At 37.5% G+C, this 72089-nt stretch overlaps 2 protein-coding genes and 1 long non-coding RNA gene across 12 annotated transcripts; 1 reads left to right on the top strand and 2 right to left on the bottom strand.

Moving 5' to 3' along the window:
- Positions 1-7166: 7166 nt before the first annotated feature.
- On the top strand, positions 7167-10166 carry LOC110605183 (sugar carrier protein C). The gene is made up of 4 exons (XM_021743553.2): positions 7167-7459; positions 7550-7872; positions 8831-9460; positions 9545-10166. Exons 1-4 carry the CDS (start codon positions 7324-7326, stop codon positions 10022-10024), a joined length of 1569 nt encoding a protein of 522 aa, XP_021599245.1. The 5' UTR covers positions 7167-7323; the 3' UTR covers positions 10025-10166.
- Positions 10167-16699: 6533 nt separating this feature from the next.
- On the bottom strand, positions 16700-23185 carry LOC110605184. 10 transcript variants are annotated; one of them, XR_006349180.1, is made up of 7 exons: positions 20460-20759; positions 19867-20210; positions 18383-18494; positions 18193-18244; positions 17912-18117; positions 17229-17333; positions 16700-17128 (listed from the first exon to the last, which is right to left on the bottom strand). It is a non-coding gene; the product is annotated as an uncharacterized LOC110605184 (long non-coding RNA). The 10 variants fall into 10 exon arrangements; XR_006349174.1 differs by adding an exon at positions 22436-23185 and having other exon boundaries at positions 17912-18494; positions 20460-20695; XR_006349178.1 differs by having other exon boundaries at positions 17912-18244.
- Positions 23186-23657: 472 nt separating this feature from the next.
- On the bottom strand, positions 23658-27456 carry LOC110605642 (vesicle-associated protein 4-2). The gene is made up of 8 exons (XM_043952355.1): positions 27214-27456; positions 26823-27143; positions 25460-25530; positions 25229-25310; positions 25010-25128; positions 24435-24512; positions 24177-24296; positions 23658-24087 (listed from the first exon to the last, which is right to left on the bottom strand). Exons 1-8 carry the CDS (start codon positions 27374-27376, stop codon positions 24025-24027), a joined length of 1017 nt encoding a protein of 338 aa, XP_043808290.1. The 5' UTR covers positions 27377-27456; the 3' UTR covers positions 23658-24024.
- Positions 27457-72089: the final 44633 nt, after the last annotated feature.

Here is a 72089-nt window from a genome sequence, read left to right as displayed (position 1 = left end):
AATTTAAGAAGACAAATTAATAACTTGTACTTACCTGTCAAAATTTCTACGCCAAGGAGGATCCAACAAGCTGCCTACTATCAATATTCTGCAAGTTCTCTTTAGCAAGAAAAGTATATGTAGTGGTCCACTTCAAAGATTTGTATGTCGCCTACACTGCCCCTTTCTCCAATGCCGTAGGTTAATGTTTTGCTAGTATTGTCAATTTTGATTGTCAACAGACAGACAACGCCCCATGTTATAGTTTTCCTAAACTGAGTTATTAAAGATGAGATGAGATGAGATTTGATTTCCTTTTCTAGGCCCTACAATTTTGCCCAGTGAAAATTATGTGATTGAAAAGCTTGAGAAATGGCATTTTGATCACTTGGTATGCCTAATGAAATTTATATTTGGATTCTAGAAATGGGCAATCACAATTTCCTAAGGCCCAATCTTTACCAATTTTATAAGAATTAGGACATTTTGGTACTAATCAAATGAACAATATGAACCATTCAAACATCTTGAAAAATATCCTATACTAAATCCAGAATGAGGGCAAGGGAAAAAAATGCAATTGTTGGAATGTTTCGGATTGTCTTGTTCTTTTTGCAGGTATAGTTTTGCCAAAAATATGTAGACAAAGAATCTGATTCAGATAGTGACTGGCTTAAGAAGTACAAAATAGATCTTGATCTCTATTACTTGTATATGTAAGAGAGAATTGCCCGATTACATATATAATCAATCATTCAATTTGCTTTGATCCATGTAGCACTAGCTTATAATTTATTTATTTATACATAGAATATAGGAGACATGAAAAGCCACCTGAGTTGGAGGAGAATCAACCCATGCTGTTGCTTGTTTTTCCCAAAGACAAGAAACCTGTGAAGAAACCGACATCGTTTTGGATTAACAATTGGCATTCAATTGTCATGGTCACGTTATAATCAATCATAATTATAATTAATATAAATAACGGGAACGAATGAGTGATTATTTCTTATATGCATGACTATGAAACATAAAAAAGATGTCATGTGTGCGTGGTTGATTTTGGTTGGCTTCGAGATCCACCATCTAATGTTAATTGGAGAATACATTTTCTTTCTTTTTTTTTTTTCTCAAGAAAATGAAAGGATGGAGAAGTAATAGCCAAGAAAACCATGAAGGAACACCGCAACCCATCAAAACACAAACCATATTCTATCAGTGATGACAGCTGATAACATGTGAAGAGATGAATGGTACGTAATTAAAGTCAAGCAAAGCCTATCTTCTTCTTAGGTGGATTCTTGCTTGGCCTTGAATCTCAACTCAATCATATACCCTATATTAATTAATTACTTTCTTCATTTTTCAAACTCAATAATCTTCCTTAGTTTAGCAAAGATGAGATTTTTTTAGATCGTAAATCATGATTAAGGAATTTCAACGTAATTATTATAATGTTCCTCTTATCTCTCGAGTCCAACTAAACAGCATCTGCAACCATATACATATTTATCACTTGTGGAAAAATGAGGACAAGCCGACAGTCAACTCCATAAGCAGGCAAAATTTATTTAGTTGACTTTATTATTTGCACCAAAAACTATGGATCCTTATCTATTGTCTTCGGTCTGATTTATTATTTTGAAGGTGTTTGTTCATTAATTAAATGGGAATTGAATTCAGCTCCACACGTCCACAGTAATGCAGGGAAAATAAGAAAGGAAAAAGGGGATAAAGCTGGAATGGGTGTGGACCTCAGTCATAATCTCACAAAAAATATGAAACGAGATTTTGGTGTGTACATGAATCCAATGCCTTAGCCTTGGGAAAATCGCAGCAAAGTTTATCCAAGATCACCGCCCAATCCATTGATTAGCTGGAATTTCCTGCCACATCAATGCTTATTAATCTTCTTAGCCTTATCTGATTGAGAAGAATCCCGACCTGTCCATCTTCCTCCTTACTTAATTGGTTGCACCACTTTTAGAGGGAAAAAAATGGTACACCACTTTAATGTGGAAAATCAAAAACTTTATCAACCGATTCAACGAAATCAGTTAACAGGTATACCAAATTAATACTGGGTGTGACGGCACGAAAAAGTATATTTGGAATTCTAGGGTTATTATCTGGTATATGCAAATTCAGTGGATGCTGTATAGAATCAATGATAGTAACAAATCAAACTCCGCGTACGCACGTGTGAAACCCGCGTATGAATTCTAAAGAGCGACCCTAAAGCCGTCGAGCATTATACACCACAGACCTTCTAGATAACAACTAGATTTAAGATATATCCAAAAAAAAGAAAAACTACATCCGGGAGAAATTCAACCTCAAAAGACTACTTGTGGTGTAAATGCAAATAAATGTAAAATATTTAAAACTATGTGATAATTATTTATTTTAAATCTAAACTTTTAAAATTATTTTAACTATATTTTTAAAATTTATATATCCGTATAGTTAGATTTGAAAATTCATTATAACTGTAAATAAATTAAATTATTTATAAATTATTCAAGATTAAATATCTTCTAAATTTATTTGCTAAACAAATCAAAATTAAACTTATCAATCCTTAACTTAAATTTAAAATTGAATTTAAATAAATTTTAATAAATAAATTTAAACATTCTAAAATTCAACTCGATTCGATTTATTTAAACTATAATGTCTATATAATTTTGTTTTTACATTTTTTTTCTCGTATAGTTGATTTTTCAATGAATTGGCCAACAAATTTTGAACTTCCAAAAGATGATTAGCTTCCCTAGCTTGTTGGACTCATTTAGAAGAGTTTTCATAAATGGATGCTTCATACTAATTGGAATACGAAAATTAGTCGCACAAAATACCAGCTGAGTTTGTCCATGGATATAGAGATCCTTCATAAATTAATACTAAAATTATTGTGACTTGATTTTTCTTATTTATATAAATTAATATTAAAGAGCCAATATACTTATAAAACGATTTTCTTTTCATCTCTTATTTTTCTCTCATTCTGTCCTTTTAACTTTTTTATTTAAATATTTATTTTTATTTCTTTCTCACATACATTATCTTTGATCTTCTTCTTTATATACACACATATTTTCTCTTTTATCTTTTTACATCTAAAACAAACTGAATTAGATCGATTCGATTCTATTTTTTATTAAAATCGATTTAATTCGATTTTTATAAATATTAAAATTTTAATTTTAATTTATTTAGTTCGATTCAATTTTAAATTAAACTGATTGAATATTCATACTTAACTATGGAATGACTAGGATTTCCGATTTGGAAAAGCTTTAGCACGAGTTCTTTTCCTCCAAAAATGGTGAGCGGAGAGAAAATATGCCAACAACAGGCGTGAAGGGGGAAGAAAGCTCGCAAATGGAAATAATAGGGAGAAGAGGGAAGGTACTGTTAGAGAGCATGGGCGAGGGAAAGAAAAAGGATAAGAATACAGTTAAAATCACCATCATTCTATTATATTTTGGGATTAATTTATTATATATTTTTAAAATATAAAGATTAAATTATTGAAATATTAAAATATAAAAATTAAATATGAATAAAATTAATGAATCTTAAAATATATGAACTAATTTATTAACTTCTTAAAATTAAAAAAAGTTATACTATTAATTCTAACAATATAATGATTAATATATAGATTTTACTAATTATTACAACAACTAAATTATACTTTACTTTAAGAAGTAAAGTTTAATAGATTTTATTCGGGCCTTTTCCCTTTACCATTTTTTTTATTCACTCCTTTTCCATTTGAGTTAATTAATTCATTTGCATTGCTTTACCTTTGTCAGTAGGATTCTTTGAAATTTTTCTTATTTTTTACGACGTATAAAATGAGAATTGAAATGAGTGATTCGTTACTGTTTTTTTTTTTTTATATATTTTTTGTACATATATAACCATTTAAATATACTTAAAATGCATTTAATAATTCCATAAAGTTAATGGTGTTGCATGTGAGTTCATAGTAAAATTAGAGAGGTGATGACATGTTGCAACAATTGCATTTTAATTTAAAAAATTGCAGGATGATAATGTTTTTCTCATTCTTTTTGTGCCTAATCAAACATTTTAAACCATAAACTTCTAAAACATATGGATAATCCAATGTATGCTATTTTTCAGTTTACTGAAAAAACAAAATCATTAACTCTTAATTTGGTAATAATTTTCTTTGCATTGAAAAAATTTAAATAAATTTTTATAAAAATATTTAATTTTTTAATTTTTTTTAAATAAAAAATTTTTAATTTAAAAGATGTTGAATTATTTTATTATAATTGTTAGAAAATTAAATGAGTGAGAATAAATTAGCTTTTTCTTTTGTCAGAAATGAGAATAAGTTCAGTAATATTGAAGGCTTCTCTGGGTGTGATCTGAAATCAGACCTAATTGTACCAAGAAAAATGAAGAAAAAAAGGGAAGTTGATGTGTATTGGCCTCCCAGATTCCCGTTCAACAGCCAAGTGCCTCTCTTTAGACAGCAGACGCGTGAATTAGCCATTTTTTGAAGTTGCGAAGTGGCTATTCACATTTAGAATCTGGCACATGGAAGAAATTCAAAGTCCAAAACCCTAACTCAGAGCTTACTCATTTTATCCCAGTTGGCGAAGAACTAAATCGACAATATGAACACAATAATTTAATTGTTTGAAATATGGAATTTAAATAAATACAGGTTTTTGAATGGTTAAACCTATAAGAAAATAATTTAATATTAAAAAATTATGAATAAGATTATTTTTAAATAATTGGCTTCTATCACAAAATAAATGAGTAAAGTGAATAGTTTTACAACCATTCAAATCATTTTACATGTTTAAAATAATATATAGAATTTTAGTTTATTCTTTATTGGGTTAGTTTGAGTTTTTTTAACTAAATATTAAAATCAAATAAATTTCATTTTAAAATAAATAAAACCATATTAGTATAGAAAGTTATGAACAGAAAGACTTACCTCAATAAATAATTAATACAAAAATAAAGTAAAAAATTCTAAAGCAACCTTCAAAAATTATAATAAAGTATATATTTAAAATTCTGTTTATTATTACATTTACAAAAAATTTTTAATTCTTGAGATATAGTATAATTAATAAATTTATCCATCTATTTTTAGAATTCAACACTTTTATCCTTAAAGTTTAATTTCGTCCAAATTCAAAATATCTCTGTTAAAACTTTATGTTAAATCAATGATTTCCAATGATTTAAAAAAAAGAGAATAAATATAATCTCAAAAATATTCTTATCAATAATAAAATAAAAAAATTACTATTTAATTTTTTAAAAAAACTTGCTATTTAATCTCTTAATTTTGAAAAAATATTAAAATGTCTCTGATATTTTAAAAAGTATACTAATTAATTTTTCTATTAATTTTATCACTAAATATTTTACTATTTAGTCCCTATAGTTTAGAAAAAATTATTAGTTGGTCCATTATTAAAGGAGTATTTTAAATTTTTTATAATATTTAATTACTAAAATTAACAAAAAAATTAATTAATAGGTTTTTTAAAATGCCAGAGATGTTTTAATAAATTTTTTAAATGGCGAGCGGAAATAACATCACAAAAGTAATTTTTATTGCGTTTTAATTTTTTATTTTTAAAAATTTAAATTTTATATATTTTAATTTTTATTATTTTTACTGAATTTAAATATTAAATTTATTAAAATTTTTATTTATTTAAAAATAATTGAGTTTGAGATTTTCTTTTTTGAATTTTGATAAAATTAAATTTTAAAAATTAAAGTATTAAATTTAAAAAATTGGAGGAACAAATCTGTTAATTATGTAATATTTTTAACATAAAAATATATTTTTTCTATAATTCTTTAAGAAAAAGAACTATAAATTTTTATAAATTAAATTTTAAGAATTAAAATATTAAATTCTAATAAGATAATTCAGTTATTTTTTTTTTATATTAACGATAATTTTTACCTCTAATTTTATAAAATTTAATAAAATTATAGTATTTGATTTCCAAATAATAATTAAGAAAAAGGACGACTGGTTCAGGAACATCGACAAAACTGGTTTCGAGAACCCTGAACAATATGTATCAGATACTCGGGCTATAACCTCGAGAAATTATTAAATGTTGGAGCATGCGATTTCCTGTTGTTTTTATATTTTAAAAACAAATTAACATTTTTATAAATATAAAATATAATTTTTAATACATATATAACTTTCCTCTGGCCTCATCTTAATTTCTTAATTCAAAAATATCACTATTATTAATTTAGAATTTCTAGCAATACCATTCAAATCTAAGTACTGTGTTGTTAGCATTCATAAATATAAACTGATGTGAAGTGTATTTAATTAAATTTAAGAGATCTTACATTTCATTTTTTCAATCTTTAATTTTTATGTTTTTAAAAAAGTTAATATTTTTCAAAAAAAAAAATAAATTCTCTCCAAATTTAAAATGCACATTCTTATATCTATTTTTTTTTATAAAGTTAGATGATCTTAATTAATAATTTATTAAAAAAATTGGATAAAATATTTATAACCACCAAAATAAGGAAAATAAAAATATAATTATTAGAGCATAAATTATAAGCCAAGAACATCAGATATGTGGCGAGAAAAGCTGTGAATGCCATTATCTGATTATCACATGATATAAAACTTTTGCTGTAAAGTACTTTGAAGTCACGTTTTTTCTCCAAGTATAATATACGTATCCATAACATTATCCAAACATCGATAAGGTTATAAATTAGGTGAGCAGGCAAAATAATGCCAACTCAGCACGCTGAGTATTATCTGACGTGTAAATTCCATTTTATTTATCTACCTTTCACCGACTGCTTCTCTACTACTGCTAGTGTGAAATACACCAGTTGAAGTCAATAAATGATATTACATGTCACCACCCCCACCAGTTGATGTGTATGAAATTTGTGAAATCAAAGGAAACATCCTACGGTAGCTAGACAAGAAGACTTCGGGACCAAGTGAATTGTAGCTAGATCAGATAATTTTCTCTATTTTTTTTTATATATATCCGAAAAATATAATCACATTAATTAAGAATATATACATAATATACACTTTATTTTTAAAGAATAAGAAATTATTTTTTGGACAGCTCCACATGTTCTCCCTCTATATATAGACTGCGTGTGCTCTTCCCAGACCTCTATCTTTCTTCTTCATCACTTCTACCCTGCGTTTTCTTTCTCCGTTTAAGCCTTTCTCCTGCATTTCTTTGTTTCATTATCTGTTTCTGTTGGTTCTGTAATATTTGTCTTTGCGACACACTGTAGCAAAGAAAGAATATAAAGAGAATGCCTGCTGTAGGAGGGATAGCCCCTGGCAATGGCAAAAAGGAGTATCCAGGGAACCTTACCCCTTATGTGACTGTAACATGTATTGTTGCAGCCATGGGTGGTTTGATCTTTGGCTACGATATTGGGATTTCTGGTAAGTATAATATGCGTAATCCATAGACTGTTGCTGCAGTTTATCTTTTTTCTGTCCTCAGATTATGATTCCGAAAATGGTTTATGATAGGTGGAGTTACGTCCATGGATTCCTTCTTGAAAAAGTTCTTTCCTTCAGTCTTCCGGAAGAAAAAAGAGGACGCAACCACGAATCAATACTGCCAATACGATAGTCAGACACTGACCATGTTCACGTCCTCACTCTACTTGGCTGCGTTATTGTCTTCTCTTGTAGCCTCCTGGATTACCCGTAAATTTGGAAGGAAACTCTCTATGCTTTTTGGTGGTGTGCTCTTTTGTGCTGGTGCCATAATTAATGGCGCGGCTAAAGCAGTCTGGATGTTGATTCTTGGTAGAATTTTGCTTGGTTTCGGTATTGGCTTTGCCAATCAGGTATATTACTCTCTTCTTTTTTTAATCTTTCATATCTTGATTTCCTTGCCTAATGTTTTCTTTGCTTGGATCTAGAAATTGGTATCTGTGTTTTAGGATTTTTTTGAGCGTATTTAACAAGTTGTCTAAAGAGAAAAAAAATTATGCAGTGTTTTTATTATTCCTTCTGTTTCTGGGTATTACGTCTTTTTTAAATGGGGTTTAAGAATTGAATTTATCTAGCTGTTTGTTTTGTTTTATTGTGGATTAAGCTTTTATTCAGATCTGCTCTGTAATGGTTCTGTGTATAGATCAGACAAGTAGGTCTCTTTCGAAAATGACAAAAGATGTATTTTTGATAACAAGTTGTTTCTGATCCACATATGGGCTTTTAGTCCCTTCTTGTAGTTTTGCTTTCTGATGTTGAGAAACCAAAACACTGATGTGTTTGGTTCCTGAGAAAAGCCTGGAGGAAAAAAAGGAGGAAAATGATAACTTTCGCAGTCAAAAAGATCCTCACTTTTTAAAATTATAAGAAATGAGACGAAGGCAGAGAGAGGCGTTGTTTGTTTTCTTTTGGTTTTTTTTTTGTTTAAAACCCCCTCTGCCAAAGTCAGATATCGAGGCTTATTTTCTTTGTATGACGTCGCTGGCAAGTGGTACCTTTTTTCAGCTAAATTTTACTACTTGATGATGCTACGTAGAATAGAAAATTGGCTGCCTGATAGTAGCTTATTAAATTTAAAAAAAAAAAAAAAGATGTGAAAGCAAAACATTTGCCTCGGTTTTCTTTTGTTAAATTTTTTTTCTTTGTTCGATTTGGGAGTCGATTAAAAAATAGATTGATTTTAACCCAGGAAACACCGGCAACAGGACAAGAACCTGTGATCCTCGAGAGAGACAATTTTGTTCTATTTAATTAATTCATGATTGGTTTAATATTTAGAAGGTGATTAACTCAATTTGTTTGTAATTACAGTCTGTGCCCCTCTACCTCTCTGAGATGGCTCCATACAGATTTAGAGGAGCACTTAACATCGGTTTCCAGTTATCCATCACAATTGGTATCCTCGTAGCAAATGTGCTCAACTATTTTTTCTCAAAGATCCATGGTGGTTGGGGTTGGAGATTGAGCCTTGGTGGTGCCATGGTCCCTGCCCTTATAATCACAATCGGATCACTAGTCCTACCAGACACGCCAAACTCTATGATCGAACGTGGCCAGCACGAAGAGGCCAGGGCCAAACTGAGGAGAGTTCGTGGTGTTGATGATGTGGATGAGGAGTTTAATGACCTCGTTGTTGCTAGTGAGGAATCAAAGAAAGTTGAGCACCCATGGAGAAATTTGTTGCAGAGGAAATACAGGCCTCAACTTACTATGGCTATAGCAATCCCATTCTTCCAGCAACTCACTGGCATCAACGTGATCATGTTCTATGCTCCTGTTTTGTTCGACACAATTGGTTTCGGCAGCGATGCTGCACTCATGTCTGCTGTGATCACTGGGTTGGTTAACGTCTTTGCAACTTTGGTTTCAATCTATGGTGTTGACAAGTGGGGAAGGAGGTTCCTTTTCCTTGAGGGTGGAGTTCAAATGTTGATATGCCAGGTAATTAATTATCTACCCAGAAAGGCTCATGAATTCCCTTAATTATCTTAATACTAATTAGGTTTAAATTTTGTTTATGTGCAGGCAGTTGTTGCAGCTTGTATCGGTGCGAAGTTTGGAGTAGATGGGAACCCTGGTGAATTGCCCAAATGGTATGCTATTGTTGTGGTGCTTTTCATTTGCATCTACGTTGCTGGATTTGCCTGGTCATGGGGTCCACTTGGGTGGTTGGTTCCCAGTGAAATTTTCCCACTTGAAATTCGATCTGCTGCTCAGAGTGTGAATGTCTCAGTGAACATGCTCTTCACATTCATAGTGGCTCAGATTTTCCTGACAATGCTTTGCCACATAAAATTTGGGCTATTCCTTTTCTTCGCCTTCTTTGTGGTTGTGATGTCCATCTTTGTTTATTACTTCGTGCCTGAGACTAAAGGTATTCCAATTGAAGAGATGGGTCAAGTCTGGAAATCACACTGGTACTGGTCTAGATATGTTGCTGATGAAGATTTTCCCAATGGAACCCTTGAGATGGGCAAGGGAGGCCAAGGTCCAAAAAATGTGTGATTGAGCCTCAGCTTATTTAGCTGCTGTTTTATTTTTTCCTTTTATGTTAGCAGTACATACCACTGATTTAAGTGCCAAAAGATTATATGAGATGCTTATAAATTTGTATCAAAGTATATATTTTATGGATATCTCATTGAAGTCAATTTCGTACGAGCTGTAATTTATTTTAAATTAATATTTTCTTTATCGAAAGCTGAATTATAATGGATAGTTAGCATTTCACTTTAATTATTACGAGTTATTTTTGTCCATAATTAATATGGATCAATATAAAAAATTGTATAAGCTTATCTGTAAGTTTATAATAAAAAGAAAATTCATCCTAATTCACTATTACGTGAAATGAATAAAAAATAGTCAACCATAAGGTTCATGCACCAAATAATTTAGTTTTTTAAAAATTTAATTATAAATAATTAGATATTTATCATTTTAATAAGGGAAAATTACTTTGTAGTCCCTCAGGTTTAACGTAATTAACACTTATGTCCCTCTATTTTGGCGACCCAACACTTAAGTCCCTCACTTTCTCTTCCGTCCAAATTCGCAGTCCTTCCGTTCAAAATAGCCGTTTGGGACACGTGAATTGACAAAATTAACCCTCCTCTTCTTCTTCTTCTTCTTCTTCTTCTTCTTCTTCTTCTTCTTCTTCTTCTTCTTCTTCTTCTTCTTCTTCTTCTTCTTCTTCTTCTTCTTCTTCTTCTTCCTACCCAGCAACTTCTTCTTCTTCTTCTTCTTCTTCTTCTTCTTCTTCCTACCCAGCAACTTCTTCTTCTTCTTCTTCTTCTTCTTCTTCTTCTTCTTCTTTCTTCTTCTTCTTCTTCTTCTTCTTCTTCTTCCTCCTACCCAGCAACTTTTTCTTCTTCTTCTTCTTCCTCCTACCCAGCAAATCTTTCTTCTTCTTCTTCTTCTTCTTCCTACCCAGCAACTTTTTCTTCTTCTTCCTACCCAACAACTTCTTCTTCTTCTTCTTCTTCTTCTTCTTCCTCCTACCCAGCAACTTTTTCTTCTTCTTTTTCTTCCTCCTACCCAGCAAATCTTTCTTCTTCTTCTTCTTCTTCTTCTTCTTCTTCCTACCCAGCAACTTTTTCTTCTTCTTCCTACCCAACTTCTTCTTCTTCTTCTTCTTCTTCTTCTTCTTCTTCTTCTTCTTCTTCTTCTTCTTCTTCTTCTTCTGCAACGGGAGAAAGCATGAAAGAGAAAAAAAAAAAAAGGAATTTCACATTAAGAGAAGGGTATTTTTGGAAAAAATTATCACCTCTCACTTTTGACTCTTTGACCAAACGATTTAAATGAACGGAAGGACTACGAAATTGGACGGAAGAGAAAGTGAGGGACTTAAGTGTTGGGTCGCCAAAATAGAGGGACAGAAGTGTTAATTACGTTAAACCTGAGGGACTAAAAAGTAATTTTCCCTTTTAATAAAATAAAAAATATATAGATTTGCACTCACATATTTGATAATAAATACATTTCATAAATATCTCAATTCTATTCATTTAATCTCCTAATTTTATTTTTTTAAAATATATATATATATATAGGTTTGTATTTCAATTCTTCATATTATAAAAAATTACTTATTTTCATATTAGGTGTCCATTAATTATTATTCAGCATAAGGAGACATTCTTTAAGTGAAGTAATTATATGATGGTGATATTCCACGTGTTGAACCAAATTAGTCGGCGCTAATTTTGTTACATAATATAAAATATGGTTGTAATTAAGACCAGAGGACGTGGAGATTGGCTTCTCTTTCAAAATCTTTATTTTAATCATGATAACTTAATTATTTAATGGAAACTTCTTATAGAATAATCTCCCATCTCCATTAATTATGTAAAAATTTTGAGGAAGTGTCAGTATGAATAAACTCGAATTATTTTAATGGCTAAGTGATCACAAGAAGTGGATAATTGTGAAAATGGAAGATAGTATTAAGATAAGGTAGATGGCATTTTCACTAAAAAAGTGAAAAACAGAGAATAACTGTCAAATGAGTGGATTAATTGATACCAAGGTAATGAGAGTCACTTTAAGACTCATTCTGATTGAAAAATAAAATAATAAAAATTATTATTTGTTTTTTCTGTCCTTCCCTTGGCATAAACTGGAAAATAAAGAGAGTTGAAGAATCATATTCTCCTTTGCTTTTAGTTGGTTTCTTAGACTCGTTTTCCTCAAGCATGTCTCCCAGGAAATCGGATGCCACCAAGTTTTTTTTTTTTTTTTTTAATTTTAAATAAAAAGATAAATTGAATTTTCACGTAATCATATTGCCTTTAGTCTGGTTCCTATTTTTTTTTTAGAAAAACAAATTCACATTTTAAATTAAAAGAATTGATTTTTTTCCTTATTATATTTTAAAAGATAAATAAAAAAAATCAATTCTTATATTTTTAGTTTTCAAATGCTATTCTTTTTTAAGGTAGAAATTAGATGATAAGAGTGTTCATCTTGTATAAGTTGATTAGGACATGTTATTGTATAAGTATAATATATCTTTTACTCATTTAGCAAAATCTCATCCGTTAATCTTTACTATTTATAAATGTCCCCCTAATCCATTCATGAAGGTTCTAAAGCAAAAACGGCAAATGATCTTCGGGGCTCAGTTTTGGGCCAATAGGAAATCTGTTATACAAATTTGGAGATTGAACCAGTTTTAGCTGACTAAAACCCAAGAACAAGGTGGCACGGGAGTGTTTTTATGCTGGGATTGGTTGGTTTGAGGTACGATTTAACTGGGCCTCTTTAGGCGAAACTAGCCTGGCCCAGAGGCGCGTTTTCTTTTGTTTCAAAGAGACCTTCCTCCTGACCGCCGGTTCTCTCTCTCTCTCTCTCTCTCTCTTTTATATTACATTTTATAGTTGCATCCCTTGATCTCTTTCCATTCATCAGAATCCTATGTGTTTGTGAGCTTCTTCGATTTTAATTTGGAGCAATGCATTGTTTTACTGAGGAATTCTGGTATCCAAAAGAAATTATTGGAGTACTTGGGGCATTTGCGTTGATCACCACTTGAATCTCGATTTTGTGGCTTCTCCAATTACTTTTCCCCGTTGATTTTGTTTTCAATTCGATTTTTGTTCCTCTAAAGATTGAGGTTGATCTCAAGTGTGATGAGCATCTTACCTACTTCGGGGGCCAGAAAAGAAGCAAGTCTTTTCTCATATTGTTATTAGTTATTAAACTCTGTGGTTTGACTGTTTGCTTCCATTTATGGACACTTGTAGCATTAGAAGGAACTAGATCCTATTTTTTAACTGGCCAATTGACCATTATTTTTTAATTTTTCATTCAAGAACTTTTTGGCAATTTAATTGAAGAAGATATTAAAACAGTAGATCCTACAATAGGTTGTAGTTTCAATAATTATGGATTACAGGTGATAACGTTTCATGCTTGATTTAATTATTGATTCCTTGGGTTTCTTTTATGACTCTTCCTTCCAGCAGTTGCATCTGGGACATTTTTTATGTGCTGTTAATTTTTATACCAGTAAAGCTTAGTAGAGGATTTAGTTGTTTGAGCTGATGATGAGTAAAATGCGTTTGCTATGATTGGGAGAGTTTTCTGTGATGTTACCCCACATCACTTAGATGCTGCGTAGCTGAGGAAGCAAGGCTGAAAAGCAAACAAGCCAAGCTAAAACATCTTAATTTCTAAGTGGCTATCTTTTTGCAAAAAGAAACCTGCATACTTCAGGGAAGATGTTTAATTAGGAAATATCAGATATTGGATCTGAATCCGGGGCCAGAAAGCATCTTTATATTCTGTTTACTTTGCTGCCAAAGCTTTTCGATGAATATGTCCTCCGCCTCCTCCCATCCTCTTCTCTTTTAACATTTGTTTGATGTTGCTCTTTGTTTTTAATTTGCAGGTTATTTTCATAACCTAGCTCCTGCCAAGGTCTGTATATATTTAATCTCTTGTCTGCATTTTAGCTTTTCTATATGCTTATTGCTACCTCTTTTCATGCTTATTAGCTTTTCTATATGATATGAACCATCTCTATCTTTCTTTTTTTAACTTTTTATCATAGAATATATTTTTTCCTTGGTCGTGAAAAGACTCATGTTTATTTATGTGTTAACAACCTTATTTTGTTACAGGCATTTATTCTGGGTGTTTCTGCCATTCCAGTTATTACCTCAGTTTCGATATGATATAGAGGAATTCTTTTATAGAGCGGTCATTGCTTTATGCATGATTTGGAGTTTGACAGATCATTCTCTATGATTTTATCTCTATAATATATGTCTTCATATCTAAATTAATCAAATGGAGTTTGACAGCAAAACTAGAAAAGTGGAAAGCGAATAATCATAAATTTGATATATTTCCCTCACTGTGATTTTTTCTTGCTTGATACAAATTTTTTAATGGTTTCTCTTTCATTGAGTTTAAGATTTTCTCAATGAAGCCCTTGAGATGTGTAAGGGAGGGTAAGATTCAAGGAACACATGATTGACCCTAGATTTATTGAGCTGTTATTTTGATATTCTTTTCCACTTTTTCCGTTTAGCAATACATACTACTGGTTCAGAAATTGGGTATTGCTTAAGATGAAAATTGATATTATGCAGATAGAGTGAACTCCGTAATCTTAATTCTTATCTTCGGAGTAATCATTTGTCATTGAAGCGTATGAGATATTGAATCTAAATTATCAAGGTCAGTTTTGTGATGAAAAAGATATTAGCGTCCCTTGGTCATAAAGTTACATGAATATAGTTTTAATATTAACGACATTTGTAATAATAATATTAGCAACATATTAAATGCTAAATTTAATATCTTAAATTATTATCATATTAACACAAGTCCTAATGTTAAACTAGTAAGAATGAATTATGAATTTTATAAAGATATTAATTTATGGCGAACTTTATCAAAAAAATTCTTTTGTTACTCTAAACTTTAAAACATTTTTTTACACATTGGCGAGTTTGAAATTATTATCTAATTTTCCTATTAAAAATAAATAATTTAAAAACAATCACCATATAGAATATATATAAATTTTAAAAATTGAAACTCACTCTATATTTTTTATACTCAAGAATCTTTTCTTAAGCTATTGAATTTCACACTATCTATTGGGATTACAATGTTATTTTAGTTTTACTTTTAAATAGTCTAGATATATAATGGAACATTTTTCAAATTTTAGGATTTAGTAAAATTTAGGTTTATTGTTTTCTATTTATTTCATGAAAAATATAATTTAGACTCGCTCTAAAGCGTTAAAAATTTGAGATATTTATTGTCTCTCATTATGGAGAAACCTATTTTGTGTAAATTAAAAACGTCAAACTATGCGGCTTAATAATTACTAGTATTATTATATAATTCTAATAGTGGATACATCGGTAAATTCATTATATAAAATACTATTACAAAAAATAAAATTTTTAATGGTTAAAATAAATATATTCGCCTAAATAGATATATTCGCCTAAAATATAATGTTATTAACCAATTCCTGAAAGATAGAATTATTTCCATTGGCCCTAGTCTCTGAAACATTAAGGGAATGTGCATCCCATTGCCCATTGTGGAAATTTAATGCTTTGCTGATGCTTTTTCTTTAGTAGGAAAGGTTTGGTATTATGCGGGTGATGCTAATGTTGGGGTTTGGGATGGTAGTGTAGTAAGGGGAGAAATATAGACGTTAGGTGGTTTTGCCGCATTTGGTGCTTGAACTTACAAGCAGTGTTTTAATCCATAGGATTCATAGACAGTTAAGCTTGGAAATAGCTATTCATGGAGCTAAAGATGCATATCAATTATTGGGAATTTTATTAATATTATAGAACTTTTTATACATAAATTCATTAACACAATGGAAAACAAATTAAAATAGTTTCTATGTTGATTTATTTACTTTTCGATATTAAATTAATTTTGTCATTGTATAGGTAAAAGCCACTTCCTGGAGTGGATGGTTAAAATGAGCTCCATTACGTTTCTTTAGCACAAATGGACTGTTATTTATCAGGACGACTTGCCTCAATGATCCCTGCGGTGAATGAGAATATCATACTTGTAACAAATTTGAAGGCTGTATGATGAGGATGTAAAACTAATTAATTATATTTTTTTAAGGACCCATCCAGCAAAGTTTAATATACGTTCAAATAGTTTTTTTTTTTTTTTCCAAACGTTCAAATAGTTATTTCGTTTCCTCTGACCCTCTGCTTTGCCGCCGTAGAAACCATCTTAAGGGCCTCCACTTTGTATGGTTTAGCAATCTTTTACAAAATTGAGAGGCCATTAAGAGTAGGAGCTATTGGTCTTTGATGGAGCAAAATAAATAACCACATTTTGCCTTTTAGGCCGAAAGTCCTATATGCGAAGGCCGATAATGTTATCCCAGCACCGTCTCAGCCTCGTTTGAGAGAATTTAGCGATTTAGGCCCCAGCTAAAATTCCCATTATATAGAATTTTGTGATTGTCGCAGTAAAGAAATAACTGTATTGGGCCGTTCAGTCATTTTCGGAGCCCGAAATCTTAACTGTTTTGGGCCTCAAGGCTCATTTTGTAACCCAAATTATTGGCCATTTTGGGCTATGTCGAAAACCAATCAAGTACTAAAGGCCCGGGTACAAAGCCCTATAGACTTAGTTTTAGGCCTATTGGGCCCAGATCGTCACATACAGTGTAAACATAGAAGCCCAATAAAATTGGATTTGAGCCTGGATAAGCCTAGTAAATTGAATTTTGGGAATTGACCCAGTTAAAGTGACCATCCGTCAATATTGGCCCGCAGGCTCATTTTGCGTTTAGAGTGCAATTTAGACTTTTGCGCTTCAGTAGACTTGTTCCTAGTTCGAGCCTCTAGGGCCTACACGACCAAAGTCTCAGAGCCCAAATAAATGGTTTTTCCCAGCTTCAACTTATCAGAGGCATCATCGGTCCAAGTTGAAAGCTCGAGGGTTTTCGTGGTCCTAAATTCCATTATTGTAAGGCCATACGAAAATAACAGCGGAAATGAGTAGGTTCTCTCCAAAACAAATATCAATATTCTCTTCCCTGAATTACTGTCTTGCGGTCTGAAATGAGTCCTCAACATCTCTGCTCTCAGGGTTATCCTGCAAAGGGATACCAGTTAACAAGGGAGATTTTGAGTTCTTTAAAACAAAGCATAAAAACATACACCTAAAATAGCAAGTACCAAGTCAACTCTGGTACCTTTTATGGCGATGTCAGATGCAGCAGGAAGTCAATGAAGGGGTTAACAGCAGAACACAAATCTCTCTCCTATTTATTGGAGGAAGGATCGGATAAGCTTGTAACCTGGTTTATACATTTCACAATTTATAAATTAAAATTAAATTAAATTAAATTAGATTAAAAAAAGAAAAGAAAAGAAAAGAAAAGAAAAAGAAGAAAGAAAGAACGAAGCAACATATTTCCTCTACAAACTTTTACACATCAATTTAAAGTGGAATCCCCTCTCCCAAAATCATTGCTTTGTGGTAATATGAAGAACTGAACTTCAAGAGCGAGTAGGTTTCAAATCCATTCATAAAATCTAAGCCATTATTTAAAGATTTCACACAATTAATTGCAATGAGGAATTCCTGAAAATCATCCATTAAAATTGAACCACTCTGCGTGCCTTCTCCTTTTCAGTGTCCAGTACAATTTGGTATCAGCATTAGAATGATATTTCCATTTCCACCACTTCTGTAATTTTTCCATTTCACATTGCAAACCGATATTCAAGTTGATGAAATAAGGCAAATTAATGGGAACTAAAAAATGAAACATAAATAGATAAGACATGCACAATAACTTGCTAATAATCTACGCAAAGTCAATGGCATATCACAACTAACAAATTGTTGAAAGAAGAAAATGAGAGCACCAACCAATGACAAGAGAGAGTAGCACATTCATGTAAAAGGCCAAAACAACTTCACCATCAGCCAAGGTCGAACCTGAATCCAGTTCTCTGAATCAGTTCCTCCTATAATCTTGGATCATATCTGACAAGATGAAAGGACATCTGAAGCCAGTTCTCTGAAGCCTTTGACTAAGAGAAACCGACTGTAATCATAATGATGGTAGCAGAAACCTAAGGCAGAGAATGAAGGTATCACCAAGTAATCAAAAGATGATAACAGAAAACTAAGGAAAAGAATGCAAGTACCATCGAGTGTTATGACAATAATATGTCAGAATTCTTTAATTCAGCAGTTATTCTGGCAAAGAGAGGAAAAACTAGATCACATCATACCCACTGAGCAATCTTGCTATACAACAGTTCTCGTGCAAATGAATTGAGGTAGCCTTCATACTGAACCTCGGAGACAGCAACATGGCAGTCAGAGTTTACTCACAATGGAAGTGAAAATAAGTCTGCAGTATTCACTCTTTTAATGCCATAAGTATAATCCTGTTGTCCTCCGACATTCTCCTGTAATGAAGCTGGCAGCTGTTTCTGCTCTTCTGCTGTTGACCCAAGCATCATCAGTCACAAGTTTTGGCAATGTCAGGAAAAACAATGGAACAGTTCCAAAACTTTTATCATATAAGGGCCGATAAAAGGCAGCTCAATAGACATAGGCAGCAGAATCACATACATGAGACCCAACATAAGGTGGACCTCTTTGAATATCACATAGTTGTGAAAGGCTCAAGGGGCACCAAAGCGCAAAGGGAGTTTGGAGCCTAGGCGCAGGCGCACGCCTGGGCAACTTGAGGCGCAAAAAAGAAAAAAAATCCAAAAATTCATTAACATTCAAGTAACATAAACCAAAATATAATAAAGTTAAGTACCAAACATCAAACGTTGATACTCACAATTCTATAATCACAATTCACATTAACAATTCTATCACCACAATCATAATGCACATTCATAATCGCAGTTTCACTATTCACATAATACATTACTTTGACTCTCTCTACAATCACAATGGCACAATTCACAATACATCAAATATTACACTGCACCTCATCCACCTATGACCTAACCTACTAACGCGCGAAGACTCCAACCCAAAAGCCCGACTTTATTTCTCTCTCCACCTACCCACTTCAAGTCTTTCAAAACATCCTTTCTTTTCCCCTTTTTTTTCCTTTTCTTTCGTCATCTCGACCTTTCTTCTGCCTGAGCCTGCTGTTACTTGCCTACTTGGGATGTAAACATCTTCCTATTAGAAAAGCATAACCTAGATCCAAATTCCCAGTGAGGGTAAGTGAATCTAACTGAATATACTGATTCATTATAATTCTCATCCGATTTGATCGATTCACATTTGATTCTTGACTAATTTCGATTCACCCATAGATTCATATTGGACTCGTGAATCAACTCAAATTGTACCATTCTAATAACATTGCTCGGCACCTCAAAGTTGGTAAAAAATATAACAAGAGTAACAACACAAGCATGCTTCTCCACGTGATGTCATGGCCTCTTTTGAGAGGATATGAGATCAAAAGGGAAGTCGTGTCTCTATAACTTTAGCAGCTGACCTATGTACAATAGTAATCTGCTTTGCCAATAATATCAACATTGAAAGAGACATGAAACTGAACAAATTGATAACAGATTCAATATCCTTCCAATGCTGTTCAAATGTTATTTTAATGTCAAATAAGAATAACAAACATAAACAATAATCTATGTAATCAGATATAATCTTCAAATCAAAATAAACATCCATGACAAACTCTCTCTTTACAAAGAACTAATAACAGCAAGGACTACAATCGTGTAGCTATACAACCAATATCAACCTGTAGCATTTAATTAGAAGCAAAAAAAAAAAAAAAAACAATTTCAAAAGTAAGCAGTTATATGGATTGTGAGATCTACCAGATAAATGCCTTTGGCATCAGGAGAGCTTTAGAAGCTATAAACAGCAAATAGCCATGGTGTCCATGGGACCTGCATTGGAAAGGTAATCCGTAGAGAATATCTTCAAAAGTCAAAACAATGGGGGTGTCCTCAAGTTTACCAAAATCATTAAATTAGCAATACAAGAATCAACAGAGGAGAACAGAAAACCACAGAAGAATCACACATTTTGTTTCCATCCATCCAGCACTTTCCTGCTGCCTGACACCGTATCATGGCATTTCTCCAAGAGAGAAACAGCGAGGTCAAAATCGTAAACTTGATTCGGAAAGAACTTGATAACCGCCTTTTATCCGCAAACCCTAACCAAGCCATCAATACTGACGATGAGATTTTTCAAATAATTGAACAAAAACAATCCCTAATTCAATTATTTTAACACGAATAACCGACATCAAAGGAGAAAATATGCTCCTCCAAATAAGGGTCAGTGCTAATTCTTGCAATCTGAAACATCGTAGAAGTACCAATTGATCCTACAATAAGTAGTGATTTCATATCCTAACAAAGCAATTGCCAAACAGATAATGTAGAGAGGATAAATGGATTACAATATATCGAATTTTGTGGACGGAGGAGCGATAGGAGTCGCGGCCATTGGAAATGATGTCGCGGAGGAGTGTACCACTCCTGCGACGAGAACTTCTGCAAAACCCTTTCCTGGGTACCGTGCTATTCATTTTCCACCGCCATTTCTTCCTTCCACGTCTCTTCTTCTACCGCCACCGTTATACATTATGATTTGCGTACGGAGAGAGAGAAATGCAGATTGCAATTCCCGCCGGCTCTGCACAATCAAAATGTAAAACGCGCGGCGCGTGTCAAGCTCATACCCTATAGGGGAAAAAGTAATATAGATATATTTTTTTACGTAGAGATACGGTACATGTTTTTGTTTTTTTTTTTTTTTGTCGAAGATATGGTACATGTTTACTATCGTGAGTTCATTGACAATTTGGCCACGGCCAATCACATAGCCTTTTGTTTGGGCAAATATGAGAGATGAAATAAAATAATAATAAAATAAAAATTATCTCATAATATTTGGATCGAGGAAATGGTAAAGAAATTAAAAAAGGAAAATACATTTGTTTCTCCTGTTGGAAATAAAAATAAGTGAACACAAACTAATTTTTTTGTTTTTGTAATTACTATTTTATTCTTTATTTTTAAATAAAAAATTAAACATTATCACTCGCAAACTTAATTTGATGACAATATATTTGGATAAATCCAAAAAATTTTAAATTCTACTCTTTCAATTTTTAATTCTTATTTAAACAAAAATTAAAAATTAAAAGATATTAATACAATTTTTTAATTGAAATGTTATTTTTCTATTAAAGAAAACGTAACTATAGTAAAATAAAATTATTTCCTTCCCTTATTTATTTTCTCACTTTCTAAACAAAATAAAATATTAATTAAAAAAAAATTATTCTCAAATTATTTTTTCTCTCCTCAACTTTACCATATCCAAACAAACAAAAAAAAAAATCATATAACCAGTATTAGTTAATTTTGCCTTACCTCTAGGTCTTGTAATGAAATCAAATCCTTTGATGCTTTTTTTTTTTACCCGAGAATATGGTTTGGATATATAGTCTTAGATAGGATTGGTATGAGAAAAATCGATTAGTGCTATTGCAGCGCATACACATTTCTCATATATATATTGAACTTATATTTATATTTAAAAAACATATTTATAAATATGATTATATACTTAAAATATCTTATAATTTTTTTCGCTGAAATTAATTACTATAATTATTTTGTTGGTTGCATGTCTTTCTCTCAACATAAAATGAAAAGATAAAGAATTTAGAATAAATTAAGCCATTAATCCAAAGAATTAGTCAGGATATATACTCCAATAAAGACAAAAAAAAAAGAAAAAAAAAAAAAGAAAAGAGAATTCTTATTATTGAAGTATGAAAATTATAGATTCGCCTGCTGAGCTGTTATTGTTACCGCAATCACACATCAACTGTTGTGACATGTATTATGTTCTAAAGCATATATGAGAAAATGATTGGCCACTATGCAATCTGTTATACAAACTTTTAACGTCCATTTCAGCCTATTAGACTAAAGATTCTAGGTTTGTTTGATTCCATGAGTATAGGATTAGAAAAAATAAAACGTAATAAAAGCTTAATTTAATAATATTATTAACATAATAAACTCCAGAAAGATATGTTATATACTATAGATAGTGGATAGGTGATTGAATAATTAGTGCATGAATACGGAGTTGACAGTTTATTCTCAGGTGCTAATTAAGAGATTTGATTCTCCATGATATTATTCTGTGTAATTTCTAATAAAAAAAAATTGAATTTGACTAGTTTATGGCATGAGTTTGCCAAAATCAGAAAAGTGGAAAGTGGAGAATCATGGATTTTTTTTCCCCTTCCACTGTAATTTTCAGCCACAATCAAGTTAAAATGGCATATACAAGTTAGCTACGATAATACTGATTATGAAAATTAAACAAGTAGATTATAATATTGAATATACATACAACTGCACATCCACATGACTAACTCTGAGCCCAGCAATTGAAGTACATCACTCTTTGAAAGGATTCTTCTGCCTGTTTTTTCTTCCTTTCTTCGTCACCACCGCTGTTACCGCTAGAGAAGTAGTCTTTATTACTAGCATTAGAACGTTGAGGGGTTGAATTCCGTTTGGAATCGTGATCAGAATGACCTTGAATGGAAACCACACTAGCAGCCTTGCAAATTCTGTTTATATAACTCATCTTTCTTTCTTTTGCTTTTCAGTGTGATCTCCCTAGTATTGTGAACTAATATTGTCTCTTGCAAGTGTTTTGGCGAACAGGGGATTAGGGTTTGCTATAAATAGGGAGATAGTGTGAGCTCTCAGCTAGTGGTTTTTCTAAAATCTACGGGAAGGAAATCCAAATTCTACAGGTGGAGGAACCACGGTTTCTGGCTTTTCAATTGGCGAGGTTTGGAAGCATTGATGATGTCAAACGAGGGTGGATTTCTTGGCCACGTCTCAAGAGACGCGGCAAATCCTGCTAAAACGAGCAATGCCAATTGTCAGGGTCAACTAAAGAATAAAGATATAGAACCAAATTTGTTTTTTCTTCAGTTTACGAGGCTTGTGGCCAGTTCATTCGCTTATTAAACTTTCTATCGGATCTATCTTGCTTGTCTACCGTCTCATATCTATTGTGGGGTAATCGGATTACGATGATGCCTTGTCCCAGTATTGCAGTGGCATTGAATTTGAGAAACTCTGGATAATCATAGAAATTTACCCCATGTATCAGCTATTTTGTTTCTTATCCAATATCCAACATGTTAATGCGTATGGCTACCACAGGCAGCGGAAACGATAGAGAATGCTAGAGGACATATCTGAGCTAATCCTTTCTTGGAAGTTGAAATTTGAGGGGCATCGAGTCAAGGGCCAACAGGTTTTTTAAATCATTCCCTGTCGTCTCTTGGTTGGTAATACCAGGCGACTTATAGATCTTATCAGGGCATAGGAATTTCCTAGATAACAGCGACCAATAGTTGGCATCCTTTTGTGAAGGATTAACTGGTAATGAATTGAGCATTGCACTCTCCTATAATGCTAGAAATACAATGCTACCTTTAATAAGCTCAACAAAATGGAAGGACACCGGCACTCGCCTAGCTGAAGCAAAAATGGAAAATCAACCACTGGCGATAGGCTTGGGTACGTTAAGTCAAAAAAATTGCACAACTGTAGAAGCCAAATGAAACATTTAAATCATATTTCAATGCTTATCTTTTTCTCAATACGAATATTTCTCAAGATGGATCAGTTATGTGTATCAAAAACCAAATAAAGACAAGTTTGATTTGCCAAATAGGGAAAGCAAAAAGCAAAACTAAGTCGCAATTATCTACAGGCAGGTGGTGACAGGATAGTTTCAGCAACTCAAATCACCTCACATTTCTTTTTTACATAGAACACGCTCAGCTTCCTACATGATCTCCTCTGAATAAAACATCCTTTTAAGTAACATGAAATGGTTGGATTAATATACTTCAAGTGAAGGAATCGCATAAATCTTTTTCTTCATAGACAAGAACCTTGAGGACTACTGTCAGTCTATACAGAGTCCACTACTCCTTCAACCTGCTGTCGAGCAAGATATCTTTCCCGTCGCTCTTTCTACAACAAACAAATATACAATAGAAAAATAAATAATTCAGTGAAAAGTGAACTAGAATTTTCCTCGTGCCATTCAGACGATGACTTACCCATTCATCTATCACAAGTCCTTCCCCAATAATTCTTGGACCCGCATCTTCTGGAGGCTTTTTACGTGCCTCAACTGCAGCCTCAGCATCAGCCAATTGGCGCTTTAACTTCTCCAAAGCCTAAAAGATAAAGATGCACATCCACACAAAAGGAGATTTCTTTTTAAGCTCCTAATGCATGTGAAAAATAAACAAACACAAGGAAATCAATGCAGATGGACACACATTGACTTCTGTAATTACTGCATTGATACTTACAGGACTAGTACGCTCTGGATCTAGGAAAACAACTCGCAATATTTGCTCTATTGATACTTGATCCTTCTGCTCATCAAACTACAAGGGAAAAAAAAGCATCCAACAGTATGAAAAACAAACTCATCAAGGCAAATTTGAATAACTCAAAATATAGTTTCAGAGACACATAGGAGCAAGAAGCGACTTGAGAAGAAATTTTGCAGTGTCCATCCTATAAAAACACTGATGCTGCTATTTTTATTTGCTTACTGGAAGGCAACTCCTTAATTCCTTATGCATATTTGATATTTGTCAGCATCAAACCAACATGACATAGGGAGATATTTTCTTTTGATGAAGACATGTAAAAATGCTTAACATGTCCAATGTTGCCCTCATGTGCCTACCAATTGGGGTCTCCTAAGAAATCCTAATTGTTGGCTTGTTCAAAGATAGACGGTGTTATTTATGAATTCAAGATATCTTGAAGTAGCAATGGTATAAAAGGGCATAAAAGTTATGAGATCAAGATTGAAAATATGAAAATATTAGCACATATCACTTGAAGGTAACAATTAAATGAATCAGTTACACACCAGCTCAGGCACATAATCCATTGCCCCTTTCACCTTTAGACTCAAAATCTTAAATTTAACCTTGCTCTTCTGTTCAACCGGTTTCTCATTGTTTTCTGGCAGCTCAACAAACTTGAATACTGGCATTCAAAATAAAGAAGAATATTTTATAAGTATGGATTAGCAAATAGATATTGTCCCGAACACAGTAAAATGACCAGAGCATTAAGGCTTAATTACCAGTTGCTATGATGCTTTCCCCAGGGGCAAGAATAGCACCTGGAGGACGCATGAAGCAGCTTTTTGGTGCAGTTGTTTGAAACTAAAGCAGGAAGAACAAGTAACTCATTAGATGATTTTTTTGAGTTGGTGAAAAATGTACAAGCTCTATAAATCCTGCAATAGTTGTCGCAGTAAAAAAATTTTAACCAAAAACAGAAGCAGGAACGAAACAAATTCTTAACCTTGTACCTTGAAAGCCACATGGGATTTGCTAGTATTCTTTATTTTGATGGCACTCCTGACCTGCTTACCAGGTTCATCTAGACAAGATAAAACACACCAAACAGAAACAAACCATCAGGCACTATTATTCTTCTACTAAGCCATTGATAATACAGTTTTTAAAAGAATAAGTAATATATTAATGAAAAAAAGAGGAAATATTTTTTTTTTCAGAAAAAGGAAAGCAATACTTGTGAAAAGAACAGGAATTTGATGAAAAGCGCTAATATATCTATCAAAATAAGTTCCCATAACAGTAATACTTAGCATACAATCTCAGAGGCCTCACTCCAATTCCTCGAAGGAGTAACAAAGGTAAGAAGCATGATAGAAAAACCTAAACTTTTAGAATTCAATAGGCAGTATGCCTAAATTAATGAGCCATCATAAAGTACTAATAATACAGCAATACCAGTGTGTACAACCCAAACACAACACCCCCCTCCCCCCTAACACCCAAGTAATATTCCTATGCAGCTCCTTGAACTTGCACCTCTCTTCCTAAAAATGTGGGTTCAGAAATTTTGGCGACATTTTTATCTTTAATCATCAAATATTTAATTCATCATTGGAGAAGTAACCAATTTTCCGGCCTAACATGAACACAATCTATTAAGCTCTTGTTTGGAATCAAATATTTCACAAGAATTGAATTTAATTAAATTCAATTCTTTTCTATTATGTCTTGTTTGGAATGAAAGAATTCATTTATTTTAAAATTTTGACATACCTAATGTCAGGACTCCGGATACTTTCATTCCAACCCGTCCCCCAATAATAATAATAAATTAATAATAACATATTTCATGTCGAGCCTATTGGAAATCAAACTTCAAAGTTGAATTCTAATAGTAATGAGCTAAAACTCATTTGTAAGTATTAAAAAATATTATTAATAATAATAAGTTTAAACGCCTATTTGAAGTGAGACGATTCAGTTATCTGACTACTAAAGAATGAAGCGGAAAATTCTCCAATGTAAAAATTTTATGGCCGTAAAAATATGAATTATCACAAAGGAAAGTTGCCCCTAAAGGATTGGCCAGAAAAATGATATGTTGAAGCCAAGTTTTACATTACCAGTAATCTACAAGAAAACAAAGTTTTGGAACACTTGACCAGTTCGGGCTCATAACGCAACAACTAAAAAAAGTAATAGTCAGAAATTAGCATGAGAAATATTTTTTAGGTAAAACAAAGCAAAAAGTTAACAAAATTAACTGAGAATAAAACATGGAAAATAGATAACAATCATAGCAAACTAGATCAGCCAAAATGAAGGAATAAAATTAAAAAAACCAAAAAAAAAACAGAAAGGGAAAAAAATTACAAGGAAAGTAGAGCTTAGTTGCAGGATCAAGCTTAAGGCGACGCCGCGTTGGTAAAAACGATCTGGCGACCGAAGAGACCGAATTCGAAGCATAAGCATTCGATCCTTCAACTTGAGCGTTATTTTGGTGGTGGAGATGCGTTAACGATGAAGAAGACGGCGTCGTGTTGGCGTTGCTTCCTCGAAACGGCAGCTTGAAAAATCCCCAGACTTTGTTGCCATTACTATAATTATCCGGTGGAGACTTCTGGTCAGCTATGGCCATGATTAACTGATGCTTCAATTTGTCTTCCAGAGCATGAAGCACGGCGTCGTTTATTTCTGCTACTCTCTGAGTTAGTTTCTTAACAAGAAATAAAAAGAAAAGGAGGGATAGAACTCAGAGAGGAACCTTTTTCTTCTCGTTTTTGTAGTGATGAAAGACGAAGACAGGCTGTTGAGAGAGTCGAGCTGAAGGCAGAAGGCTCAAGGCTGAAAGCTTGAAGCTGAGAGTCGAGAAAGACACAGCCGGATTTTAGAGAAAGGATTAGTTGATTTTGATAAGTCGCATTCATATCCGCGCCTCAACAATTTATACAGTATAAATCCGGCACATAAACTGCGTCGTACATTGTGACCATGGGTCCGTCTATGGCTTTGGAGTTCTCGTATTTTGACCCACGCCACATTTTTCTGAATTTGGAAACTACGTCGCATTTCCGGCTATATACAAAATACATTACATAACATTCCCTGTGAAATAATTATATTACGGTCGAACCGGAGACCACGACCCTCACCCTCCCGCCCCTATCCTTTTTTACTTCTTTTTGCTCCTTTTTAACTACGCGTTGACGTTGGATGTTGACTTTGGAGGCAAAGTGGGTGACGCCTTGACATGTTTTGGCTCATTTTGGAGTGTTTTATTTTTTGGTGGGATTAGTTGATTAAATCAGCTTTCAAATGATTGATATCAGAGAAAAAACTTTTAATTAGAACCATTAATCAGTGATCATTAACTTTTTTTCCTCTAATTTCTAATTCAACTTTTATGATTGACATTGAAATCAATTTTTAATACAATGATTATGATGCCTTCTAAGTTTTATTTAAATTTTTTTTTAGAAAAATATGTGACAATGCATAAAATGATATCAATATAAAGTCTATGAGTCTGATTATTGTCTCAATATCTTTTAAATTAATTTTTTTTAATTTCATGGAAAAATACTATAAAATTATAAAATGCATCAAATCCTTGTTAAAGTTTTCCAAATAACTTTATTGAAAAAACATTTTTAAATATAAGAAAATCAAATAGTGTTTGAAATATATTTTTAGAATCATAGAAAGAATTTCTTAATTCAAACTGTAATCTCATGCAAAGAATTTTTAGACCTTAAGAAATAAACAAATTAAAATATTATTATTTTTTAAGTGTCATCAAATGTGAAAGGGCAAAAAAAACCGCTTTCTTGAGTGCAGGTGGATGCTACTCAACCGAAGAGGAATTATTTAAAATAAAATAAAATACATTTACTATTTTTCAATGGCTGACGTGGCATATTTTGCGATTGATATGCATAGAGATTATATTTCAATTTAAATTGAAAAATTAATTTGAATACACTTATTTCGGTTTTTTAATTTAATTAATTAAAATATTTTATTTGATTTAATTAATATTTTTTAAATTAATTTTTTAATTTAATTTAATTTAAATATATTAAATAATTATTTAATTGAATTAATCGATTTTATTTTATACTATTATATTAATATTTATTAATTCAATACCAGTTTAAATTTAATTTCTTGATGTTAAATTTATAAATTTTAATTTTAATATAATTAAATTAATTTTTATTAATTTAATTTAATTTAATTATATTTTAATAATTATTTTAATTTAATTTTTAATATTTTTAAAATTTAATTTTTTTATTTTTTTAATTCAGATCACACAGCCCTGCTTAGTGTTGTACCCTGACCAGTCAATCACGGCACTAGTCGAGGCAAAAATAAACGGAAAACACGTTGCCAATCCAAATACGCTGTAATCAGTTCGGCTTGTAGCAACGGAGCCCATGTTTTTTCCCCTTTTCCGAAGAAAATAACTCATGGCTTCTAAAGGAAGGTTCTAGGTCCAATAAAGATAAAATATTACAGGCTTAAAAGAAAACTAATGAAAGCTCAAATAAAAAACTAAAATTTATTTAGTATTGAGGTTTTTTTTTTTATCAGCAAGAAATTTACATTATAAAACTATAAAATGCAGCAAATTATTATAACAAAAATTATAGAAAAAATAAATAATATAAAAATCAATATTATGATAATGATTTTTTGATATTTTCGAGACAAAGAGGAAATGAGCATTAGAGCGGGGGAAAGCAGGCTTATCGGTTGTGTACTGTCTGGAACTAACTTCATGTGGTGGGGATGCACACCATGACTTGGATAATCCAACAAAAATTTCCATACGATTAAACAATGTCGAACCTGGACAATGAACAGGGCCATTAATGACCTTACCATTTACCAAATAACTGGAGTAGGCCCATCATGTGCCTAATCCAGCTAATGTAATTACATATTAATAAAATATTATTAATGAAAAACTTATTATTTGGATAAATTTAGTTAATTTGTTAAAAGCAATATTCGAAGCCATACAGTAAACAAAAATTTTTAAAATCGTTAATTAAGTTAGATTCATAACTGAATTATTGAATTTTTTGTAATAAACAAACGATGCACATATGTTGGTGGCAAGGTCTCTTTAATTCTATGAGTGAAGGGCTTTTTTTTAATTTTTCTATTTTGCATGAGGTATACCAATAACAAATTTAACTCTGAAACGATGAATAACACAATATTCAAGTAAATTCAAAACTATAATTTATAAATATTTCTTAATAAAGATCTATAAGTATAAATGATATAAAGGTCCTGAGAGAGACTCCTCGGCCTGCTTAAACTTCATTTTATTCTTAGCAGAATCAACAGCACTAGAGAAATGCCTGCTGTGCTTTGAAGAAGAAGAGTAAGAAGCATAATTTATCAAAGACTTGACGGTTGAACCACACTTATATACTTGATCTTTCATGCCTTGCACCACTCGCATTTCTGTTTGTAATACAAAATCTATATTCTTTTTAACACCGATAACAATATAAGAATTTCAAGATTTTTGTTTGGAGGTTTCATTTTATATACAGAGGCGTAGTACAGTGTAAAGCCATGAACATGCTATGCAGTTGACAGAAACATTTTAGCGGATAAGACGATAAGGACAATCTTTTTCCCACGTAAAATTTGTCAGGAAGCTTATGCGCTTCGAATTGCCTTCTTTTGTTTAAAAATTTTCTGACTCAACTCGAGATATTTTCTTCAAAGATTTGATTTGGAGAAATTATTGTTACTGTATTAAATATTGATAATTCATTCATTTATTAATTTTGAGTTGTCATGCTCAGTAAATTATTTTAATTTTTTCTTTTTTGGTTAAAAATTAGTTTTTGAGAAATTTTCAATTAATTTGTGTAATTTTATGTACAAAGTCATATCTAAGACTCTTCATTAATAGATTAAAGCCGTGGACATATTCACTAACTCCAAATGATCAAAATACTTTTAGACCGAGTTATCTAGGATCATTGTCATTACACATGAGATTTTTCATTATCTGAATGCTTTTAATAGTGTTCACATATTATAACATTGAAATTGAAAAAGTGAGTTTTTGTAGGTTGTACGCTCCTGATTTTTCACTTTTCATATCACCTATTTACTATAGATTTGATTTTTAATGTTATGACACTCACGTTAAATTGTCTACTGGACAAGTGGTTGATTTGATTTTGTGGTGTCTACTAAACACAGCTAAACAACATAATCAGGAGGTTGGATTGGCAAAGGAACTTTCCAACTTCACTAACAGATCCTCAACCGATGGGTAAGGTGGGGATGTGTTTTCTAAAAGAATACAAAGTTGTGGTTGAATTGAATAATTTTATTACTGAGCAATGCAACTATTTATACACAAATTAATTATATGATTTATGAAAAATAAGATTACATGAGATAATATAAATATACACAAGATAAAATACATGATATGATAAAGATAAACTATACAATAGATGAGATAAATTCTATCACGCCCCCGCAAATCGTTAGAGTAACTAGGGGTGAGCATTCGGTCGGTTCGGTTTAAAACCGAACCGAATAAACCGAAAACCAAAATTTCAGTGTTTATAAAAATTGAACCGAACCGATTTTGGTCAGAAATCGAATCGAACTGAACCGGTCTGATTCAGTTCGATTCGGTTCGGTTTGATCGGTTTCGATTTTTAATAATTTTTTTTTATTTTTTACACTTTATTTTTAATATTTTAAAATTTAATTAAAATATTTTAATCTTAATATGATTTAATTTCTCTATATTATTGAAAAAACATATTATTATTACTAATCGGTTCGGTTTTTTCGGTTTTTTCTGATCAAAACCGAACCGAACCGAAATAATCGAAAATTTTAAAATTAAAAACCGAACCGAACCGAACCGAAATATATAAAAAATAAACCAAATTTTCAAATTGGTTCGGTTCGATCGGTTTTTTCGGTTTGAACCGAATACTGCTCACCCCTAGGAGTAACAATGGAATTGTGAGCTTGTCACATAACAATTCATGACAAGCACGAGGAAGATGTTTGGTAAAAATATCGGCTAACTGGTCCGTGGTTGAAATGTAACGAACAATAAGCTCCTTAGCAATCTTATCCCGCACAAAATGATAGTCATCCTCAATATGTTTGGTGCGAGCATGAAAAATAGGATTGACACTTAAGTAAGTAGCTTCAATATTATCACCCCAAAGAGTGGATGCTTGGGAGGGACAACACTGAATGTGAGTAAGCAAAGATTGGAGCCAAGTGACTTCCATGGTGGCAGCTCCCATAGCCCTATACTCAGTTTCAATGGAGGACTTAGCCACAGTGCATTATTTAGGGAAGCTCCAAGAAACCAAGTTTGGGCAAAGAAAAATAGCATAACCTGAGATTGATTTATGATCATAAAGATTTCCAAACCAATCGGTATCGCTATACACATTTAGTTGTTGATGAGCACTCCTGGTGATATGAAGACTAGAAGATTTAGTTGCTTAAAGATAGCATAAAATACGCTTCACAGCTATCCAATGACTCTCTTGTGGATCATGCAAAAATTGAGCAAGCTTATTAACACTAAAAGATACATTCGGCCATGTAAAACTAAGGTATTGAAGGCCACCTATAATACTGTGAAAAAGAATGGATTTTTCACAGGGCTTATCTTCATTAAGAATAACCTTATTTTGAGTAACAGCAAATGTAGACAGCCCCTTGCACGCTATCATATTGGCCTTAACAAGCAAGTCACTGATGTATTTTTGCTAAGTTAGCAATAGACCATCATTGGTTTTAGTGATTTCAACACCCAAAAAATAATCAACATGGCCCAAATTCTTGATTTTAAAATATTCTTGTAAAGAATTAATAGTGGACTGAAGAAAAGTAGAATTGTTACCCGTGAGAAGAATATCATCCATATATACCATGCATAATATGGAAACTCCATTTTTATTTAAGTGTAGGAAAGAAGAATCAGATTTGATTGCTCAAAACCAAGAGAGTGAAGAATCTACATGAGCCGTTTATGCTACTGCCGTTGAGCTTAGCGAAGACCATAAAAAGAGCGATACAAATAACATACAAAATCTGGCTTGTTAGGATTGTGAAACCCCGAAGGTTGTTCCATAAAACTGCGTCATCCAAATCCTCATTCAAGAACATATTAGAGACATCAAGCTGACGAATCTCCCAAGCTTTAGAGACAGCAATAGATAAAACAAGGCGAATGGTAGCTCGCTTCACAACAGGAGCGAATGTCTTAGAGAAATCAACATCGAGCCTTTGATTGAATCTTTTGGCAACAAGATGAGCCTTGTAATGTTCTATACTTCCATCTTGACGTTGCTTCACACGGAATACCCACTCACAGCCGATAATATTATCAGCATGTGAACGTGGAACCAATTGCCATGTACCATTTTGTATGAGGGCATTAACTTTATATGTCATTGCATCTTGCCAATTTTTGTCAAGGACAACTTTTGTATAACATGTAGGTAAAGGCAGTGAAGGCACCATAGCAACAAAAGACTTGGGTTTAAGACTACCAGTTTGACTGTGAGTGATCATCAGGTGAATTTTCATGGATTGATGTAGGGGTACAAGAGGGACAAACACGAGAGGGTCATGATTGAACAAAGAAGGTGAAGATACATAGGCATCACGAACTAGAGGAGAAGAAGAATGGTCCATCGCAAGAGAATGCCCATTGATCAGACCAAATTTAGACCATTTTATTATGTTGTTATTAATGTTAATTTGCACATTTTCTGCCTAATTTTGTGGTTTTGATATTATATTGTAGAAAATGGTGTAAAGAGGTAATTTGGTAAAAATACTCTCAAAACTGCCTAAAATAGAATAAAGGAAAACAAGTATGCTTGTACAAGCCAAGTTGCAACTGAAGAGGAGATAAATAAGGAAAGTACATTCAGCAAAGTAATTTGAAATTCAAATTTTAAATCTTCAAGAAGTCTTTCCCTTATTTAGGAAGCCGAATCTCAAAAAGATTCAAAATTCAAAATTCAAAATTTATAAGAAGGCTCCACCTCATCAAAGAGATCTAGGGCAGCACATTCCGCCTATAAATACACCAAGGAGCCGCACGCCTCTCCCTTCCCTTCTCCAAGATTCGGCGCACACTTCATCTCCAAGGCCAAGACTGCCAGCCACTTCTCCTTCTCCTCTTTCTTTTCTTTTTTAGTTTTGTTTCAGCCATGAGTGGCTGAAACCTTTTTTTCTAATTGAAAATTAGGTGAAACTTTAGTTGTTTTATGGATTGGGAGATATGAACATACATTGTTTATCTTTTATTTTTCAATATTTATGCAATTTCATGCTTAATTCCATTGTTGCTTTGTGGTTTAGATCAATAGAGCCAATTGATTCTTGATTACTAGGTAATAATTTATTAGTTTGGATAGTTTTAAGTCCGTAATTGCTTGAATTATTCAAACACAAGTAACTCTTGGTGTAAAAACTAAGGACATTGCATGATCTAGCAATATCACTATGCGTTTGGGTAGCTAGAATTAGGTCTCTCTATTTCTTAATGCAATTGACAGTTGTTAGATGCCAAAGGTCCAAGGACGTTCCTTGGCAACTTGTTGATTAGTGATTAGTTAGAGGACGTTCCTTAATTAATTTATGCTTAAGGAGGGATATGGTGGTGAAAAACATCTTCCATCTCCATAGCTAATTTATTGAATCAAACAAAGGAACTTAAGTATCAATGATCAATCTCAACAACTGAAGTGGATCCAATTCTTCAACTAGAACTTTTCTCATATTTGAATCTTCTTTACTTTTATTATTTGCTTTACTATATTGCTTTCAGTAGTAGTTTAATTCATCAATCTCAAAACTCTCCCTTTTATTTTACTTTCAGTTTATTTACTTGGTTTTGATAGGAAAATAGGTAAGTATCAATTCCCTGTGGATTCGATCCTTTTGCCACTATCTACAGTTGTAAAATTATTGATAACCAAAAAGGTTATTTTTTACCGGCTTCGACAACCGCACAGTCACCCATGTGAAGGAGATGCAGATTGTGAATGGGATAAGAGAGGACTTTGGGATATAGTGGGATGAGACATTTGCCGTGATGGGGATAAGATGGGAGTAGGTAAAATGGACATGGGTTGGGAACTTGGTGTAGGTGGTTGGCATGAAATTATTAGATGACTTTCCATAGTTAAATGGTGTAGAGAGGGAATTGTAGTGAAATGTGGCGTGGGACCAAAGACTCTAACTTGGGTAGTTAGCAATGGGACCATCAAAATTGTGGTTGATTATGAAGGAATAGACCAAACACTCTGAACGGCAACAATATCACCGTGACTAGAGAGTGAAAATTCCTGTTCAGAAAACAAAATATGTCATGAGATAAATATTTTACCAGTAGAAATTTTCAAGCAAATGTAACCTTTATGATTTTTACTATATCCAGGAAAAACACAGCGACTAGATCGAAGGGATAATTTTTGTTTGGCTTAAGGCTTTAGCCATGGATAACATAAATAATAAAAAACATGAAAATCTGTATAATCGGGTTTAGCATAAAATAAAACCTCATAAGTTGTAGTAGTGTGAGAATTAAGGAAGGGTAAGCGATTGATGATATACAGACTAGTGTCAAAGGCATAGGTCCAATATTTATAAGGTAAATATGCATGATGAAGCACATTTTGTCATGTTTCAACAATATGTCGATGCTTGCATTCAGTACAACCATTTTGCTCTGGAGTATAAGGGTAAGATATACATTGACAAATGTCATTAGTACTCAAATAAGTGGGAAGAGCTTGAAATTCCCCATCCCAATCTGTTTGAAAACTTTTTATTAGTAAATCAAAGAATTTTTCAACAAGACTACGGAATTTAATAAAAATAGGTAGCATATTAGATTTATTTTTCATGAAGAAATCCAAGAGTATTTACTGTAATAATCATAGAATAAAACATAAAAACGAAATCCATTAATAGAAGGAACTGGGGATGGACCCCAAATATCAGAACAAATAAGCTCTAACGGTTTATTAACTGAAGAATAAGAGTTTACAAACGACAATTTATGCATTTTGCCTAAATGACAGGCATTACAAGAAACTTTAGAAAAGGATCTGCAAAATAATTTATTAAGACTAATAGTACGATTAATAAGATGAGAATTAGCGTGACCAAGCATGTCATGCCAAATCTGAAAAATAATGCTATTGACCTTGGGAGAAATAGAAGTAGAAGGTTGGAGAGGCAAATAGTACAATCTGTCTTTACTCTGGCCTTGAAAGAGTACCTATTTCGTGCGGATATTCTTAATAAGAAAAAAGTTAGGAAAAAACTCAATGGATACATTATTATGCTTAAAAAATGCATAAACAGAAAGAAGATTACGATGAGCAACTGGAGAACACAAAATATGATTTAAACGAAAAGAATGATTATCAAGAGAGACAGAAGAAGAGTCAATATGAATAATGGGAATACTTTTACCATTGCCAAGAATAATTTCATCAGGTCCAGTATAGGGTGTATGTTGAGCAAGATTCTCGGTGTTGGTAGTCAAGTGATAATCGGCACCAGAGTCCATGGTCCATGTTTGCATAGGTGAATGAGTAGCAGCCAAATTAGGGTTTGGTTTAAAATTAAAATGAATAGGATGAAAAGTTGCAGGGAATGGACATTGACAGGCAATATGACCATTTCCATTATAATTATGATAAATAATACTGGTGGAAATTCGAGATGATGAATTCAAATGAGAAAAAGAGCGACCATGTCCGTGTCCTCAACCACCACGCCCTCTAGATGGTGTAGTTGTGTGGACATAATGGACACTAGAAACAATTGTATTCTCAATGGAGAGCATTTCTAGTTTTAATTGTGCCTCTTCACTTAGGAAGGTCACGTAGAGATAATCATAGGAAATAAAAATATTACGAGCCTCGATAGCTCGAATGAATGGACAGTAAGAAGGATCTAAATCTTCCATGATATCATTCACTAAAGAGTCTTCAGAGACTTCACTTTGCATGGCATTCAATTGATAAAAAATTTGCTTGGCACATTTCATATAGTCATCAATGGAATTAGATCCTTGCTTGAAACATTTAAGTTATTTTCTTAACTGCAAGATTTGTGTGCGGGAGCCTCGGAAAAAAATAGTTTCAAGTTTAAGCCAATTTTCTTTAGTAGTAGCAAGTTCAATAAGTTGGGAAAGTAAGGACTTAAAAATTAAATAAAACAACCAGCTTACAACTAATTGGTCCTGCCTATACCACAAATCATATTCAGGATTTGGAGTATTATCAACCAGGAGCTTTATTGATGGTGAAGAGATAGACAGGACATGAGAAGCAAAGTTATAATCATTTAAAATAGGCAGGATTTGGGCCTTCCTCAACAAATAATTTGTAGAACTTAATTTAATTGATAAATACTGATTATGTAACGACCCGGAAATCGGACTGCTACCGGCGCTAGGATCCAGGTCGACTTAAGGTCGCCAGGACCCGTAGCAAGCCTGTTATACTCTCTATGCACCTGTACAATCCCATACATGATCAACATTTTCTATAAAAATATAAAACTTTTCTCTATACTGATGTAAGCACTACCAACAACACCAAAAATGATGAGCTAGCATTGCCTCAAGGACCAATTACAAGGCTGAGATCCAAGAGGTTGAAGGAAGCACTTCAAGGATTCATGAAGGAATATGTTGAAGCTTTGCAAGTTCATTTTGAAGTTGAAGAACAATCTGGCCATTCCAAGTCAATTAGGCCAAATGTGTCCTTATTGACAATTCAAATTCTGTATTTATAGTGGGTAGTCATTTAGTAGTTGGTAGTTAACCAGTAGTGGGTAGTTATTTGGTAGTGGGTAGTTAAACAGTAGTGGGTGGTTACCTAGTAGTGGATAGTGGCATAGATCATGGGTCCATGCATAGTTGTGGGTAGTGGCAAAGATCATGGGTCCATGTATAGTAGTGGGAGGTGGCAAAGATCATGGGTCTTAATTTAGGCTATATAAAGCATCCATTTTTCTATTGTAGACACGGATTATCAATTATTCAATACAATTGCTTTATGCGATTCTTCTTTGAGAGCTTAAGAGAGATCTTGGTTCTTGACATTGCATCACGAATAAGGTTTGATACTAACTTGTATGTTTCTTATTCTTGCTGCTCTTGAAATCAATCCATTATAAGTGTTCTTAATTGCATGTTAATTAAGGGTGCTTTAGATTGGGGAATTATTTTCTGAATTAAGTTCTTTTTACTAGGGTATGTGTCGTTTCAGTCTCTAATAGGCTGGGGTTCCGCATCAATTGGTATCAGAGCTAGGCTTAGTAATAATTTCTTAACTATCCTTTGCGTCTTTGCATTCAATTTTGTCCATTATTGGCTGAATATATCACTTTGGAAATCTGGTTTGGGATACCTATTAGAGCCGAATACATTGTTTGGTTGTTGTTCAAATCAAATTTTACCCTAAATTCTTGTTTAGGCTGAATTACTATCTTTAGTGATTTGGTTTATGCTTTCTGCCCTAATTCATATGCTGTCATTCTAATACTCTTAGAATAGTATTTCCAGTGCTTTAAATGTAAAGGGCGTGGGCATTATGCCAATGAGTGTGCTAATAAACGTGCTATGGTAGTGAGGGGAGATGAGATAGTCTCCGAAAGTGATTCTGATTCTGATGAAGTACCACCTTTAGAAGATTGTTCTGATGTAGAGATAGAAGAGTATCCTGTTCAAGGAGAGTCCTTAGTGATATTGCGTACTTTAAATGTTTCTATTAAAGAAGAGGGACTTGAACAGCGTGAAAACATCTTTCACACTCGTTGTTTGGTTGGTGGTAAAGTCTGTAGCATGATAATAGATTCGGGTAGTCAAGTTAATTGTGCTAGTACTATTTTAGTTGATAAATTAGGACTAGAAACTATTAAACACCCTAATCCTTACAGACTTCAGTGGTTGAATGATAGCGGCGAGGCAAAGGTAACCAAGCAATGTAAAGTGTCATTTTCTATTGGCAAATATGTAGATGAGGTTACTTGTGATATTGTACCCATGCAGGCTGGACACATTTTGTTAGGTAGACCATGGCAATTTGATAGGCGTGTCATTCATGATGGGTATAGTAATAGGTTTTCTTTTACGTTCCTCGGTGTAAAACATATACTTGTACCATTATCTCCTAAAGATGTATATGCAGATCAAGTGAAATTACAACAATCTGCTAAATTGGGTAAGGGAGGTGAGACAAGTAAAAAGAATGAGGGAAAAGGGGCCAGTAGTAAAATGAAAGTTTCGAATGGCCCAAAGGAGAGTGACTGCACGGGAAAGGATAAAAATGAGAGATGTGCAGGAGAGAAAACGTTAGTGAGTGTGGAGGTAAAAGGAGAGCTGAGTGAGAAGAGTGAAGAATTCAGCAAGTCTTCCTTTTATTGTAAAGAGAGAGAGCTGAAGAAAGCATACTTAGGGAAGAGAGCTTTGATTATATTGCGTTTTAGTTCCAATTTTATGATTGAGACTAACCCTACTGTTGAATTGCCTAGTTCTTTTTCTAAGTTATTGCAGGAGTTTGCGGATGTATTTCCTGAGGAGGTGCCATCTGGGTTGCCACCCATTAGGGGAATAGAACATCAAATCGATTTTGTTCCTGGAGCTCAGATTCCAAACCGTCCAGCTTACCGTAGCAATCCTGAGGAGACGAAGGAATTGCAAAAGCAAGTTGATGAGTTGCTAGCTAAGGGACATATCAGGGAGAGCCTTAGTCCATGCGCAGTACCTGTTTTGTTGATTCCAAAGAAAGATGGAACAATGCGCATGTGTGTTGATTGTCGTGCGATCAACAAAATCACTGTAAAGTATCGCCATCCTATTCCTAGATTAGATGATATGCTTGAAGAATTATGTGGTGCTGTTTTCTTTACAAAAATTGATTTGAAAAGCGGTTATCATCAAATTAGGATGAAGTTAGGTGATGAGTGGAAAACTGCCTTTAAGACAAAATATGGTTTATATGAATGGTTAGTCATGCCTTTTGGATTAACTAATGCACCTAGCACATTTATGAGATTGATGAACCATGTTTTGCGTGATTACCTAGGTAAGTTTGTGGTTGTGTATTTTGATGATATATTGATTTATAGCCGAAACATGGATGACCACATTAGGCATGTTGAACTTGTTTTACAGAAGTTGCGTGAACATGAACTGTATGCTAATCTTAAGAAATGCACATTTTGTACTGATAGTGTCATATTCCTAGGATTTATTATTAGTTCACGTGGAGTTGAGGTAGATACTGAAAAGGTTAAGGCTATCCAAGAATGGCCTACACCTAAGAATGCTAATGAGGTGAGATCCTTTCATGGATTGGCAAGCTTCTATAGGAGGTTTGTTAGAGATTTCAGCACTATTGCTGCACCTCTAAATGAGATTATTAAAAAGGCTGTTGGGTTTAAGTGGGGTAAAGAACAGGAACTTGCATTTAACACATTGAAAGAAAAACTTACTACCGCTCCTGTTTTAAGGTTACCTGATTTTTCTAAAACCTTTGAAATTGAATGTGATGCTTCTGGGATTGGTATTGGTGCTGTTCTTATGCAGGAAGGCCGACCCATAGCATATTTTAGTGAGAAGTTAGGTGGCGCACAATTGAACTATTCCACCTATGACAAAGAGTTCTATGCACTGATTAGGGCTCTTGAAGTTTGGGAACACTACTTGCTGCCTAATGAGTTTGTGATTCATACCGACCATCAGTCTCTCAAACACTTGAAGGGACAAGGGAAGTTGAACAAGCGGCATGGTAAGTGGGTTGAATATCTCGAAATCTTTCCTTATGTGATTAAATACAAGCAAGGTAAAGAGAATGTGATTGCCGATGCATTATCTAGACGTTATGCATTGACTTCCATGCTTAGTTCTAAGTTGTTAGGATTTGAGCATTTGAAAGATATGTATGAGAATGATACTGATTTTTCTGATGTATTTAAGGCTTGTGAACATGGGGCATTTAAAACGTTTTATTTGCTTGATGGGTTTCTTTTTAGGGGGAAACAAATATGCATACCTAATTGTTCAGTGCGTGAGTTGCTTGTTAGAGAATCACATTCAGGAGGATTAATGGGACATTTTGGTGTGCAAAAGACTTTAGACATGTTGAATGAACACTTTTATTGGCCTAACATGCGAAAATATGTAGAGAAAATTTGTGCTCAATGCTTTGCATGTAAACAGACTAAATCTAAGTTCTTGCCACATGGGTTGTATACTCCTTTGCCTGTACCTACTGAACCTTGGACTGATATATCTATGGATTTTGTGATAGGTTTACCTAGGACAAAAAGAGGTAGAGATTCAGTGTTTGTTGTTGTAGATCGCTTTAGCAAGATGGCACATTTTATTCCATGTCATAAAACTGATGATGCAACGAACATAGCTGATTTGTTTTTCAAGGAAGTAGTCCGTTTGCATGGTATACCTAGGACTATTGTTTCTGATAGAGATTCTAAGTTCCTTAGTCATTTCTGGCGTGTTTTGTGGGGGAAATTGGGTACTAAACTTTTATTTTCTACTACTTGTCATCCACAAACAGATGGCCAAACTGAAGTTGTTAATAGGACTTTAGGAACTATGCTTCGTGCTATTGTGGGTAGGAACTTGAAAACATGGGAAGAATGTTTGCCATATGTTGAATTTGCTTATAATCGAGCAGTCCATTCTTCTACTGGTTATTCACCTTTTGAGGTTGTGTATGGTTTTAATCCATTAACTGTACTAGATTTAATGCCTTTACCTTTGAATGAGTTGTCTAATATAGATGGAAAAGCGAAGGCTAAAATGGTTAAATCAATACACGTGAAAGCGCGTGAGCATATTGAGAAGCGTAACAGCATATATGAGAAACAGGCCAATAAGGGTCGCAAGAAAGTTGTATTCAAACCAGGTGATTGGGTTTGGATCCATATGCGAAAGGAAAGGTTTCCAACTCAAAGGAAATCAAAACTCGATGCACGAGGGGATGGACCATATCAAGTGCTGAAACGGATCAATGACAATGCATACATAATTGATCTGCCAGGTGAGTTTGGTGTAAGTGCTACCTTTAATGTTTCTGATTTGTCTCCTTTTGATTTTGGTACAGATTCGAGGACGAATCCTTTTCAAGAGGGAGGGGATGATGTAAGCACGACCAACAACACCAAAAATGATGAGCTAGCATTGCCTCAAGGACCAATTACAAGGCTGAGATCCAAGAGGTTGAAGGAAGCACTTCAAGGATTCATGAAGGAATATGTTGAAGCTTTGCAAGTTCATTTTGAAGTTGAAGAACAATCTGGCCATTCCAAGTCAATTAGGCCAAATGTGTCCTTATTGACAATTCAAATTCTGTATTTATAGTGGGTAGTCATTTAGTAGTTGGTAGTTAACCAGTAGTGGGTAGTTATTTGGTAGTGGGTAGTTAAACAGTAGTGGGTGGTTACCTAGTAGTGGATAGTGGCATAGATCATGGGTCCATGCATAGTTGTGGGTAGTGGCAAAGATCATGGGTCCATGTATAGTAGTGGGAGGTGGCAAAGATCATGGGTCTTAATTTAGGCTATATAAAGCATCCATTTTTCTATTGTAGACACGGATTATCAATTATTCAATACAATTGCTTTATGCGATTCTTCTTTGAGAGCTTAAGAGAGATCTTGGTTCTTGACATTGCATCACGAATAAGGTTTGATACTAACTTGTATGTTTCTTATTCTTGCTGCTCTTGAAATCAATCCATTATAAGTGTTCTTAATTGCATGTTAATTAAGGGTGCTTTAGATTGGGGAATTATTTTCTGAATTAAGTTCTTTTTACTAGGGTATGTGTCGTTTCAGTCTCTAATAGGCTGGGGTTCCGCATCATATACCAAGGCTCAACCTGTGCATGCACTATCTCTATACGATAGAACCCCTTACTAGAGCTTGCTCTAGACGCATACTATGTTAAGCCTGTGTAACGACCCCAAAACGGACCGTCACCGGCGCTAGGATTCAGGTCGGCTTAAGGCCGCCAGAACCCGTAGCAAGCCTGCTATACTCTTTGTGTACCTGTAAATCTCATACATGATCATACATTTTCTGTGAAAATAAAAACTCTTTTTCTGTACCAAGGCTTAACCTGTGCATGCACTATCTCTGTACTCTGTACTCTGTACCCCTGACTAGAGCTTGCTCTAGATGGGTTAACTCATACCTGTTAAGCCTGGTTTTCACATACTCTGTACAACAGTGAAATAAACAAACCATGTATACAAAGATTTACAACCACAAACATAGCTAAGTCAAGCACAACTGTAACTGTATACATAACTAATACATCTCCTTAATATTACATGTCCACTCTAAGCTATTACAAATCTCTTTACTCTTTCTGTCCTCTGCTAATCTCCCCTGAACACTGTACACTGAACCTGCAAGACTGGGGTTAAGGGAGTGGGATGAGCTCTATAGCCCAATGAGTAGACCAGTAAAACATATTATTCAAACATGATCTTATGAAATGCATCATATCACAGACAATCCACATCAAGGGTAAACCTGTCACCAAATAGTCCCAGTATCTCATATCAGGGCGTAGTCAAAGGCACCTGGATTTCCTGTCTCATATATGTATATGTGTATATAACACCTGTACTTACCATTGCCAGGGCGTAGTCAAAGGCTCCTGGACTTTACTATACCTGCCAGGGCGTAGTCAAAGGCTCCTGGACTTATCTCAGTGACTATTGGATCATTCAGCATTCACCCACATCAACAAATAACTATGCAATGCAACATATTCGTGGATTCTAATGCAATCAACCTACTGCATAACCATGATGCATGAAATATGCTAAAAACATTCCATTTCTCAATTAAAAGAATTAAGTTTAGTTCCACTCACCTTTGGCTATCTGGACTGACTCTGCAGGCGCTGTACACTCTGGAGCAGTACTCACTGCCGCTCTCTCTGGTTCCTCTGGTCTGTGTATGCACAGAAAGACTCAAATGAGGGACCAAACTAGCTTGAGAATAACTCTATTAAACTCCCCAAGAATCCCCTTAAAACTCACTCTAAAACTCATGCAAAGCATGCAAAAGAAAAGCTAGACAGAACACTTTCGGCGGCAGGTTCGGTGGTCGAAAGTCCTCTCCAGAGCCGAAACTCATGCATCTTCGGCGGCCGAATCTCAACTTTCGACAGCCGAACCCTTTCGGGGGCAAGCTTCGGGGGCTGAAAGGCATTCCAGAGACGAAAGTCTCTGTCCTTCGGCGGCACCTTCGGCGGCCGAACTCCCCTCCAGAGCCGAAAGTCTAAAAGATCGGGGGCAAGCTTGGGCAGCCGAAGTCACCTCCTCACACCTCCTCAGGGGTTCGGCGGCCGAATGTACCTTCGGCTGCCGAACCTGAGTTCATCAGCAGGGCAGAAACTTGCCCTGCCTCTCGCCAAATGCACAAAACTCCCCCAAACGCAAACACCTCACTTCCTCAGCTTGCATACACCTAAGTATATGCTCAAAGGGGTCAAAAACGACTTAAAAATCCCAACAACACAACACATATAACACATAAACATGCTGTAGATTAACAAAACACCAAAACCCTCACTTTTACCCTTTTCATGCAACTCTACCCAAAACCCTTCTAAAACCTTCAGAAAACATGAAAACAAGCTCAAGATCTTCACTTACCTCTTGAAACCAAGAAGATGAACGATCCTAACGCGGAGTTTTGGAGCAACTCTCCTTCAAACTCTCCAAACGTCACAACTTTGTGTTTTTAGCTTAAAACCTTCAAAATAACATAAAACTCAATCAAATTTTTGCAAGATTGGATGAAAACATGAAAGAATACTCAAAAAGGACAGGGTCTCACCTCAGAAAGTGAAAGAAACGGCGAAGCTTATCCTTTCAACCGACTGAGGGCCTTTTATAGGTGGCTGGCCAGACCACCTTCGGCGGCCTATCGTGAAACCGAAAGCCATGCATGTTCGGCGGCCGAAAGTCACCTTCGGCGGCCGAACCTGGCTTTTCTGCCTTGGTTCTTTTCTCTCAAAAACTCATTTCTTTTCAACATCATAACATAAAAACATACTATATTACTTGAGAACAACATCAATTTGACCCTTCTCGAGAATGCCGACATTCTGGATTCCACCGGACGATAGAAATTCCGATGCCGGACTCTAGCCGGGTATTACAGCCTGGTTTTCAAACTCCTCAATAACACATTTCAATAAAATATTTACATAAACAAACCATGTATACAAAAGGGATTTACAACACGACTGGGTCAAGCACCATACTAATACATCTCTTCACAATATGACATGTCCACACTAAACTATTACACATCTCTTGACTCTTCCTGTACCCTGCTGACTCCCCTCCGAACTCTAATCCTGCAAGACTGGGGTTAAAGGAGAGGGATGAGCTATACTAGACCAGTGAGTAGAACAATAAAAACTTGTTAATAAACATGCTCACATGGAATGCATCACATCACAAGTAAATCACCCATCTCAGACGGACTGATTCAAAAATACCTCTGTTCTGTGCCCGGCCCGCGAAGGAGCTCCTCAGGACTTTATTCCGTACCTTATGGTGCTCTGTGCCCGGCCCTCAATGGGGCTCCTTAGGACTTTACTCGGAGGGCTAATGAATCCACTCTATGTCTGATCCGTACAAGCAAAGAATAATGCGTCATATTAGTGTATTCTAATGCACTTAACCTATTACATATCATGATGCATGGTACATGCTAAAAGTATTTAATTTCTCAATGTAAAACATTAAGTTTAGTTCCACTCACCTCTGGCTGACTCTGAATACTCTGAAGTAGTGCTCACTGCTGCTCTCTTCGGTTCCTCTGGTCCGTTCCTACACAGATGGACTCAAATGAGGGACCAAACTAACTCAAAGAGAACTCTATAAACTCCCCAAAATCCCCCTAAAACCTCCTAAAACAATCAAGAAAACATGCAAAAGAAGGCTGGACAAGGCACTTTCGGCGGCAGGTTCGGCGGCCGAAAGTCCCTCCAGAGACGAAACTCAGGCATTTTCGGCGGCACCTTCGGCTGCCGAAAGTGCACTCCAGAGACGAAAGTCTCAACCTTCGGCGGCACCTTCGGCGGCCGAAACTCCCCTCCAGAGCCGAAAGTCCAAACTTTCGGGGGCGAGCTTAGGCAGCCGAAACCACCTCCCTAGCATGTTCGACAGCCGAACCCTCCTTCGGCGGCCGAAATTGGATTCTCCAGTAAGGCAGAAACTTGTTCTGCTTCATGTAAACCAACCTTCCAAACTCCCTCAAACATGCAAACCACAAATCCACAACCTGCATATCCTCAAGGATAGGCACAAAGGGGTCCAAAACTAACTTAAAACCCCAACAAACAACACATCTCAACACATAACATGCTTTGGCCACAAATCAACCAAAAACTCAACTTAACCTAAACATGCCTTTCTACCCATAAAACTCCATAAAACCTTCATAAATCATGGAAAGAAGTTCAGGATCGTCACTTACCTCTTAAAAACGAGAGGATAAACGATCCCAACATGGAGATTTGGAGCAACTCACCCTCAAAGTCTCTAAACTTCAAAACTTTGGTTTTTAGCTCAAAACCTTCAAACAATCATGAAAACTCATCAAAACTTTGAAAAAATGAAAGAAAACATGAAGATCACCCAAGGAAGATCATGGTCTCACCTCTGTTTGTGAAAATGGAAGAAACCTTATCCATTCACCGACCGGAGTCCATCAAAGCATACACCTCAGAACACCCAATGATGAGGTTACCTGACACCACTGTGTTCGACGTGTTTGCCTCCTCCTGTGTCACAGTGAAGATCCGTGCTGGGGCTACCGGACCTTCACCTCGGGAACCTGCTGCTGAAGAAGAGGCTGACCCTCTCCCTCTACCTCTGCCACTACTCTGAGGTATGGTTGGAGCTACTGGCTGAGCCACACTTCCTGAGGACATCTGTTGGGATGGTACCATAAAGGTCGCTTGAGGACATTCCCGAGCAAAATGCCCCTCTTGCCCACACTTAAAGCAGGTTGTGGATCCTAATCGACAAGCTCCTCTGTGCGGCCTCCCACATCGCATACAAACTAGACTGCTTGCGCCAGAGCTCGAACCACTACCCATTCCCAGACTAGACTTGATCTTATTCCAGAACTTGCCTTTCTTGGCCTTAAACTTGTCTCCCTTTTTGCTGCCAGCAGTTGTTGCACTGGGGGTTTTGGAACCCGAAGACTGTGCCACTTGCTGTTTAATTGCCCCCTGAATAATGGCACTCGCCTCTATTTTCTTGGCTGCATCCACTATAGAGTGGAAACTCTCTTTCTCTGCTGGAAGAATCAAGGAGGAATACCTGGGATGAAGTCTCATCGTATATCTCCTTGCCTTCTTCTGGTCAGTGTCATATGCCTGACCCACATACTGTAACAATTCCAGAAACTTATCTGTGTAGTCATCTACACTCATCTCTTCAGTCTGTCTCAGCTGTTCAAATTCTATTACTTTCATCTGCCTGGAACTATCAGGAAAAGCCCACCAAGCAAATTCATTGGCGAACTCTTCCCAAGACATGCTGTCCAACCTGGGGTCTACATAATTCTTGAACCACTCTCGTGCTTTCTTGCATTTAAAGGTGAACCACGCCATCTCAATGGCTCTACTAGCATCAGCTCCTAACTCATCGGTTATTATCTTAACCGACCTGAGGTACTCAAATGGATCATCTCCCGTATTAAATTTGGGAGCATCCAACTTCAGATACTCTGTCATTTTCACTTTACTTCCTCCAGCTGAACTAGGTTGAGGTATTTGGACAACAGGGGCTACTGGTTCTGGTTCTAGTGGAGGTGCTGTATCTCTTGGTTCAGGGTATGCTGTACTTGGATGGAAAGGTGTGGGTGGATACATGGGATATGATGGGTAAAAATGAGGATAAGGCATATAGGGCATGTAGGTAGGATATGGGGTAAAGCTAGAGTAATCCGACGTACCCCCATCGGATACCCTGGACCCTGTGGAAAGGGTGGATAACCAAACCCCGAGGCCTGAGCGCCTTCTTGAGACTCTCCCATACCCTCTTCAGACCTGTCCATACCCATGCTTTCCTCTCTTGGCTGATCCACAGCCATAGCCTCCCTCACTTCATCTGACTTCCCTCCTCTATCTGTTCCTCTTCTGCTCTCGTCAAAAGACCTTCTCGAGTCCCTTGACGTACCCTCCCTGCTTGATCTCTGAGACATTGCCCTTGGCAATGCAGGAGGACAAGCAGCAGTACCCTCATTCTCCGGTGGGACACCAGTCAATCGTGCCGATCGACGAGTTCCTCGCATCTTAACTCTCTGGAAAACAACACATAATAGCATACATCAGCATATAAACATCACATATCAGCAATGCACATGCATACATCATGGCATTTCACATCATCAAAGAGACAGGAATCAACATCCTATCCTAGTGGACATGATTTCCTATTGTGCTTGACCTACTCTACTATAACCTCTATGAGCCCGACACTCTCTCTATAGGTCCGACCATATAAACCTAGGGCTCTGATACCAATCTATAACGATCCGAAAACCGGACCGCTACCGGCGCTAGGATCCAGGTCGACTTAAGGTCGCCGGGATCCGTAGCAAGCCTGCTATACTCTCTATGCACCTGTACAATCCCATACATGATCAACATTTTCTGTAAAAACATAAAACTTTTCTCTGTACCAAGGCTCAACCTGTGCATGCACTATCTTTGTACTATAGAACCCCTTACTAGAGTTTGCTATAGACGCATACTATGTTAAGCCTGGTTTTCAAACTCCTCAATAACACATTTCAATAAAATATTTATATAAACAAACCATGTATACAAAAGGGATTTACAACACGACTGGGTCAAGCACCATACTAATACATCTCTTCACAATATGACATGTCCACACTAAACTATTACACATCTCTTGACTCTTCCTGTACCCTGTTGACTCCCCTCCGAACTCTGATCCTGCAAGACTGGGGTTAAAGGAGAGGGATGAGCTATACTAGCCCAGTGAGTAGAACAATAAAAACTTGTTAATAAACATACTCACATGGAATGCATCACATCACAAGTAAATCACTCATCTCAGACGGACTGATTCAAAAATCCCTCTGTTATGTGCCCGGCCCGCGAAGGAGCTCCTCAAGACTTTATTCCGCACCCTATGGTGCTCTGTGCTCGGCCCTTAATGGGACTCCTCAGGACTTTACTCGGAGGGCTAATGAATCCACTCTATGTCTGATCCGTACAAGCAAAGAATAATGCGTCACATTAGTGTATTCTAATGCACTCAACCTATTACATATCATGATGCATAGTACATGCTAAAAGTATTTAATTTCTCAATGTAAAACATTAAGTTTAGTTCCACTCACCTCTGGCTGACTCTGAACTGACTCTGAATACTCTGAAGTAGTGCTCACTGCTGCTCTCTTCGGTTCCTCTGGTCCGTTCCTACACAGATGGACTCAAATGAAGGACCAAACTAACTCAAAGACAACTCTATAAACTCCCCCAAAACCCCCCTAAAACCTCCTAAAACAATCAAGAAAAACATGCAAAAGAAGGCTGGACAGAGCACTTTCGGCGGCAGGTTCGGCGGCCGAAAGTCCCTCCAGAGACGAAACTCAGGCATTTTCGGCGGCACCTTCGGCTGCCGAAAGTGCACTCCAGAGACAAAAGTCTCAACCTTTGGCGGCACCTTCGGCGGCCGAAACTCCCCTCCAGAGCCGAAAGTCCAAACTTTCGAAGGCGAGCTTAGGCAGCCGAAACCACCTCCTTAGCATGTTCGGCGGCCGAAACTGGATTCTTCAGTAAGGCAGAAACTTGTTCTGTTTCATGCAAACCAACCTTCCAAACTCCCTCAAACATGCAAACCACAAATCCACAACCTGCATATCCTCAAGGATAGGCACAAAGGGGTCCAAAACTAACTTAAAACCCCAACAAACAACACATCTCAACACATAACATGCTTTGGCCACAAATCAACCAAAAACTCAACTTAACCTAAACATGCCTTTCTACCCTTAAAACTCCATAAAACCTTCATAAATCATGGAAAGAAGTTCAGGATCATCACTTACCTCTTGAAAACGAGAGGATAAACGATCCTAACGTGGAGATTTGGAGCAACTCACCCTCAAAGTCTCCAAACTTCAAAACTTTGGTTTTTAGCTCAAAACCTTCAAACAATCATGAAAACTCATCAAAACTTTGAAAAAATGAAAGAAAACATGAAGATCACCCAAGGAAGATCATAGTCTCACCTCTGTCTGTGAAAATGGAAGAAACCTTATCCATTCACTGACCTAGGCTTTTTTAGGTGGCTGGCCAGACCACCTTCGACGGCCTAACGTGATTCCAAACTCATGCATGTTCGGCGGCCGAACTTCACCTTCGGCGACCGAATCTGGCATTTCTTCCTTGGTTCTTTTCTTTCACAAACTCATTTTCTTTATACTTAAAACATTAAAACATACTCAAATAACTTATAAAAACATATCAATTCCCTTCTAGAGGGTTCCGACATCCTGGATTCCACCAAAAAGTAGAATTCCGATATCGGACTCTAGCCGGGTATTACAGATTAATATTAGAAAGAGAATGAGCAATAGCGCTTACTCTAATACCATAAAAGAACACAAAGATGTGGCTGAATTGAATGATGTTATTGCTGAGCAATGCATCTATATATACACAAGTTAGTTATATGATTTATGGAAGATAAGATTACATGAGATAATATAAATATACACAAGATAAGATACATGGTATGATAAAAATAAACAATACAAAAAATGAGATAAACTTTATCATTTTTATCCTGAACAGGACAGAATTCTTATAGTTTGTGAATGTGTCCGATCTCAAGTAAGTTTAAGTTTCTCAACACGTTGAATCATTTTTCTGTTAAGCCACTACTATAACTACAACAATAAAAAGAAAACTTAATTTCAAAGTTATTGGCATGGATCTTTTCGCCTTTTGATCTCGTTTTTCTCCACATCATACTAGGTCTCCTCTTTCTCACTCCTTTCCTATCAATGAATTACACTTGCCTACTTGAGCATTAGTTGCTTTACATTGAACATGACCGGACCATTGTTAATGACCCTCTCTCGTTATGCTTAAGCCACTAGAGATATTTAAATGCTTTGATATTCTGAGCTGTGATTCAGAACATTGCATTGGAATAGACCACAAGTTTGTACAAATTTGTACAGACTTGCTGATCCCAGTCTACAATGATATAGACTTGTTGGCCCCTCTAAGTGGCAGGTTGTGCTCCCTCTAAATGCTCTTATTAACTAAATACTTCACCATAAAATGGACAACATGAATGTGCTCAAATTCATAATTTGTTCATCTTTTTTCTACATTATGCTATTATCAGGGATTTTCAGATGGCTACAAGTTGGCTGGTAACATCCAACACAAGCATCGATAAATTGGAAATATTGTCCATCCAACACAGGCATCGATAAATTAGGAATATTGTCCCTCCTCCGTTGGCATATGCACTTGGGACAATAAGGATGTTCTAGGTTGGATCAATATAATAATTTTAGTGTTTAGTTTATAAAATTAATTAGATTCTTTTGTTGTTTCTATTATTTAGAATATAATATCTAAATTTAATTATTTTATTAGACTTTTTATGAATTTATATTTTTCAATCTCCAAATAATATCTCTCATTTTTTAATTATGTTTACAATGTCTTTATAGTTACTGCTTATCTTTGAGTCAGGGTACAATTTAAATTCAAATGCTAAAAAAAATAAATAAAATAATAGTGTAGATGTTATATAGAAATTAATTTAAATTAAATATTTATATTAACGTTTATATAGTTATTACTTTAATTATGTATATTTTTAATTATTATATAAATTCTAATATACATTTTTAAGATACTTCTTATATTATTATGGAAAAAGAACTTGCATTAATTGCAATTAAATGATATATGCTTCTCCATCGTAGGATTTTCATCTACCTTAAAAAAAATTAGGCTTATTATGTGCCAAATGCAAATGGCAATGTTATTTTTATAGAAATACAGTAGAAGCTGAATTGAAGAGGAGAAAAAAGAATCGTTTTTTGCATTTAGTTTTGACTTATATATAGGTACATTAGGATAACATCTAGCCTTATCTCTTAAATGAAATACAAAATTAGCTTTACATAATTCGTACATTTGAATAAAGATAAGATAAAATCTATCCCTTAACCGGTTGCTTAACATCCTCACAAGATTAGAGATCTATCACGAACACCAATTTTGGTACGGTTTTGAATGAACATAGCCTTATGGCTTTGTTAAGAGATATGATAGTTGGTCCTTTGCCAAAACATGAGCAAATCTAATGTGTCCCTTTTAAACTAAATCCCAAACAAAGTGCACATCAATTTGAATGTGCTTCATTTTGGAATGAAAGATGGTATTTTGACAAGTATAGATTCTGGATAAATTATCACAATAGATTGATGGGACTGAATTTTGGATGGAAACACTTAATTCAGTCAAGAGAAATTTTACCCACATGACTTCGGATACTATTGACGCCACAGCTCTATATTCTGTCTCAATGGATGACCATGCAACAGTCTTCTGCTTGCGAGAAGACTAGGAAATGGGTACAGAACCAAGATACACTATATATCCAGACGTAGAAGTGCGATCAATTGGATCTCCTGCCCAATCTGCATTAAAGAATGCGTGAAACGTCAAGAATGATTATAGAGATATTTCGAGTCCATGATCAATGGTTGATTTAAGACGGTGCAATAATCTCTTTAATGCATCCCAAGGAGCTTGAGTAGGATGGTGTATGAACTGAGAAAGCTTTCCAACTGTAAAGCCAATGTTAGGACGTATCCATGTAAGATATTGAAGAGCTCCAACAATTTGTCTATACTCAGTCTTGTCAAGAGAAAAAACTAAAGGTGATGATTTAACAAGCATCCCTTTTGAAGTAAATGGTATAGTGACAGGTTTGGTGCTATCTATTCCAGCCTTCTCCAGAAGCTTTTGAACATAATGATGTTGAGACTGAAAAAGTCCATTTGATGTCTTATGAACATCTATGCCGAGAAACAAATATAAAGTTTGTGGACCTTTCAATGAAAATTGTCTGGATAGAACGCCAACAAATTTGTTAACAAACTATTTATTATTGCTTGTAAGAATAATAAGATCATTGCCTGTAAGAATAAGATCATCAACATACACCAAAAAATAATAAGTCAGAGATCCCTGCCGATAAATAAACAATGAACGATCACTGTTGGCTTGAGTAAAGCCATATGACAAAGCACTACTCCGAAGTGCTTGATATCACGCACATGGGGCTTGACGAAGACCATATAAAGCTTTATCCAATTTGCAAACAAAATCTGGTTTGGATTGATCGACAAATCTAGAAGACTGACGCATATGGAAATTTTCTTACGAAGGACCATGTAGAAACATTATTCACATCCAACTGCAAAATTGGCCATTTATTAGTAACTGGAAGTGTTAGCACCACACAAATTGTAATTGGTTTCAGAACTGGACTGAAAGTGTTTATGAAATCAACCCTGGGCCTTTGACTATATCCCTTGGCAACCAAATGTGTCTTATATTTATCAATCAACCCATCGGCTTTTCGTTTAGTACGGAAGATCCATATACATTCTACCAAGTTTTGATCCGAAGTTGATGGAATCAGAATCCAAGTGCCATTTTTAATTAAGGCATTGTATTTAGCTGATATAGCTGCCCTCCATTCTGGTGATTTCATAGCCTGCAAAACACAAGTTGGATCAAAAGATTCAAGAGGATACTTAGTGACCTGATTTATCTATTTAGGTTTAAAGATGTTATGTTGGGACCTTGTTTGCATTAGATGAGTGCAAACTGAAACTAAAGTAGCGGAATTAAGTATGAAACCTGTACCAGTAGAGAAAATGGGCAAAGGAACTGAACCTGCTGGACTGGAGGAAGACACTGGAACAGTGGATGAATGAGACAAAGACTCATGACTTTCGAAAATGGAACTCGATGAAGAAGCTGAAGGTTCAGACAATTTGTGATGAAGACGATGAAGAGTTTTGAATATGGAATGTATGTGATGAAGACGATGAAGAGTATGGAATGGCAGAAACAATTTGTGACTCATCACTAACACGGTTTGAGCCTTCCAGAACTACGAGATTACTGGAACTCATGGAGATAGAATGAGAAGTATACCACTGATGACCGCTGGGCTTCACCATCTCAGTATGAGGCCGGACCTCAAAAGGTAGTCTAGGCCCAAAGCCCCGAAGAAGGCCCACAGGGCAGACCGGATCACTCACAAACCCAGGTCCACTCACTACAGACTCAGCCCGGTGACGTGACGTGGGGGAGACAGTAAGCCCAGTCACTTTGCAGCCCTACCCTCACGCGCGCAGGGGGGAATTAAATGGCTGCCTGGCATGGAGAGGACATCTGACACTTTCATATGTACAGACCTACATGACAGAGGCAGGTAGCACTGTAGCAGGAAAGCCGTTACGCGTCACTAGCGGACAAGAGGGAAGGAATAAAAGGAGAGGAATCCCTTCCTCTCCATCTAAGCTAACACAACCCTTGTAAATCCTATTTTCTGGATCTCAGAACAATCAACCACATATAGTTAGATGGATTAGATATAGCAAGAAATTTTATAGAATTTGGAAATTTATCCTCAATAAACACCACATGGCGAGAGACATAACCTGTCAGAAACATAATCATAACACAAATAAGCACTTTGATGATTAGAATAATATAAAAACAAATAGGGAACAAATTTGGCATCAAATTTATTTTTGGCATAAGGGCGAAGACAAGGGTAACAAAGACACCAAAATACACGAAGATTAGAGTGATTTGATGTCTTTTTAAACAATTCCAAATAGGGAGAGAAAAATTTGAGAATAGGCATAGGAAGACGATTTATAAGATAAACAATCATCCTAAATACATAAGACCAATATGATGGTGATAACGATGCATTATGAAGAAGTGTTAAACCTATTTCAACTATATGGTGATATCGCCTTTCAGGCGCACCATTATGTTGAGGAGTATGAGGCGGTGTTTGTAAGTGAGTAATCCCATAAAATTTAAAAAGCTTCTTAAGTGCTTGAAATTCACCACCCTCATCAGTATAAATAGGAACTATTTTATGTTGGAACATGTTCTCAACTAGTTTTTGAAATATAGAAAAAACTAAAAAAAGGTCAGATTTTGCTTTAAGCAGATAAAACTAAACATACTTAGTGAAGTGATCAATTGTAACCATCTATGGATTCCAAAGGTGCAAGACCCTATAAATAGAAATACAAAAGTTCCAAAGGACGACTCCTAGATAAGGAAGACTGACTAAAAGCTAAATAATAACTCTTATTACAACGATAAGAATCACAAACTGAAGTTGCAGTAGACAATAAAGGTAATTTAAATTTAGATACGACAAAACTAAAAACTTTCGATGCTAATATCAAACACCGAAAGACGCATGAACACTAAATCGAGCAGTTGGATGAGACGGTAGCCGATAGAGAAGATTCTTAAACACTCCCTTTGTGATTATCTCTCTTGTTTGAAAGTCCTTAACAACAAAACAATTAGAAAAAAAATTCAATTGACACTTTATTATGAATATACATTTGAGCAAGAGAAACAAGATTTTCTCGAGAATTATGAACATATAAAATATTATTTAACATGACAGATTTTGTAGAAAAGAAAATCATTTTAATCCAACATGTGTTATTTGCAAACTTGAACCATCAGTTAGATGAAGTTCATCAAGGCCATCATAAGATGCATGAGGAGAAAGATTATGTAAGTCATTAGTAACATGATGTGAAGCCCCAGAGTCCATAATCCAATTCCCATAAGGTGAACTAGAATTATGCACATTGTGTGTATGAGGTTGTGGAAAATTATTAGCTCTAAAGTACTCCTTCGCTCTGAAGCATTGCTTAGCATTATACCCGGGTTTGTCACATATCTGACATTGAATTGAAGAAGACCTTCCCTTTGGTGAATAAAAGGCAGAACCAATTCTGGTATTGCACTGGTTAACCGTGACAATATTATCACAAGAAGCAGAACCTCTGGTAGTGTGGTGGTAATTGTTCCCTTTCTGAACCTGGTTTGTAGTTATTGGGGTAGGATCATAGGAAGGATCAATTTACAGCTCATGAGCCAAGAGTTTGTCTTGCAGCTCTTCAAAAGTGATCATCGTATCACGAACACGAACAGCTGCGGCTATGTCACGAAACTTAGAGCCAACACCATTTAAGACGTGAACAACTAAATCAATATCTGAAATTGGACAGCCACAAAGGGCAAGGTCATTGGTAGCTATTTTGAAAAACTGAAGATAATCATAAATAGTTTTATTCTCCCTTCGTGTAGCAGATAGTTTTTCCCGAAGAAATAGAACTCTTGTGGTAGACTTGTTTGCGAAGGAAATCCGAATTTCATCCCTTACATCAGCAGAACTAGTCGCCAAAGTAACTGTATGTATAGCCGAAAAGCTTGTAGAAGCAATAATGGTTGTCAATACTAACTGATCTTGACAATACCAAAATTCATAATCAGGATTGTAATACCCGGCTAGACTCCAGCATCAGAATTCCAATCTTCCGACGAAATCTCTGTTGGAACCCAGAATCTCGAGGCTGGAATCTCCTTAGGAAAGGTAAAATAAGGTTTTTATAAAATGAATTTTGAAAATTTTAAGGTTTTAAGAAAGAAAGAAAAGAGTTTTGAAGAAAATAGTTTTGAAAGGGAAAAACCAGGTTCGGCCGCCGAAGGTGGTGCCACCGCGGGACCTCCCCTTTCAGCCCCCGAAGGTGGTTTATCCAGCCACCTATAAGAGGCCTTCAGCCCAAGAATGAGAGAGCTTTCTCTCTATTTTCGGGCAAAGGTGAGTCATTGTCCTTTCTTTGATGTTTTTATTGTTTTTCCCTCAAATCTCTTAGGAAATTCATGAGTTTCCTTTTGTTTTTGAAGATTTGAGCTTGAATCCAAGTTTTGAAACCTTGGAGACCTCCAGAGACCATTTTACCTCATCTCCACGTTGGGGTTGCTGTCACCTTTAGATCTCCAAGAGGTAAGTCTAGATCCTTGTTTTTATTATATTTTAATCAAGTTTTAAGAAGGAGTAAAGAGTTAAAAATGCATGAAATGGTTAGATCTAAAGTTTTAGGGTTTGAGTTGGGTTATTAATGAATGTTTGCTCTTATGTGTTTTTGTTGTTGCTTGTTGGGGATTAGGCTAGTTTTATGCTCCGTATGCATGTTGAGTGAGTATGTATGTGTTTTGAGGAGTTGGGTGTGAGGATAGGAGAGTTGGGTGGCTGTATGCATACGGCAGAATCGGGTTCTGCCTTGCTGGAGAACCTAGGTTCGGCCGCCGAACCTACTTATGGAGGCAGCCTTTTGGTCGCCTAATCTGCACCCGAAAGCATGACTTTCGGATCTGTGATGGGGTTTCGGCCGCCGAATCCGCTCCCGAAAGTCCCTGACTTTCCAATCTGTGAAGGGCTTAGGCCGTCGAACCTGCCCCTAAAAGTCCCTGACTTTCGGATCTGTGAGGGACCTTCGGCCGCCGAACCTACAGCCGAAAGTCCCTTGCCCAACCTTTCTCTGCTTATTTTATGTGCATATTTTGTTATGTTTTAGAGGGTTTTTGGGGCGTTTTTTAGAGTCATGTAATAGTTATGTTTGGTCCCTCATTTGAGTCCATCTATGTAGGATCGGACCTGGGAGACTGTAGAGGCCTTCAGTGAGTTAGTTGCGTCATTGTTAAGCAAGCGTCAGCCAGAGGTGAGTAGAACTAAACTAATCTCTTGTTTTAAAGTAATCAAACCTTTTAAGCATGTTCACGCATCACGAATTCCATGTTTATGTATTAGGCTGTTTGCATTAGAATTCACGAATATGATGCATTGCATAATTTACTGTTGGTGTGGATGGATATTGGATGACCCACTAGTCCTCGAGTATGTTATGATATGAGATGATACGGAAAGATCAGGGCTGCCCATTCTACGCCCCTGGCACTATGTAAGAGAAAGAACAAGGCTGCCCATTCTATGCCCCTAGCATTATGGATATGTTATGTTATGTTTAAGCGAAAGTCCTGAGGAGCTCCGTCGAGGGCCGGGCACATTGGAATATGTAGAGGGTTACTGGTGATAAGTCCATCTTGATGTGAATTGTTTGTGTTGTGATGCATTTCATACGAGCATATGTTTATTAATTATTTTTATGTTCTTCTCACTAGGCTATTGTAGCTTATCCCTTTCCCCTAACCCCAGGTTTGCAGGATTAAAGATAGCTTCGGGAAGTCGGCTCAGTGGCTAGTATAGTCTATGTAATATAATAGTGTGGACATGTAAATTTTAATGGATTAGAATTGTGCTTGGCCCTAGTTTTCTTTACCTTGTAATCCTTGTTAATATGATCATTATGTAAAAGTTTTAATTATGAGTTATGGTTGAACCAAGCTTGAGGCATGTGATGTTAACCATACTAGAGCATTTGATGAGGGCTCTAGTATGGGTTTTATGTTTTTAGTATGATGCATGTACAGGTTGAGCTTGGTTTCATGGAATGTTTAAGTTTTGTGATGATGTATGATATGTATGGGATTTTTATCAGGTAACCGGGATGTATAGTAGGCTTGCTACGGGTTCCGGCGACCTTAAGTCGATCTGAATCCTAGCGCCGATAGCAGTCCTGTTTTTGGGTCGTTACAGAGTGATATTAGAGCCCTAGTTTTATATGGTCGGACCTAGAGAGTGTCGGGCTCATAGATTTCATAGAAGGGCAAGCACATTAGGAAAAAATCATGTAATACCCGGCTAGACTCCAGTATCGGAATTCCTACCGTCCGGTGGAATCTCGGATGTCGGAAGCCTCTAGTAGGGTAGAAACATGTTTTCATGAAATGTTTTAATGTGTTTTATGTTTATAAGTAAAAAGGAAATGAGTTTTTGCATGAAAACAACCTTGGAGGAAAACCCAGGTTCGGCCGTCGAACATGCATGCATTTCGTGTAACGCCCCGGAAATCCGGACCGCTACCGGCGCTAGGATCCGGGTCGACTTAAGGCCGCCGGGACCCGTAGCAAGCCTGACATATAACCTGTAAACCTGTATAATCCCATACATGATCAACAACATGCATAAAAATTAAAACTTTTCTTCATACATACTGTCATCAACTAACTCAACCTGTGCATACTCTGAACATATACATAACATAGTCCCTCTGTGGGATCTCATCAAGCCTTAAAGGCAAAACAACCTGTGTTGAGTTAGTTTACATAAACATCATAACATAAGATCATGTATAAACAAAAGGGATTAACAATATATTATGGTCAATCACAACTCTATCCTCAATAACCTCATTATATAACATCCTGAATACTTTTACATTTCATCATAATACAATTGTCATGTCCACAAACTAACTATTACATACATATGACTTTTTCTCTTCTTGCCTTCTCTATCTATCCCGTACCTGCAAACCTGGGGGTTAGGGGAGAGGGGTGAGCTAGATGCCCAGTGAGTAGAACTATAAAAAGAATATTTAAAACATGCTATCATGAAATGCGTCACTGCACAAACAAATCACACCTCGGATGGACTGATTCAAAAATCCCTCAACTCCATGCCCGGCCCTATTATGGGCACCACAGGACTTCGTACTCGGAGTTATTGCCCGGCCCTATTATGGGCACCACAGGACTTCGTATTCAGAAGGCTAATGAATCATCCTAATGTCCATCCACTGTCATCTATCACAACAATACAATGCGGCATAGTCGTGAATTCTAATGCAAACAACCTATAATATGATCATGATGCATGAAGCATGATAAAGCATTTCATTTCTTAATTTAAAAGGTTAAGTTTAGTTCCACTCACCTCTGGCTGACTCTGACAAACTCTGTAGCAGCTGGCTCACTGCTGGGGTCCTTGGTTCCTCGGGTCCGAACCTACACAGGTGGACTCCAATGAGGGACCAAACACACAAAAACATAACTCTAATATATTCCCCAAAAACCCCCTAAAACATCCTGAAAATATCACATAGAGATATGCATGAAGTGGCTGAACAGGGCACTTTCGGCGGCACCTTCGGCGGCCGAAAGTCCTGGACAGAGACGAAACTCAGGTAGGTTCGGCGGCACCTTCGGCGGCCGAAAGTCCCAGACAGAGACGAAAGTCTCTTTTCGGGGGCAACTTCGGCAGCCGAAAGGCCTGCCTCCCCAGCCATGTTCGGCGGCCGAAAGTGCCTTCGGCTGCCGAACCTGGTTTCTGCCAAAGGGCAGAAACTTGGCTCCTTTGTGCATTTCCGCCTCCAAACTCACCAATCATGCATATATCTCAACCAAAACATGCATACAAGTTCTTAGGGGCCTCAAAACATCAAATACCCCAACTACAACACTTCAAGCATACTCAAACATGCCACATTGTTCAAAAAGTCATCAAAAACCCATAGGTTCAACATATACCCTAACATGCATTCTACCCCTTAAAACTTCATAAAAATTGTTTAAATCATACATTGAGCTTAAGATCGGCTCTTACCTCTTGAAGATCGAGGGTTGAGGAGATCTAAACTTGGAGATGGGAGAAGTTCCAACTTTTGGTCTCCAAGCTCCAAAACTCGTTCTAAGCTCAAAGATCTTCAAAACCAAAGTTATAAACTTGTAAAGATCATGGAAAAAGGAAGGAAAAACTCAAGATTGGGGAAGGATGGCGGAATGCTCACCTTGGCCGAAATGGGGAGAAAAAGCTCGCCCATTTTCGGCTAAGGGACCCTTTTATAGGTGGCTGGCCAGGCCACGTTCGGGGGCCGAATGTGCCTCCGCATCCATGCAAATGTTCGGCGGCCGAACTTGACTTTCGGCGGCCGAAACTGGACTTCCCTAACTCATGCTTTCGGGGGCCTAACGTGCCTCCAAAACGCATGCATGTTCGGCGGCCGAACTTGACTTTCGGCGGCCGAACCTGGGTTTTCCTCCAAGGACTTTTCATGCAAAAACTCATTTAGTTTCATACTTTAAAACCATTAAAAACATGAAAACATTTTTATAAAACATGGTTCTACCCTTCTAGAGGTCTCCGACATCCGAGATTCCACCGGACGGTAGGAATTCCGATACCGGAGTCTAGCCGGGTATTACATTCTCCCCCCCTTAAGAACATTCGTCCCCGAATGTTCCTCACTAGCACACATAGCATGGCAAAGAACATAACACACATACAAGGCACATAAACACATAGGGATCTAACCTTAAAAGAGATGAGGGTACTGCTGGAGCATAGACTCCCGTGTCTCCCAAGTGCATTCTTCCAAGTTGTGGTGGTTCCACAGGACTTTCACCATCGGGATTTCCTTGTTTCTTAACTTTCTGATCTGGGTGTCTATGATCCGCACTGGCTGTTCAACATATCCTCTTGGACCTCCACATCAGGCTCACTGAGAACCTTGCTCAGATCTGACACAAACTTCCTCAACATTGAAACATGGAAAACCGGATGGATTCTTTCCATCGAAGCAGGCAAATCCAGCTTGTACGACACATTCCCAATCTTTTGCAAGATTTCAAAGGGTCCGATGTATCGTGGAGCTAGTTTACCTTTCTTCCCGAAGCGAACCACTCCCTTCATTGGAGACACCTTGAGCAATACCAGATCCCCCTCCTGAAACTCTAACTGTCTTCTGCGGACGTCTGCATAGCTCTTCTGTCTGCTTGCAGCAGTCTTGATTCTTTCTCTGATTATGGGTACCACCCTGCTGGTGATCTCTACTAACTCAGGCCCTGCCAAGGCCTTTTCTCCAACTTCCTCCCAGCAAACAGGTGATCTGCACTTCCTTCCATACAAAGCTTCATATGGAGCCATCCCGATGCTAGCATGATGGCTGTTGTTGTAGGCAAATTCCACCAAAGGTAGATGCTGCCTCCAAGAACCGCCAAAGTCTAGCACACACATTCTGAGCATATCCTCGATAGTCTGGATGGTCCTTTCTGACTGTCCATCAGTCTGGGGGTGGAAGGCAGTACTGAAATCCAACCTAGTACCCATGGCATTCTGCAGACTCCGCCAAAATCTGGAGGTGAACTGGGGCCCTCTATCTGACACTATTGAAACAGGAACCCCATGCAGCCTGACGATCTCATCCACATATACCTGCGCCAACTTGTCCACAGAGTAGCCACTCCTGACAGGAATGAAGTGAGCAGATTTGGTGAGTCTGTCCACAATCACCCATATGGAGTCCACTCTGTTGGACGCCGCCGGTAACCCCACTACGAAGTCCATAGCTATATTCTCCCATTTCCACTCTGGAATAGGTAGCGGGTTAAGCATTCCAGCCGGCTTCTGATGTTCCAGCTTCACCCTCTGACATACTTCGCAGGCGGACACAAACTGTGCCACTTCTTTCTTCATCGCTGGCCACCAATAAACTCTCTCCAAATCTTGATACATCTTGGTGGCTCCGGGGTGAATGCTGTATCTTGCATTATGAGCCTCTCTCATAATGTCTCCTTTCAGCCCAATGTCATCTGGTACACATAGTCTGCTCCCATAGCGGAGGATCCCCTTGCTATCGAATCTGTACTCGCTATCATTGCCTGACTGAACAGTCCTGGCAACCTTCACTAACTGCGGGTCCTCATGCTGTTTCTGAGCCACCTGCTCCAGAAACACGGGTGCTACTCTCATCTGGGCCACTAAGGCACCTGTACCAGACAACTCCAACTGTAGACCTTCATCAATGAGCTTGTAGAACTCCTTCACCACTGGTCTCCTCTCTGCCGCGATGTGGGATAGACTACCGAGTGATTTCCGGCTTAAGGCGTCTGCCACAACATTCGCCTTACCCGGATGGTACTGAATCTTGCAATCATAGTCACTCAGCAGCTCCACCCATCTCCTCTGCCTCAAATTCAGATCCCTCTGACTCAAGATGTACTGCAGGCTCTTATGATCTGTAAAGATCTCACATTTCACCCCATAGAGGTAATGCCTCCACATCTTGAGTGCAAAGATTACTGCTGCCATCTCAAGGTCATGTGTGGGGTAATTCGACTCATGCTTCTTTAGCTGCCTAGAAGCATAAGCGATTACCCTCTCATTCTGCATCAGTACACAACCCAGTCCCACACGGGACGCATCACAAAAGACTGTAAAGTCCTCATCACTAGATGGCAGAGCTAACACTGGTGTTGAAGTCAACCTCTTCTTAAGCTCTTCGAAACTCTCCTCGCACTGGTCGGTCCACAGAAATTTCTGATTCTTCCTGGTTAGTCTGGTCAGAGGAGCTGCTATCTTTGAGAAGTCCTGGACGAACCTCCTGTAGTAACCTGCCAAACCCAAGAAACTCCTGATCTCCGTCACTGAAGTGGGTCTAGGCCAGTTAGCCACAGTTTCTGTCTTCTTGGGGTCTACCTCAATACCATTCTCTGACACTAAATGCCCCAAGAACGAAATGCTCCTCAGCCAGAACTCACATTTTGAGAACTTGGCATACAAGCCATGTTCCCTCAATGTCTGCAAGACCAACCGCAGATGATGGGCATGCTCCTCTGCATTCCTGGAATACACTAAGATATCATCTATGAAGACAATAACAAAGTGATCCAGGTACTGGCTAAACACTCTGTTCATGAGATCCATGAATGCTGCAGGGGCGTTAGTTAACCCGAACGGCATCACAAGGAACTCAAAATGCCCATATCTGGTCCTGAAAGCCGTCTTTGGCACATCCTCATCCCTTATCCTTAGCTGATGGTACCCCGATCTGAGATCTATTTTGGAAAAACAACCCGCTCCGGCTAGCTGGTCGAATAGATCATCGATCCTAGGCAATGGGTACCTATTCTTGGTAGTGACTTTGTTTAACTGCCTGTAGTCGATACAAAGTCTAAGGGATCCATCCTTCTTCCTCACAAACAAGACCGGAGCACCCCAAGGTGAGGTACTCTGTCGGATGAAACCCTTTTCTACCAGCTCTTGCAATTGCTCTTTGAACTCCTTTAACTCGGCTGGAGCCATCCTGTAGGGAGGGATAAAGATCGGTCTAGTTTCAGGCATCAACTCTATCTCGAACTCTATCTCCCTAGCAGGTGGTAAACCTGGAAGCTCATCAGGAAAGACATCCTGAAACTCTCTGACAACTGGCACCGAGGCCGGCTCCCTGACCTGACTGTCTAACTCTCTCACATGAGCTAAGTACCCCTGACATCCCTTCCTAAGCAACCTACGAGCCTGAAGAGCTGATATCAGACCTCTAGGTGTGCCCCTCTTGTCTCCTCTGAAGACGACCTCTGACCCGTTCTGATCTCTGAACCTGACTACCTTGTCCCTGCAGTCCAAGGTAGCACCATGGGTAGATAGCCAATCCATCCCTAGAATGACGTCAAAGTCTGTCAAATCTAGAACCACAAGGTCGGCGGAGAGGCATCTTCCCTCAATAAAAACTGGACTGTACTGGCAGACTGACACTGCCACTGACGGGTCACACTTGGGTCCACTGACCCATAGGGGACACTCTAACCCAGAGACTATCAGACCTAACCTCTCAACGGCTCTCGGAGCAATAAATGAATGAGATGCACCCGGGTCCATTAATGCATACACATCAGAACACCCAATGACGAGATTACCTGACACCACGGTGTTGGATGTGTTAGCCTCCTGCTGTGTCATGGTGAAGATCCTGGCTGGAGCTGATGGACCTTCACCTCGGGAACCAGAAGAAGAGGCTGCCCCTCTCCCTCTACCTCTGCCACTGCCCTGAGTTGTGGCTGGAACTGCTGGCTGTGCCACACTACCAGAAGCTGTCTGCTGGGGCTGGCCCATAAAAGGCGCTCTAGGACAATCCCAAGCTATGTGTCCCTCCTGTCCACATCTGAAACATGCATTAGTCCCAGCTCGACACACTCCCCTGTGCGGTCTTCCACATCTCTGGCATTCTGTACCATCTGAGCCTGAGCTCGAGCCACCGCCGAATCCCAGACCGGATTTCAACTTGTTCCAAAACTTATTCTTCTTCGGCTTCTTGGTGGTGCTATCCCACCTCTTCTTACCTGAGCTCTGAGAAGAGAAACCTGGTCCTCCTCTGCTTGGGGTCTTAACCCCTGAAGATTGGGTCACTGACTGCCTCACTGACCCCTCAACTATAGCACTTGCCTCCATTCTTCGAGCCATATCCACCACAGTGTGGAAACTTTCTCTCTCAGCTGACTGAACCAACGAGGAGTACCTGGAATGCAGCTTCATAACATATTTCTTGGCTTTCTTCGTATCTGAATCTAGAGCTTGCCCTGAAAAAGGCAATAGCTCCAAGAATTTATCCGTGAACTCCTCTACACTCATGTGCTCTGACTGCCTCAGTTGCTCAAACTCAATCATCTTCAGTTCTCTAGAACTGTCTGGAAAAGCCCATCCAGCGAACTCATTCGCAAATTCTTCCCATGTCATACCGTCTAGTCTCGGGTCCACATAACACTTGAACCATTACCGTGCCTTCTTGCACTTTAAAGTGAACCCTGCCATCTGAATGGCCCTGCTGTCACTTGCCCCTAGCTCATCAGTTATTGTCTTCACCACTCTCAAATACTCAAAGGGGTCATCCCCTGACTTGTATTTGGGAGCATCTAGCTTGAGGTAATCTGTCATCTTTACCTTGCTCCCATCGACTGAGCTAGGTCTAGGAGGTTGAGTAGCTGGGGCTGCTGGTTCTGTAGGTGGTGGAGGTGGAGGTGCAGCATTCCCCGAGGTGGGGTTTGCCGGGTTTGGATAGAAGGGTGAGGGTGGATAAGCTGGGTACTGTGTATAGGGTGGATAGAAAGGTGGATAAGGCATGTAGGTAGGGTAGGGGTTAAAGCTGGAGTAATCCGATGTGCCTCCCATCGGATACCCTGAACCCTGTGGGAAGGGTGGATAATGGGGTGGAAAACCATACCCCGAGGCCTGAACGCCTCCCTGAGACTCCCCTGTCCCTTCTTCCTGCATGCTCACATCCAGGTTCCCATCCCTCCTCTGATCCTCTTCCATAACCTCCCTCACATCTGAAGAACTTCCTCCTCTATTTGTCCCCCTTCTGCTAGCATCAAAAGACCTTCTAGGGTCCCTTGACACTCTCTCTCTGTTGGCTCTACAAGACATTGCCCTAGGCAATGTAGGAGGACGGGCGCTCGTGCCCTCATCCTTAGGTGGCACTCCAGTCAATCGCGCAGATCGACGAGTTCCTCTCATCCTATTCTCTGAAAAACAGCTCATAACAAGCAAACATTAGCATCATATGGTTCATGTGGGCACACATGAACCCTCATCACATACATCACATAGCATAGCATATCATCAATGCACATGTACAAAATCATGGCATTTCACATCATCATATAAGACAGGACTCAACATCCTATCCTAGTGGACATGACCTTCCTATTGTGCTTGACCTTCTATAACATCTATGAGCCCGACACTCTAGGTCCGACCATATGAACCTAGGGCTCTGATACCATTCTGTAACGCCCCGGAAATCCAGACCGCTACCGGCGCTAGGATCCGGGTCGATTTAAGGCCGCCGGGACCCGTACCAAGCCTAACATATAACCTGTAAACCTGTATAATCCCATACATGATCAACAACATGCATAAAAATTAAAACTTTTCTTCATACATACTGTCATCAACTAACTCAACCTGCGCATACTCTGAACATATACATAACATAGTCCCTCTGTGGGATCTCATCAAGCCTTAAAGGCAAAACAACCTGTGTTGAGTTAGTTTACATAAACATCATAACATAAGATCATGTATAAACAAAAGGGATTAACAATATATTATGGTCAAGCACAACTCTATCCTCAATAACCTCATTATATAACATCCTGAATACTTTTACATTTCATCATAATACAATTGTCATGTCCACAAACTAACTATTACATACATATGACTTTTTCTCTTCTTGCCTTCTCTATCTATCCCGTACCTGCAAACCTGGGGGTTAGGGGAGAGGGGTGAGCTAGATGCCCAGTGAGTAGAACTATAAAAAGAATATTTAAAACATGCTATCATGAAATGCGTCACTGCACAAACAAATCACACCTCGGATGGACTGATTCAAAAATCCCTCAACTCCATGCCCGGCCCTATTATGGGCACCACAGGACTTCGTATTGCCCGGCCCTATTATGGGCACCACAGGACTTCGTACTCGGAGTTATTGCCCGGCCCTATTATGGGCACCACAGGACTTCGTATTCAGAAGGCTAATGAATCATCCTAATGTCCATCCACTGTCATCTATCACAACAATACAATGCGGCATAGTCGTGAATTCTAATGCAAACAACCTATAATATGATCATGATGCATGAAGCATGATAAAGCATTTCATTTCTTAATTTAAAAGGTTAAGTTTAGTTCCACTCACCTCTGGCTGACTCTGACAAACTCTGTAGCAGCAGGCTCACTGCTGGGGTCCTTGGTTCCTCGGGTCCGAACCTACACAGGTGGACTCCAATGAGGGACCAAACACACAAAAACATAACTCTAATATATTCCCCAAAAACCCCCTAAAACATCCTGAAATATCACATAGAGATATGCATGAAGTGGCTGAACAGGGCACTTTCGGCGGCACCTTCGGCGGCCGAAAGTCCTGGACAGAGACGAAACTCAGGTAGGTTCGGCGGCACCTTCGGCGGCCGAAAGTCCCAGACAGAGACGAAAGTCTCTTTTCGGGGGCAACTTCGGCAGCCGAAAGGCCTGCCTCCCCAGCCATGTTCGGCGGCCGAAAGTGCCTTCGGCTGCCGAACCTGGTTTCTGCCAAAGGGCAGAAACTTGGCTCCTTTGTGCATTTCCGCCACCAAACTCACCAATCATGCATATATCTCAACCAAAACATGCATACAAGTTCCTAGGGGCCTCAAAACATCAAATACCCCAACTACAACACTTCAAGCATACTCAAACATGCCACATTGTTCAAAAAGTCATAAAAAACCCATAGGTTCAACATATACCCTAACATGCATTCTACCCCTTAAAACTTCATAAAACTTGTTTAAATCATACATTGAGCTTAAGATCGGCTCTTACCTCTTGAAGATCGAGGGTTGAGGAGATCTAAACTTGGAGATGGGAGAAGTTCCAACTTTTGGTCTCCAAGCTCCAAAACTCGTTCTAAGCTCAAAAATCTTCAAAACCAAAGTTATAAACTTGTAAAGATCATGGAAAAAGGAAGGAAAAACTCAAGATTGGGGAAGGATGGCGGAATGCTCACCTTGGCCGAAATGGGGAGAAAAAGCTCGCCCATTTTCGGCTAAGGGACCCTTTTATAGGTGGCTGGCCAGGCCACGTTCGGGGGCCGAATGTGCCTCCGCATCCATGCAAATGTTCGGCGGCCGAACTTGACTTTCGGCGGCCGAAACTGGACTTCCCTAACTCATGCTTTCGGGGGCCTAACGTGCCTCCAAAACGCATGCATGTTCGGCGGCCGAACTTGACTTTCGGCGGCCGAACCTGGGTTTTCCTCCAAGGACTTTTCATGCAAAAACTCATTTAGTTTCATACTTTAAAACCATTAAAAACATGAAAACATTTTTATAAAACATGGTTCTACCCTTCTAGAGGTCTCCGAAATCCGAGATTCCACCGGACGGTAGGAATTCCGATACCGGAGTCTAGCCGGGTATTACATTTCGGGTGTGCCTTAGGCCCCCGAAGGCATAAGTGAGGAAAGTCTAGGTTCGACCGCCGAACCTCAAGTTCGGCCGCCGAACATGGCATGCATGCGGAGGCACGTTCGGCCCCCGAACGTGGCCTGGCCAGCCACTATAAAAGGGTCCCTTAGCCGAAAACGGGTGAGCTTTTCTCCCCATTGTCGGCCAAGGTGAGCTCTCCGCCGTCCCTCACCAATCTTTGAGTTCTTCCTTCAGATCTTTTAAGATTTTCATGAGTTTTTGCTTTGTTTTGAAGATTTTCAAGTTTTGAGCAAGTTTTGGAGTTTTGAGGTTCAAGGAAACTCAATCCCTCCCATCTCCGAGTTTAGGTCGTCTCTGTAATACCCGGCTAGACTCCGGTATCGGAATTCCTACCGTCCGGTGGAATCTCAGATGCCGGAGACCTCTAGAAGGGTAGAATCATATTTTATAAAAATGTTTTAAGTAAGTTTTATGCTAGATCTATGAGTAGAAATGCATGTTAGGTTATATTTTGAGTTATGGGTTAATATTGATGTTTTGGTCAATGTGTGTTGATTGTGGGTGTTTGAAGTGTTGTAGTTGGGGTATTTGATATTTTGAGGCCCCTAGGAACTTGTATGCATGATTTGGTTGAGATATATGCATGATTGGTGAGTTTGGAGGCGGAAATGCACAAAGGAGCCAAGTTTCTGCCCTTTGGCAGAAACCAGGTTCGGCAGCCGAAGGCACGTTCGGCCGCCGAACATGGCTGGGGAGGCAGGCCTTTCGGCTGCCGAAGTTGCCCCCGAAAAGAGACTTTCGTCTCTGTCTGGCACTTTCGGCCGCCGAAGGTGCCGCCGAACCTACCTGAGTTTCGTCTTTGTCTGGGACTTTCGGCCGCCGAAGGTGCCGCCGAAAGTGCCTGACTTTCGGATCTGTCCAGGACTTTCGGCCGCCGAAGGTGCCGCCGAAAGTGCCCTGTTCAGCCACTTCATGCATATCTCTATGTGATATTTTCAGGATACTTTAGGGGGTTTTTGGGGAATATATTAGAGTTATGTTTATGTATGTTTGGTCCCTCATTGGAGTCCACCCGTGTAGGTTCGGACCCGAGGAACCAAGGACCCCAGCAGTGAGCCAGTTGCTACAGAGTTTGTCAGAGTCAGCCAGAGGTGAGTGGAACTAAACTTAACCTTTTAAATTAAGAAATGAAATGCTTTTATCATGCTTCATGCATCATGATCATATTATAGGTTGTTTGCATTAGAATTCACGACTATGCCGCATTGTATTGTTGTGATAGATGATAGTGGATGGACATTAGGATGATTCATTAGCCTTCTGAATACGAAGTCCTGTGGTGCCCATAATAGGGCCGGGCAATACGAAGTCCTGTGGTGTCCATAATAGGGCCGGGCAATAACTCCGAGTACGAAGTCCTGTGGTGCCCATAATAGGGCCGGGCAATACGAAGTCCTGTGGTGCCCATAATAGGGCCGGGCATGGAGCTGAGGGATTTTTGAATCAGTCCATCCGTGGTGTGATTTGTTTGTGCAGTGACGCATTTCATGATAGCATATTTTAAATATTCTTTTTATAGTTCTACTCACTGGGCATCTAGCTCACCCCTCTCCCCTAACCCCCAGGTTTGCAGGTACGGGATAGATAGAGAAGGCAAGAAGAGAAAAAGTCATATGTATGTAATAGTTAGTTTGTGGACATGACAATTGTATTATGATGAAATGTAAAAATATTCAGGATGTTATGTAATGAGGTTATTGAGGGTAGAGTTGTGCTTGACCATATTATATTGTTAATCCCTTTTGTATATACATGATCTTATGTTATGATGTTTATGTAAACTAACTCAACACAGGTTGTTTTGCCTTTAAGGCTTGATGAGATCCCACAGAGGGACTATGTTATGTATATGTTCAGAGTATGCACAGGTTGAGTTAGTTGATGACAGTATGTATGAAGAAAAGTTTTAATTTTTATGCATGTTGTTGATCATGTATGGGATTATACAGGTTTACAGGTTTTATGTCAGGCTTGCTACGGGTCCCGGCGGCCTTAAGTTGACCCGGATCCTAGCGCCGGTAGCGGTCCGGATTTCCGGGGCGTTACAGAATGGTATCAGAGCCCTAGGTTCATATGGTCGGACCTAGAGTGTCGGGCTCATAGATGTTATAGAAGGTCAAGCACAATAGGAAGGTCATGTCCACTAGGATAGGATGTTGAGTCCTGTCTTGTATGATGTATGTGATGATTGTTCATGTGTGCCCACATGAACCATATGATGCTAATGTTTGCTTGTTATGAGCTGTTTTTCAGAGAATAGGATGAGAGGAACTCGTCGATCTGCGCGATTGACTGGAGTGCCACCTGAGGATGAGGGCACGAGCGCCCGTCCTCCTACATTACCTAGGGCAATGTCTTGTAGAGCCAACAGAGAGAGAGTGTCAAGGGACCCTAGAAGGTCTTTTGATGCTAGCAGAAGGGGGACAAATAGAGGAGGAAGTTCTTCAGATGTGAGGGAGGTTATGGAAGAGGATCAGAGGAGGGATGGGAACCTGGATGTGAGCATGCAGGAAGAAGGGACAGGGGAGTCTCAGGGAGGCGTTCAGGCCTCGGGGTATGGTTTTCCACCCCATTATCCACCCTTCCCACAGGGTTCAGGGTATCCGATGGGAGGCACATCGGATTACTCCAGCTTTAACCCCTACCCTACCTACATGCCTTATCCACCTTTCTATCCACCCTATACACAGTACCCAGCTTATCCACCCTCACCCTTCTATCCAAACCCGGCAAACCCCACCTCGGGGAATGCTGCACCTCCACCTCCACCACCTACAGAACCAGCAGCCCCAGCTACTCAACCTCCTAGACCTAGCTCAGTCGATGGGAGCAAGGTAAAGATGACAGATTACCTCAAGCTAGATGCTCCCAAATACAAGTCAGGGGATGACCCCTTTGAGTATTTGAGAGTGGTGAAGACAATAACTGATGAGCTAGGGGCAAGTGACAGCAGGGCCATTCAGATGGCAGGGTTCACTTTAAAGTGCAAGAAGGCACGGTAATGGTTCAAGTGTTATGTGGACCCGAGACTAGACGGTATGACATGGGAAGAATTTGCGAATGAGTTCGCTGGATGGGCTTTTCCAGACAGTTCTAGAGAACTGAAGATGATTGAGTTTGAGCAACTGAGGCAGTCAGAGCACATGAGTGTAGAGGAGTTCACGGATAAATTCTTGGAGCTATTGCCTTTTTCAGGGCAAGCTCTAGATTCAGATACGAAGAAAGCCAAGAAATATGTTATGAAGCTGCATTCCAGGTACTCCTCGTTGGTTCAGTCAGCTGAGAGAGAAAGTTTCCACACTGTGGTGGATATGGCTCGAAGAATGGAGGCAAGTGCTATAGTTGAGGGGTCAGTGAGGCAGTCAGTGACCCAATCTTCAGGGGTTAAGACCCCAAGCAGAGGAGGACCAGGTTTCTCTTCTCAGAGCTCAGGTAAGAAGAGGTGGGATAGCACCACCAAGAAGCCGAAGAAGAATAAGTTTTGGAACAAGTTGAAATCCGGTCTGGGATTCGGCGGTGGCTCGAGCTCAGGCTCAGATGGTACAGAATGCCAGAGATGTGGAAGACCGCACAGGGGAGTGTGTCGAGCTGGGACTAATGCATGTTTCAGATGTGGACAGGAGGGACACATAGCTTGGGATTGTCCTAGAGCGCCTTTTATGGGCCAGCCC

The sequence above is a fragment of the Manihot esculenta genome, chromosome 17 (assembly GCF_001659605.2).
Source record: "Manihot esculenta cultivar AM560-2 chromosome 17, M.esculenta_v8, whole genome shotgun sequence".
NCBI lineage: Eukaryota > Viridiplantae > Streptophyta > Magnoliopsida > Malpighiales > Euphorbiaceae > Manihot > Manihot esculenta.
Note: the sequence above shows the minus strand (reverse complement) of the source record. Positions and strands in the feature narration are given on the sequence as shown.

Excerpts from the sequence above, each read along its gene's own strand:
- LOC110605642 (XM_043952355.1), bottom strand. The coding sequence starts at position 27,376 with ATGAATGCGACTTATCAAAATCAACTAATCCTTTCTCTAAAATCCGGC. Across the intron at positions 27,144-27,213 it reads ACAAAAACGAGAAGAAAAAG|AAATAAACGACGCCGTGCTT; the intron begins GTTCCTCTCTGA and ends AGAGAGTAGCAG. Across the intron at positions 25,129-25,228 it reads GGAAAGCATCATAGCAACTG|TATTCAAGTTTGTTGAGCTG; the intron begins GTAATTAAGCCT and ends TTTGAATGCCAG.
- LOC110605183 (XM_021743553.2), top strand. The coding sequence starts at position 7,324 with ATGCCTGCTGTAGGAGGGATAGCCCCTGGCAATGGCAAAAAGGAGTAT. Across the intron at positions 7,460-7,549 it reads CTACGATATTGGGATTTCTG|GTGGAGTTACGTCCATGGAT; the intron begins GTAAGTATAATA and ends GGTTTATGATAG. Across the intron at positions 7,873-8,830 it reads GTATTGGCTTTGCCAATCAG|TCTGTGCCCCTCTACCTCTC; the intron begins GTATATTACTCT and ends TTGTAATTACAG.